General features: G+C 40.9%; 6 protein-coding genes and 1 long non-coding RNA gene across 10 annotated transcripts; 2 read left to right on the top strand and 5 right to left on the bottom strand.

Annotated features, from left to right (window-relative positions):
- The first annotated feature begins 10330 nt into the window (after nucleotides 1-10330).
- LOC121712818 (beta-1,4-galactosyltransferase 5-like) lies at nucleotides 10331-12639 on the top strand. The gene is made up of 3 exons (XM_042096839.1): nucleotides 10331-10786; nucleotides 11748-11849; nucleotides 12346-12639. The coding sequence occupies exons 1-3, from the start codon at nucleotides 10776-10778 to the stop codon at nucleotides 12485-12487; spliced, it is 255 nt and encodes an 84-aa protein (XP_041952773.1). The 5' UTR covers nucleotides 10331-10775; the 3' UTR covers nucleotides 12488-12639.
- Nucleotides 12640-13667: 1028 nt separating this feature from the next.
- On the bottom strand, nucleotides 13668-23464 carry bgna (biglycan a). Its single transcript, XM_042096833.1, has 8 exons — nucleotides 23194-23464; nucleotides 19999-20270; nucleotides 16884-16996; nucleotides 16546-16759; nucleotides 16190-16300; nucleotides 15909-16002; nucleotides 15180-15318; nucleotides 13668-14687 (listed from the first exon to the last, which is right to left on the bottom strand). Exons 2-8 carry the CDS (start codon nucleotides 20237-20239, stop codon nucleotides 14490-14492), a joined length of 1110 nt encoding a protein of 369 aa, XP_041952767.1. The 5' UTR covers nucleotides 20240-20270; nucleotides 23194-23464; the 3' UTR covers nucleotides 13668-14489.
- Nucleotides 16351-39438, bottom strand: si:dkey-6n6.1 (uncharacterized protein LOC100170811 homolog). Of its 3 annotated transcripts, none has more exons than XM_042096831.1 (11): nucleotides 39083-39438; nucleotides 38622-38756; nucleotides 37993-38195; nucleotides 36489-37041; nucleotides 35887-36002; nucleotides 34624-34756; nucleotides 32667-32824; nucleotides 31565-31704; nucleotides 29928-30254; nucleotides 29094-29318; nucleotides 16351-16388 (listed from the first exon to the last, which is right to left on the bottom strand). In XM_042096831.1, exons 1-10 carry the CDS (start codon nucleotides 39231-39233, stop codon nucleotides 29138-29140), a joined length of 2097 nt encoding a protein of 698 aa, XP_041952765.1. In that variant the 5' UTR covers nucleotides 39234-39438; the 3' UTR covers nucleotides 16351-16388; nucleotides 29094-29137. The 3 variants fall into 3 exon arrangements, with proteins under 3 accessions (XP_041952765.1, XP_041952766.1, XP_041952764.1); XM_042096832.1 differs by lacking the exon at nucleotides 16351-16388 and having other exon boundaries at nucleotides 28411-29318; nucleotides 36489-36830; nucleotides 36951-37041; nucleotides 39083-39436; XM_042096830.1 differs by lacking the exon at nucleotides 16351-16388 and having other exon boundaries at nucleotides 28411-29318.
- Nucleotides 39439-42732: 3294 nt separating this feature from the next.
- On the top strand, nucleotides 42733-45346 carry tpk2 (thiamin pyrophosphokinase 2). The gene is made up of 8 exons (XM_042096834.1): nucleotides 42733-42994; nucleotides 43179-43417; nucleotides 43522-43585; nucleotides 43772-43902; nucleotides 43985-44103; nucleotides 44472-44604; nucleotides 44695-44791; nucleotides 44887-45346. Exons 1-8 carry the CDS (start codon nucleotides 42919-42921, stop codon nucleotides 44931-44933), a joined length of 906 nt encoding a protein of 301 aa, XP_041952768.1. The 5' UTR covers nucleotides 42733-42918; the 3' UTR covers nucleotides 44934-45346.
- A 3927-nt stretch (nucleotides 45347-49273) lies between these two features.
- LOC121712816 (rho-related GTP-binding protein RhoA-C-like) lies at nucleotides 49274-54533 on the bottom strand. 2 transcript variants are annotated; one of them, XM_042096835.1, is made up of 5 exons: nucleotides 54425-54533; nucleotides 53164-53319; nucleotides 52240-52360; nucleotides 51775-51905; nucleotides 49274-50835 (listed from the first exon to the last, which is right to left on the bottom strand). In XM_042096835.1, the coding sequence occupies exons 2-5, from the start codon at nucleotides 53317-53319 to the stop codon at nucleotides 50662-50664; spliced, it is 582 nt and encodes a 193-aa protein (XP_041952769.1). In that variant the 5' UTR covers nucleotides 54425-54533; the 3' UTR covers nucleotides 49274-50661. The 2 variants fall into 2 exon arrangements, with proteins under 2 accessions (XP_041952769.1, XP_041952770.1); XM_042096836.1 differs by lacking the exon at nucleotides 54425-54533 and adding an exon at nucleotides 54204-54223.
- Nucleotides 54534-55277: 744 nt separating this feature from the next.
- ndufb11 (NADH:ubiquinone oxidoreductase subunit B11) lies at nucleotides 55278-61072 on the bottom strand. Its single transcript, XM_042096837.1, has 3 exons — nucleotides 60816-61072; nucleotides 60133-60263; nucleotides 55278-55511 (listed from the first exon to the last, which is right to left on the bottom strand). The coding sequence occupies exons 1-3, from the start codon at nucleotides 60999-61001 to the stop codon at nucleotides 55382-55384; spliced, it is 447 nt and encodes a 148-aa protein (XP_041952771.1). The 5' UTR covers nucleotides 61002-61072; the 3' UTR covers nucleotides 55278-55381.
- Nucleotides 61073-64662: 3590 nt separating this feature from the next.
- LOC121712819 lies at nucleotides 64663-65610 on the bottom strand. Its single transcript, XR_006032654.1, has 3 exons — nucleotides 65440-65610; nucleotides 65214-65355; nucleotides 64663-65091 (listed from the first exon to the last, which is right to left on the bottom strand). It is a non-coding gene; the product is annotated as an uncharacterized LOC121712819 (long non-coding RNA).
- Nucleotides 65611-70580: the final 4970 nt, after the last annotated feature.

Raw genomic sequence — 70580 nt, 5'->3', positions numbered from 1 at the left:
TTTTAAGTATATTTTTTTGTGGCTTTTATGCCTTTAATGCGACAGGATAGTGGCAGTGACAGGAGTGACAGGAAGTGAGTGGGAGAGAGAGTCGGGGTGGGATCCGGAAAAGACCACAGGGCGGGAATTGAACCCGGGTCGCAGGCGTACGGTGCAGGTGCCCCAGCCAGTTGCGCCATGGCTGGGGCCATTAATGTCCCCTGTTAAAGTGTTTGCCTTTGTCTACACCAGTTTGGTTTCCATTTATGCGATTTTGTGATGTAGCCTATGCCAAATATTCATGTGACGTGTTATTGTTGTCATACAATTTCCCCTCTTAAAGACAACCTGCTGTAGCCTATTAGCCTAGTACTGTTAAACATGCACTGAAAAGGCTACGTGTAAAGTAGCCTAGGCTATCGCATGAACTTTATTTGTAAGTTAAGTGTGTGCATATGTGTTTGTGTGGGTGTGGGTCGCTGGGGGATTGTGAATGTGTTTGTGAGAGTCAATGTGCATAGATGTGTGTGTGTGTGTGTGTGTGTGTGTGTGTGTGTGTGTGTGAGAGAGAGAGAGAAAGAGAAAGAGAAAAAAGTGTACAACATGGAGGATGGCCAGTGAGCAACAAAATATAAAACTCATGAGAACATTATCCCAGCCACCACCTTTATCAGACAGCAGTGGTGCGGCAGGGTCACAGCAGCAGGTGAACATTTGGTTCCCAGACCACGTCTCATTGAAAAGTGGTGGCGCTAGCCAGGCTAAGCCTACATCCTGATTTGTTGATATTGAGGCAGTGATTCCATGCAATGGCTTGGGCTTCAGGGCCCCCTGACCCCTTGGGCCCCTGGGGCCAGTAATTAGTCAATTAGTATTCTGTGTACTGTAATAATAGAGGTTATATAAAGATACTCTAGTTTGTAATTTATTTTAAAATATACATTTTGGAGACAAATGGAGTCATACCACAGGTCTATATCCAGGGATGGGCCTACTGGGCCCAACCCAAGAGTTCAGGGGGCCCTGAAGCACAAGCCTCTGTGTGAAGTTGCTTCTTCTCCACCCTTCTCTTCTCTTTCCACAAAACTCACCAGAAGCCATCATTTAAAGGGTCATTTTTTAAAAATCTTCCCGGGGAGTATGCCCCCGGACCCCCCTATCTTAATTGGATTAATTCATGCCTATGTCTGTCTACAGTTTGGAATACCCAAATTGACTAACTTAACTAATGACTTGTTTGTGATTTTTAATAATATTTTTGCACGGCAGGAAATGTATTGAAATTCTGTTTGGGGGTCCCCCAAACCCCGCCACAGATTTGACCCCCCCCCCACAAACACACACAATGTTGACATAATGACTACAGCCTTATTCTGAATGCCTTCTCCAACCCTCCTGTTCGTTTCATGTTTACTAGTTTTGTGTTCCCAGTCAAAAATGACCACTGCATTATAACAGTATAATTTAATGTTGTGACAGATCTTTGTATCAACTTAAGTTCTACTGGATATTTCCAGTTTTGAACATCCATTTGCTATTTATGGCCTACAGGCCTCATCGACCTGAGCTCATGCAAGTCAGAAATAGAAAGGGAAGGAGATAGGTTCCTTGGGGGCTGACAAAAGCAAAGAAGGGGAGTGAGGGTGTGTTAGTGTGTGTGTGTGTGAATGTACAGAAGCAGAGAGTCCATCTAATCAATAGGTATGTGCCTGGAATCAATTTTATACACTGACTATTTTCTCACCATTTATTTCTAATGGCCGGGAATGCACATGGGTGTTCTAAAGTTAAATAACACACCCACATTGTTATGCAAATTATCCAAACGTGTTCAGATGCACTGTGTTGACAAAGTCATGGAGCCTATAATGATAGTCAAAATAACACTATTTTTGAGAGAATTAAAAAAAAAAAAATAGGACAGGAGGGTTAAAAATTGGATGCATGTCGCAGTCCACCTTACTGTATACGGAATTGAGTTTACCCACCTCTTACTGTAGTTTACCACTACACCCTTAACATGCACTCGCAGGCTCCCTCCCACGCATACAACTCAAAATACACGATTTCTTTCCATTTGACTTTTTTAGTAGCCCACACCACAGCATGACTTTAGGTTTAGACTACTTGTGTCGTTTGAGGATGTAGGCCTACCTGTCTGGTCTATGCGTCAAAAGTGCGGTGACGTTTGAAGATGCGGCTCTTTTCCATATGCATAGCGATAGCCAGTGGCTTCAAACCTCCTTTAGCAACCCAGATCATCATGGCGCGAAGACCTTGGGTTCGTTGGAAGCTGCATTTCGGGCTTACATTTACCTTGGTCCTCAGCACGTATACGATGTATTTTGCGTACACATCTCCAGGAAAAGGTAAAACCACCACCCTCCATTCAGTTTGTTTAGCCTGTACTTTCAACTCCGTGCGTTCCACATGACTAGTCTCCTCTGGGTATGACAAAACAAAACGAGCACTTGTTTGTAATAAACACTGCTAAGAACTTAAGAGGATATCTTCACTAAAATGTCCTTTGGTGTTATTATCCAAGTGGTGAAGATTCTTAGGTTTTAATAGCTCAAATTAACTACAATCTGGGCGCGCTGAGGTGCCTGCTATTAATAATAATGATTCGATTACCATATTACTATTTGGAAATCAAGTATGATATCCACATGAAGAGAAAGTAATTTGCCTTATCACATATTAACACATCTCCTGTGTATATTTGAAAATATAAAAATGTGAAAAATTTAGCCTATATATTGCAGAGTTGACACAAATTATAGCTATGTAAAAGCTTTTTGGTTCATTTTTGAATAGGCTACGTTTTTTTCTCCATAATAAAGGTATTTGTACGTCAGGCATAGCCCCCATTCATCAATTCAATAGAAAGGAACTTTTCTCAGGAGTCCTTATCACAGGAGTCCTCTGACCTAGACGCCCTCCAGATACCTGTCTGGATTTAATGCCAACTTTCAACACATTGTATTGACACAAATTATTAGTAAAACTGAAATTACTGAAAGATGTTCTCTGATATGTCCTCAATATACAGCAAGGATACAGTGAAATGCATTCGAAAAAGAGCTAAAATTCCCCTGAACTTCACCTCAGAAAACTAGTTCAGCCTGGTCCAAAATGTCAGATGAGATGAGTCATACACAGCTCTATAAGTTAACCCTTACAGAAAACAACTGCACTACTTGAAGTGTCAAAACTGCAGTTTTCTGAGTTTCAAAATATTGCCGTTTGGGAGGAATTATTTGCCGTTCTTATGCAGGAAATGCAATATTTTAGACATGAAAAAACTGCATTGCCCTACATACTGTAGTAGGTAGCCTACTTTACTGCATGAAAATATTATTGTAGGCTACTGTATTGTACTTTGCATATAACCAAAGTTATTTTTTTTGTAAGGGGATGTAATATGCTTAAACTCTTTCATTTCAAATATACTATCTAGATCGAATAATGGTTATAGTGAAAACTTTTATTCACTATTCATAAAAAAAATGTCTTGATAGTTTTTTACTGATGAAATGGACTGTTTTCCATAGTAGGCCTTTGCTCTGCTGACTGTCACCATATGAAACACGAACAAGAAATTCTATTAAATTAATACATATCCGAAGGATTAAATAACATCCATATTCTGAATGTTAATACACATAATTATTTCTGTTTGAGACCTTTAACATCAGTGTTCAGTCAAGAGAAATACTTAAACAGAAGCATGAGTATAATGTTGGCTTCAACAACAGTAGTAAATGCAGAAAAATCAATATTCAGAATTCTCATGAACAGTCAACATTGTAGACTATCCTTGGGTGCGTTTCCCAAAACCATACATTTAGTTTCTAACCTGTTAGCAACTTAGTTGGTTGGCAATGAGAAATTGCATTGCAACCAACAAAGTTGCCAACTTAGTTAGCAACTATGGTTTTGGGAAACTTGCCCCTGACTGAGCTTCTTTAGAAGGTCATCACAGCCAGACCATCTGTCTCTATGATGCTCTTGGACATATTACCTATTTGCCATTCTTTTGCTGCTCTAATTTCAGCCTGGCTAGTTGATGTTGATGCAATGGTTGCTTGTCTCTTGTTGCAAAAATGAATGGCAGGATATTACTCCTGTGTTGCCTATGTGATATCCTCCCTCTTCCCATTCCCCATTCCCCCAACAAAACTACCACCACCCTCAAATGAGCACATTTTGAAATACAGAAACTCCTTTAGATGAGACATCCCTTTGGATGAGACTCACAGTGGTCATCAAAGATCCCATAAAGCTTATCATAAAGAGTAAAGAGAATCCCCGGTGTCCTGGCTAAATTCCCAAACTGACCCATTCAATCTGGCTCTGCTTCTATATTTTTGATATGTTGCTGAGTGGATCATAAACGGCCCCAGCAATGAAGAAAAGTGATTGATAATGACTGACTGACTATTATTGTGTTACATGTTTCAAATGTAAAGCACTTTGAGCTGCATTCTGTGTATGAAAGGTGCTATACAAATAAAGCTTATTATTATTATTATTATTACTTGGGCCAATGGTAGAATACTCTAAAAGCAACATGATGTTGATATTTTATGAAGCCATGAATGAATCATCATGCCTATGATCCAAACATAGACTACATGATCAAATAGCCTAGTTAGGCCTACAGTACCTAAATTGTCTGGTATAAACCAAATCAACTCTCCACTATGTGTCTGCAGTTAATATGTATGCAATGTTAGAACATGTTGGCTTAACAAGTTACCAGTCCAGAAGACACAGAAAATTGCAACAGAAAGTTGCCTTTATAATCAACTACTATTTGTTCCAACAGCATTTAAACAAAGAATTTATAAAATTGAAAAAAATATATTACAGAAGAAGTAAAATCAAATACTGTTACTGTAGTAACTGTACCACATTATACCAAGCTTCAAAGAGCTCCCCATGTCTGTGACAGGCAGACGTGACACCGCTAAATTCTCAGCTTGTTTATACCCCACACTGAACGCGTAAAAAAGGCCCATCACTCTGGGGTGTGGTAACCTACTCTCTGGGATTTATGCACCAAGGTAACTGAAGTATCCCATTTGCGTCTTGAAATTATGTTTGAAATAAATGTCTTACAACAAAAACTTTGGGTAGGCCTATAGACTTGTATTTTATGGTTAGGCTAGTGAAAATGAGTTGATGAGTAGGCTAATTGAGTTTGTTATCAATAAACATAACAGCTAATGTCATGTTGAGCAGGAGATAGGCTACCATAAATCCTCAAATTATGCCCGGGATTGATTCTATTTATAGCCGGACAAATAAAGGCAGGTTCCCATATTTACCTATACCATACCAACAATTGCTATCAGTCCACCAGCACTAGAAGACATTGCTTCGATTTAAGTCAATGAAATAACACCTCTTCTTAATATTTTATTATATTGTTGGTTGGATTAATGAAGTCGTTTTCCTACCATGGGTCTCCAACACACGTTCTCAAGCTCATTGTCTTGCCGCCCCTTTCGAGCTAATTGCCAGAGGCTGAAGCCTACTACATTTACAATTGTTGCATGACTCAAGGCATTCCAGCCTATGAATTTAATAAAAAGTAGCCTACTAAATCATGCATAATTAAACAATAACTCAATTTAGGCTACTTGGCTACGCAAAAAGGTTTCTATTACAGCACAACCCCTATTCAATGAATGGCTGCCTTGTCTCGCAATAAACAGCGGTGGAAATCACTTTTTCAACTGCATGAAACAGTACAGTAACAGTGAACCATCAAATATCTCCCAGAGTTCAGTGCCCATCAGTCCCAACATTTAGCAATATAATCAAACAGTCCAAAAGTAAATTAGATCCCAAACCAAACCGAAAATGTTATGCTTTTGATAGCCTACCAGTATGGCGCTCCAAACGAAACGCATCTCTAATGATGGTTGTTAGTAGACAAACTGGCTTCAGATATCCAACAGAGTGAATATGAGATTGTGCAGTCTTACAGTACTGTAGATGGCTGTGGTTAGTGATGTGATGCTGTTAATGGGGAGTTTTACATAGTTAGCGCAAACCCTATAGGCTATTATTTATTTAGCGTACCTATAAGGCTTTTTTTCCTTATCAAAAGTGAGTGGGACGACGGCCGTCTGCACTGCGGGGGACATATCCCCCACGTCCCCCGTGCCTCCTGCGCCCCTGGACACACACACACACACACACACACACATACACGTAAACCTACACATACATGTGTACTTATGAAGAAACTATGTGTGTGTGTGTGTGTGTGTGTGTGTTAGTGAGTGAGTACTGGTTTACAGCCATGGCACTCAGAAAGCAGATGAGGACTGGGATGATGGGAGGCAGCATCAGTGTACACACCAGTGCAACAGGTATGAAGCGTCAGTTTTAGTGAAAATGATACCTTAAGCGAAAGTTCCAGTTCCAGGCGAAGACTCGTAGTTCACATCATCCATTCATTCATTACTACTAACCAATAGGCAGCTCATGCTTATCTTACTGTAGAACTGTTGTCTCATTCACCTGTCACCTTTTAACCGTGACTCGTTAATTAACCTGTTCCTCCTGCATTTTCCTTGTAGAATGTAATTGAATTATTGTAATCTGAACTGAACTTAATTGGTCTTAGGTGTCATCATGCACTTATAATATTCCCAAACCAGATGAGACTTAATGGAGACCGATTGATCAATTAATTGTTGTAACTAGTGTCACACCACACCAAAACTCTCTTATTTTATCTCAAAATGTCAAATCTGTAAACATGATGCAGCACATTTTTTGGATGAACAGAATATGGATGTCATTAGTTCACCCTAATATCTTATCATTTACCATTTATCGCTCCTGCCAGAAGAAAACACTGTGGGCAGTTTTGATCTTCAATTTAAAGCATCCGACTTGTCAGAGCCCCCTGAGTACCTAACCTCACCGTCCTCCGATGTCTGTCCTGAGAGCTCACACATAATCTGTGAGTACCAACCCAACAGGATGCAGTATATGGACATTATGGTACACTATTATGGTACAACACATTATACTTACTGGTATAGGGACATACTGGTGCATCTCAAAAATTTGAATATCAAGGAAATGTTTTTTTTCCCCCCCATAATTTATTCCAAAAAGTGAAACGTTCATTACACAAAAGTAAAACATTTCAAGCCTTCTTTGCTTTATTTTTGATTATTTTGATGATTACAGTTTACAGCTCATGGAATAATATAGAAATATTGATCTGAGATGAGCTCTAATTAGCTCCAGTCCTAAGTCCAAACACTGGCAATGATTTCCTGAGCCTTTAATCTCTCAGTCTGGGCAGTGCAATGGACTTTTCCACAATATTCTAAATAATAATAATTTAAAAAAATATATTTTTTGAGATGCAACTCCATATAATGACTATATACAGTGGTGTAGTCTACATGTTTCACAGGACTACTCAATACACCCACTACAGCTAACTAGACTACATCACAGTATACTCACTACATCTAATTAGACTACACTACTGATTATATACTGTGTACATACATATATATACAGTATATATATATGTACAAAGTATATAATCAGTAGTGTAGTCTAATTAGATGTAGTGAGTATACTGTGATGTAGTATAATATAATGTATGTATGTACTGTATGTATGTATGTGTGTGTGTGTATTGTTAGAGGGCGCTAACTCGGTGAACACAAGTATGGTTGCATTGGCGGAGGTGGAGAGGCGTCTGCTGGTTAGAGCTCATCACTTTAGCCTTGAAGGACACTGGAGCCCTAGAGACTGTGCTCCACGCTGGAGGGTAAACTCCAGTGTTGTGTATGTGTGTGTGTGTGTGTGTGTGTGTACTGTATGTGTGTGTGTGTGTGTGTGTGTGTGTAATCCTGTAGGAATAAATGTGGTATGCACAGCCATCTACTGTATGCATATGGTAGACTACGCAACAGCAATTTATGCACCTGTGCGCCACACCATTGTTCCAAGTCTATATTAAGTGTGTGCTTTTAAACAGTGTGTGTGCCCAGTAAAGCATTGTGCTTCATTTAGCATGATTATGCAGCTCCTCTAATGCTAACGTTTTGACCAGTTTACCCATTTGCTCTTGCCCAGCCAAGACTTTCCTCTACCCTTGCTACCCTCATAATTTCTGTTTTTGAAAGAGGTTTTATGTCCATGGTCGTGAAGTCTTGTCTTAACGAATTAGCTAATCCTTGTTAGCTGTGTTGCCAAGCAACAGTGACAAGTAAGGATGCACCAATATGGAATTTTAGGGCCGATAATGATAACCGATATTTATCTGTTTGCTGTGACCGGTTCCATTACCATGACCGATATTACGCTTTTACCACTAATGATGGACATAACTCATAATATTCCTCAATGGTACAGTAAACAAAATAGATATAGCCTAGGCCTATGTGTGGCTCCTTTAATTAAGTGAACGTGACGTCAGTGAGCAGTGGCGCAAAAAGTGGGTATGCGCTATATGCGGCGCAAAGCAATGGTAAAAATAAATAAATAATATATTTGGTATTTTCTACATGTAGCTACTGTTGTGCATTTCTAAATCATTTAAACATTTTTTCAATGTTTAAATGATTTAGAGTTACTTTTTAGAGGACTAACAGGCTAGAGTAGGCGCCCTATCTCATAAGATTCCGTCATAGAATTTTGACATAGAAGAGGGAGTGGGGGCGCCATGAGCGCTGAGCGAGCAGGTAGGCCTACGAGTAGTCAGTTGCCGTCTATGGAAAAAGATGGATACAGCAAAAAAAAGCTGTCGGCGGCTAAAAATAGAAAAAGAAAGAGGGAAAAGGAGATGGCATATCAAGGGATGCGACAGCAGTTAAATAAGTGGATGGTGAAAGGCAACAGGTAGGATTTAATATAGGCTACAGTGTGGTGAAGAGTCGGGAAATTATGGTAGTCCATGTGGTATGCACACTGGATACGGCCATATACCTGTAAGTGTGTGTGTGTGTGGGGGGGGGGGGTAAAGAAGGAGGAGGAGTTTACCTTTAACTGGATAGTCTGAACAGGGATGTAGTGGATCAGTTCCACAGAACTAACGGCTTTGCCAACGGTTTCTGGGGCTGGGGGGGGGAGCGAGGATGATGACATGTGGTCCACTCTGGTGCCTACGGGGCTCCCATAGCACAGTTGAGATCGCTACTCCTGTGTGTGTGTGTGTGTGTGTGTGTGTGTGCGTGCGTGCTTGAACCTTTCAGTGTCTGATGCGAGGGTCCCTTATCGACGGGTTTAGGATGTACAAGAGGGTTGACCCGACTGGGAGGCTCTCTCTATCTGAATCAAATTCCCTAATCTGGGGTTTGGCGCTAACAAGGGTGGACTGACTGAGAGGCTCTCTATCTGCGTTCCTATTCCCTCATTTCTCTATTCCCTGTGCTATTCCGTATCCTCGCTTGTATAAAGTGTAAATGGGCCTTAAAAGGACCCTAAACTGTGTATAAGATGCATTGTATATCAACTGCATGTTTTATGTAAATAAAAAACACACCCTTGTATTTATCACAGTTTATTAAACATTACTTAATTAAAAAAAGAGACATTTAATACGGTAACTGGCATCAAGCATTCCATTCCTTTTTTGTGGAGTAACTGTTTCATGTGAAACTAAATGCCACACAGCTGTGGTACTGTACTACACACATAAAAGAAAAAATCTGAAAACAATTTTGAAGAAAAGAAATGCATGCCCATTTATAGCCTGCCCCCTTGTGTGTTATTAACCTTATACTGGCTACAATTTGCATAATTAATGTAGAAACCTTTGTTCTGTTCTCTAGTTCAAATATTAATCATATAAATCATATAAATGGCCTCTTCTATAGGAATTGAGTTTGGATGAGAAAGTCTGAGTTTACAGTATATTGTTACAATTCTGACATGACATAGTTGTGTCGTCCCAATGGAATCCCCTCCAGTGAAGGGTACTTGTGTTATCCTTTAGTGTCTGTGTTTGTTTGAGTGTGTGTGTGTGTGTGTGTGTGTTTGTGTATCTGTACCATCATGACCTTCACTGCACTTTATCATTACTACCGCTTACATTTACATCAATACTACATTTACATTTATTCATTTAGCAGATGCTTTTTATCCAAAGCGACTTATATATGTCAATTATATTACAAAACCATTGTCCCAGGAGCAACTTGGGGTTATGTGCCTTGCTCAAGGGCACAGCGGTGGAAGTTGGGGTATTGAACCCACAACTTTCCAGGCTACTCATCCTCATCCTCATCATCATTATCATCCTCATCAGCAGCCGGTGTCTGCCCTTGCTGTGACATGACCTTGAAATGACCTTACTCGTACTTGTCTCTACCTACAACACAACAGTTAGTCATCATCATTGTGTCATCAGTATCATCACTACGCTGTGAAGCTAGACAAGTATTATTATATGTGAGTGTAGCATCAAGAATTTACATTTACATGTATTAATTTCGCAGACGTTTTTATCCAAAGTGACTTACTTATGTTCAGTTTGGCAATTCGAAAATGTGGCCTCTCCCACCATCAAAGTTGCCCATCCTTGATCTAGTATGGATGGCAACACTATGCGGTGGTCATGTCACGTTCCACTATGCGGTAGATCTAGTATTCCCAAACCTTTTCACAATTGACCAGTTTTCTTTCCTGTCCATAGGCTTCTATACGAGGAGTTTTTTGGGGGAGTGAGTGGTCTAACAGTGGATCAGTTCTACAGAACTAACGGCTTTGCTAACGGTTTCTGGGGCTGGGGGGGCGAGGATGATGACATGTGGAACAGGTAACATTCGTATTGTTTGTGTGTGAAAGCTGCGAGTAATGTAGACATGTATGTACAGTATTGTTGTGTTTTTTGACCACTCTGGTGCCTACGGGGCTCCCATAGCATAGTTGAGATCGCTACTCCTGTGTGTGTGTGTGTGTGTGTGTGTGTGTGCGCGTGCTTGAAACATAGGGCTGTGAGGCTCTCTATCTGAATCAAATTCTCTAATCTGGGGTTTGGGGCTAACAAGGGTAGACTGACTGAGAGTGAGCCTGACTGAGGTGGACTGACTCTATCTGCATCCCTATTCCCTATGCTCGTACTTGCATAATTGTGGTTCGCTCATAAAAAGAATTCAGAACTTCATTTGCACTGCTCGTGTGTGTGTGCATCCATACTGTAGTGTATGTGTGTATGTCCTTATATGGACATGTGTTTTATGCGGAACCAGTAGATTTTAGAATGTATGCGTCTTTATTGCAATTATATACAATATTTTTCATAAACTCTGATGTCCGTCTCCATATTATGTTGCAGCATTTGAGCCGGCCGTAACAAGCTGCAACTTCTGTCATGTAGATGCTGTGTTGCCCTTGAGTATGTTGGGAAATGTGTGATGCAGTGTCTTGAAGTACATGTATAATTTATGCTTTGTGTCATGTACGTTGAGTAATACTGCAAGTTATGTGATGCCGTGGCTGGAGCCCAAAAATGCAGTGGAATGCAGCCAGGTGCACCACCAAGAGTTAAAAACATCTGGGGCTTAGCCCCAAACTTTGCGGCTGTCCAGCGGTATTACTCCCAGGAACATTTTGTAAATACTGTTAAGTAAATGCACAATTTATGTGTACTTTCAGTCAGAGAATAGGGCCTACACTATGTCTAAAACAAATGAACAGTAGCTACAGTTTGTGCTTTTTTGCATGTGTGAATATTGGTATGATATCTCATCTTTCTTGAATCTCATCTTTATTTGCAGGGTACACAATGCTGGTTACTCAGTGAGCCGTCCTCAAGGGGATGTTGGTCATTACACGTCCATCCCTCACCATCACCATGGGGAGGTGCAGTTTCTCGGCAGGTAACCACAGGTTACACCACACCTGAGGGTTGCCTCAGGTCGCTGTTGTGCTGCCAAGGCTGTTCCTTTGGTCCGGTCGATCTAACAACAACTAGGGTCTATTTTTATATGATAACTAGTATAAACTGTCATTGGGGATGTTAACAACATTAATCAGAGTAGTTATGAGTAAGACTGGAATATGCAATTGCAACGAAATAGCATATTGTGATATAGCCTTTAGACATATAGCCTTGTGGGACAATATGTCACGCCAAAGTAAATCGCTTAAAATATTATTACACTTCAGTAATGCTGTGGAGAGGGTCTCTGCAGACAAATAACTTCATGTGTAACGGAAGGCTATAAAAAAGGACTGTTTGTGCACCAACCTTTTCCTCTGATTCGTAGCTATGCAGTATATACACTCTACATAATGAAGTACAGTGTAACAACCTATGTAACAATATGCAATATCACATACTTGCTATTATTACATATTATCCTTTTTCCACAGATACTCTCTACTCAGGAAATCTAAGGAGATGCAGGTGGTGGATGGCCTAAACAACTTGCACTACTCCCCTCTAGTGGTGCGAAGGCCTCTGTACACTAACATTACAGTGAATCTCAGCTGGGACTTTGGGAACTCTGACTGATGCACTGTAATCTGCTGTTACCCTACTGGCCTGGACTCAGAGGCACAGAGACCAAGCAAATTATGTTATATATTATATTAGATATGCCTCCAGGTTGCAGACCCAGGGATCCCCGAACCTCACTCTGAGAACCACTTGTATACAATAGGTTCAAAACTACACTGAACAAAATAAATCGCTGGATTTACTTGATTTTATTGTGTACATCGGTTGCACATGAAGTATATTGTATATATACTTTTTATGAATGAAATATCTAGAATTAGTCCAGCATTTCTCTTTCTGTTTACAAAATTGATTCATGCTGTGATAACCCAATTTGATCAAGTAATTCCAATGAAATTGATTAGGCTTAGGCCTACATGAAATATTCATGGAATTTCAACATGATTGTGTTATACAGGTGGCATGTGTTGAGAGCAGGCATTCAGATATTGCAACATCAATGTTAAAGAAAGATAACTTTGATATGTAAGACTTCAAGATGAAATCTTAGAATGAAACATGAATATGTTGTGCCATAGTATTTCAAAAGCGTTTATTGAGGTTGAAACGAGTGCTATAAAACCACTGATACTTTGTGCATGCTCAATACCGAACACACTCATGGTGGGAATGACCCTCTTTAAGAAAACTAATGTTAAAACTTTTGGCAATACTGTTAGCTGTGTGATTATCTCAGTGTTCTTGCAAAGACTCATGGAACACAATGAAATGGTGACACCAAGGCATCCCATGCATTAATTTGCCTTACTGGTTCTTAAGTGCTTCACATTGATCTTACATGATTCTGTTGGATAAATCCATTACTGTGGCAAAATATCTCAGTTCAATTTAATAACATTGTGTTTAAAAAACAAACATGAGTTTGTTTAATTTCATGTTTTGTACAGTATAGTAACTGTTACAAACCATCTTTTCCTTTTTGCTTCAGTATATACGCGTCGCTTACCTTACGTGATTCACTTAGACAAATGTATTACTCAGTTGGAATGAACATTTGAACACAATAAGGTTGTGTTTCGTTCAAAACTAGACTGTTTTATGTTCTTGTAATGTAATATGGGTTGATAAATTGGACAGCCCTGACTTTTCTTTTTTTACAGTGTAAATTTTTCTTCACAACCTTTTTTGTTGTCTTCACAACAAAAACAAATACATTCAGAAATCAAACCTAGTATTTCTATGTGAGTTGTTCATTCTTTAATGCTTTTCAAGAAATGTATCATTAGTGACAACATTACATAATTACAGACATATACGCAGCAAAAGTAGGCCTGCATAGCACCTGGATTTGCACACCATCCAATTTAGGTGTATCCAATATGTCCCAATGTCCACATACAACAACACATAATGTACATAAAACGCCTCTATGTCTGGAAACCCGAATTACTAGATTGAATGTTATAGTTTATCCAATAGAATACATGAATGACTGAAAATGTCAATCAATTTTCTCAATCAATCTGCTAACCCTAAAACAAAACATAAATTACATCTATTTTTAAAGCAATTTTGTATACAAGCCATGACTCCTCATCATGGTTATCACAACAACTGAATAACAATAACAACAGTCAAAATCATAGCAACCATTTTTCAATGCTGTTCATTTACTGTGAAAAATAGAAAAGAAAAAATAACAAGACTGAAGTTGAACTACCTATTACAATTTGTATTGATAGACCTCCATCCATTTTACCCTCTGACCATTAACTGTGTTACTTAAAACCTTAAAAGTTCAATGGTCTTCTTGTCAACAGAGATAAAAAACAAACAAACAAACACCCCCCTCCTCTCCTGTCTCTCTTAGAGGCACCTCTCCTGTTATTGCCTCTGTTCCCATTTAACCACATATTCCATGTATTCTTTCAGCCATTTTATTTCAAATACTAATTCAAATAACCACTGCAAACCCTCATGTGGATTTATTTTTAATATTCATTCCACTTCATTTAGATTTCAAAGTATTTTTCCATGGCGAGGTTCCTGAGTTGCTCTATTTCTTGTGGTTGCCAAAGTGAATGGCATTTCGATCGGACACACACCGGAAGGTGGCGGGTTGCACCTCCCAATAGTTGATCGGGTTATCAAACAGACTGATGCCATTGTAGAATGTCTTCTTCATCCCAAAGCCTGTGGGGCAAAAGTCGTTGATGCCAACCTCACTGATGTTGTTAGAATGGAGGTAGACAACCTAATGAAAAAGACATATAACACAGGGCAGAATGATAAAGAAATCTGGTAACAGAGGTGGCTAACAAACTATAGGGTAAATTATTATTATTATCTTCAATTTCGTAATTTTGGTTGAAGAACTGTCAAAGTAAATGATTTAATAGTTCAAATTCAAAAGTACTTCTGCCACACTATGAGCAGGTCTTATCACTTGTAAAATAGCCATAGGGAATTGCTGTTCGGGTATAGGAACACTTAGTTGTTTTTATGCAGATAACTAGTTCAACTAATGCAGGCTTAGGTTTGGGTGGGCCACGGAAGATTTTCACAATTGAAATTGGGCCTCAGCAGTCTTAAGTTTGAGAACATCTGACTTATATACAGTAGACAGTATACAGTACATATGGCTGACAGTATACAGTATATGGCTGACCGCATCTCCACACTACAGGTACAATGCAGAGTGCAGGGATGGACTCTCTCTTTAAGTGATACCTATTCAGTGACTCACCTGTAGGTATTTCATATGAGGCAGACCAGCAGGGACTTTACTCAGGCGATTGTTGTCCAGGTGAATCTCTCTCAGGTTGGGGACATATGCCAGGCTACCATGCTCAATGTGACGGATGTGATTGTGGCTAAGACCCAGTCTAACATAACGAGACAATGCAATGTATGTATGACAAGTGTGCCATAATAACAATAATAATAATAATAATAATAATAATAACATTATTAACCCTTAAAGGAGTACCGTCACACTGGTGTGACGGGAATATTGAGAAATGAACGTTATAAAGAATATCTGGGTTCATTGAATTCAACATAGAATTTTAGAACCTTCAATTGTTGCGGAACTTAGAACGTTCAAAAACCTATACCTTTAAGGGTTAATAATACATATATTACACATATGTGTAATATTACATGTACATATAAAAACATAATATACGTTTTACCATGTGTGTTATTGAAATGTAATGTTAGGCTAATGTGATATGTATAACTGCATTTTAGTTTACAGAGCCGCCACTAGAGGGCAGTATTATCAACACCAAGGCAGAGCCTTATAAAGCTCTGGAACTAGGCAGAGGGGTTTAGCAGAGTTTACGAAGGCCTTCTTTTGCAGACACCAAGACTGTCACTAAGACCTAATCCTCCTACAGCAAGTTGAAACCAAAACAATGGGTTTCTCCCCCCAAACAGTTAGTTCCTAAGGTTATAGGAAATGACCTTATACCTGTAAAGGTCTCTGTACTGACTAAGGTCCACCAGCTCGATGGCCTGAATCTGATTTTGATCCAAGTGGAGCTCGCGAAGGTTTTCAGGGAGGTCTGTGGGAGACACCAAATTAATTAAAACAAAATAAATGTTTTTTATTTGTGTTAATTAAAATGTGTGTTTTAAAAATGTGTGTTATTTGTGTTAATTAAAACACAAATTCATGGTCAGTGCATGAATGACCTAATGACACAAACAATGGTTTACTTTTAGATTTATAGTACTATTTGCCACACTTACCTTTGGGTATGCCAGTGAGTTTGGCTTCAGAGATACGCAGAAAGTTCAGTTTTAGGCCAGCAAAGGCTCCTGGCTCCAATCCGCTATTCTGAAGGGGGTTCCGACCCAACTCTTTACAAATAAAAGTGGAAAAAAATTAAAAAAAATGATCTGTGTGTGTGTGTGTGTGTGTGTGTGTGTGTGTGTGTGTGTGTGTGTGAGATCACAACATGACTCAGCTAAAATGCAAAATTGTTGTGATAAAGATACAAATGCACAGAAGAATGTTAATGCTATTCAAATCCTAATTTATGTCAGAAGCAAGCATATCATCTGACATGGTGGAACTATGCAATAAGGAGGAGTAGGGGTCTCACCAATGCAGTTCATGGTACCCAGCGCAGAGAAGGTTCCGGCCACCACCCTCTTGATGAGGTTGTCATGGATACGCAGCTCCACCAGTGAGGCGGGCAGGTTTTTTGGGACAGAGGGCAGCTGGTTGTGGGAGAAGTAGAGCTTCTGCAGGCGGCCCAGGGGCAGGAAGGCTCGAGGGTGCACCCTTGAGATCCGGTTATTCACCAGAACCAACGCCTGTTTGGAGGGGGACACAGAAGACAGAAGAAAGAACAATGGACAATGTGCATGTGCGTGTGGGTGTGTGTCAGTGTATGAGAGAGTGTGTGTGAGAGTGTGTGTGTATTTGTGTGGTTCTCACGTAAAGGTTATAAAGGCCTTTGAAGTCATTTTCTCTGATCTCAGTGATTTTGTTGCCCTGGAGGTCCAGGAGACGTGTGTCAGTGGGAATATCCTGGGGAACAGCATACAGATCTGGGCAGAGGATAGGTAGGTAGGGAGGTAGGTCGATGGATATCTTAATTACTGTGTACATACCTTTCACAATATTTATAATTTTTTGTGATTCATTTGACATTTTCTGTATACTAAACTTATATCAAATAATGAAGGGCAACCAAAATGGTTTAGAGTCCAATGTGTTCTGTTAATGCAGCATTTGCCTTTAAAAATGTTGTTTTCAATAGGTCCAAACACTTTAGTAGGTGTTCTTTTCCGCCGTTTGGGGGGAAAAAAGTTGTCACAGTATGTAATTTGGGAAATGTTTAGAAGTTCTGGAGAGGCGGGAGTCTAAAGTGCTTCCTCTCACAGCCTGGGTAGCTCAGCGGTCTCCCATGTAATTAAGATGCACACAGATGACCGCGGGTCCACGTGGCACAGCGACATGGAAGACGGAAAGACAAATGCACCTCCATTACAGTTAATAAATTATAGGGGACAAAAGCACTCTTTCGAGGAATAACAGTTAACTGGCTGTGGGTCAGTGTATCTGGTCCTGGACTGCAACCATCCTGTTTTTTTGTTTGTTTTGGGTTTATTTTTTTTTACAAGAAAAGCAGTACGCCCAAAGCAGTGTTTAGTGGGATATTCTTTCCATTCTGAAGTCTTCAGCTAAATAAGTTGCCTCTTTGGTTTCTATAAAAAGAAAACAATATGACTGGGCTCTGTGATAAAATATCCTGAGAAATCTGAATCCTGGACATGAAGAGAGCTGAATATGCCAGTTTGCTTTATGATGCTTTATCACTGAATGCCTCTCTTGGGGGTTCATTTATGTGAGGGTTTCTACTTCCAAGATACCTTACATGTTTTAGTTTTACAATCCCAGAGTGCTGATGTAATCACTTTGACACTTAAATGATGTAACAGCCATAATACAGACCTGTCAAGTATGCCTGAGGCTTTTGTGTAAGTAGGAAACAGTAATGCTAGTCCAACACTATTTCTGTTGAAGCAAGTATAGCTCCTTCATCCAGTTAATACAAAGATAACATTTCACATTTCCATTTCTCACGTACAGTCCTCTGCCGTTCTGTGAACTGAAATAGTATCTCTTTCCATTGCACAGCTCACTTCACAGATGAAAATATAATATAAAAAGATAATCATCGAATCAATGATGGGGCGGTCTCTGATCTTTCACAGATGTTAAACTGGAGTGAATTAAAGGCTACGCAGTAGGATATGAGAGGGATGGAGTGGCTCTTATGGGGCCGCCCTTAAAGGGATGGATTTGTACAGTAATCACTGCCTCCTGTTGTTGTCTGCGCTGCGTCTGTGTTGCTATTTCATCTGAATTTAAGACTTTTACACACTTTCTATACTTTTTCTTCTGCATAGATGCGTCCGAGACGACCTGAAGTAGACAGTCATGGAATTTAGAGACTCCCGCACACTATATCTTTTGCCAATATTAATTTAATTTATAGAAGTTTCTGTCCTTCAACCTTCCTCTGACCATTTTTCCACCTGTAACCCGAGGAAAGTCGAAGAATCAAAACTGTTTAGAGATTTGCAAGAAAAACAGTGTGTGAGAGTCTCTAAGTTTCATGGAATCTATCTCATGCTTGTCTGTTTGAATGAACTGCCACCGAATGGCCTGAGTAGATTAGAAGTAGATTACAGAAAGAAGGCTTGGGTCAGAGATGGCAAAAGTACTCACTTCCTGTACTCAAGTAGAAGTACAAATACTTGTGTTGAAAAATACTCTGGTAAAAGTAGAAGTACTGATTTAACTTCTTTACTCAAGTCAAAGTAACAAAGTACAGGCTTGGAAATTTACTTAAAGTATAAAAGTAAAAGTAGTCTTGTGAATGACAACCATTTTTTATGCAACGGTACCTGGACCACACAAATGTTACTTGAGTGAAAGAGTGCCAGTCTCTGTTTTTAAATCTTCCCCTTATAACCTGTTGGGCCATTTATAGACAAGACCCAATATGCTGCATCTACTTATTGCTAAGGATATAGGCTACACTGCAGCTAGAAGTTAGGGAAGCACCAAGAAGGAGAGGAGGAGGGCATTTTTGACTACATTTAATTGAGACATACTACGTGCTAACATTAACGTTACTGCCATCAAGCTGCAATGATTTGCTGCTAATGAATGCCGCCCAAATCTGTCAAGTCATCTTGTGGTGCGTCAAGTGCAACGTATATTCCCATCCAATTAGCTATTGATGACGCGAAAAATAATAACGGTAACTCCACTGAAATTATTTGAAACTAAAGTAACGAGCCAGTTTTGTAAAATGTAAGGAGTAGAAAGTACCAATATTCGTGTTAAAATGTAAGGAGTAAAAGTAAAAAGTTACCTAAAAAATAAATAGTAAAGTAAAGTAAAAATATCTGAAAAATCTACTTGAGTACAGTAGCGAAGTATTTGTACTTTGTTACTTCCCATCTCTGGCTTGGGTGTGTGCAGTATCAGAGTGTCTCAGAGTGTCAGAGTGTTAATCTGGATCTGAATCAGGCTATGATGAGTCAGATCAGGGCCATACCAGTACTGTGACCAGCTGCTCGATCTCATTTTAGGCTCTGGCTACCAGGTCAGGGCTGGACCGGTATCAGAGTCAGCCACTACTTTTGGTTTAGGTTCTGGCCAAGTTTTTGGGTCTGCTCAATTTGGTGAGATGTCAGCACCAACATCATAGCCAGATTCACCAGTGCCAGAGTGAGCTGCTCTACACAGGGTCTGGGTTGGGTTCTGGTTCTGGTTTCTCTAAACTGCTTCTGGGTTGGGTTATAGAACTGGGTTCTGGTTCAGGTTCTCTAAATTGTATCTGGGTTGGATTATAGAGGTGGGGTATGGTTCTGGTTCTCTAAACTGCATCTCGGTTGGGTTATAGAACTGGGTTCTGGTTCTCTAAACTGCATCTGGGTTGGGTTATAGAGGTGGGGTCTGGTTCTCTAAACTGAATCTGGGTTGGGCACTGGACATGGGTTCTAGTTCTGGTCCCGGTTCCGGTTCTGCTCACTTTGGTCGGAGCACTGCACCACGCGCATGCTGCACTGACAGCCGAAGGGACAGCCGCCCGGCAGCTCCTCTGGATCCACCGGGCCGATGGCCGACCCGTCCTCCTCGTCCCTCATCATCATCAGCAGGTCCTGCACGTCAAACTCCTTCCCGAAGTCCCAGAACCCCCTCTGCTCGAAGGGGAGGCCCGTGGACCAGTGGACAGAGCAGAGGAGCAACGTGATCACGGTGAAGAGCAGCATGACCGGTGAGCGCACAGCTGGGCTGGAGTTCCTGTGAAGGGCACAGTCGCAAAGAGGAGAATTTATAGCGCTGGCTGAATAAACACTGGTATCATTTTTATAAGAGGGCAAATTAACGCTTTACTAGACAGTGAGCTGAATGTTCCAACAGATGGGCTTTATTCAAAGTCATGGCTAAAGCCATGAAGTCATGGCGAGATGAAAGGTGCAGTCCCAGATGTACAGTACAGACGTTGCATAAAAGGTATTACTATTGGATGTTGGTCTATGTGTATGCCAAAACCTATGCAGAACCATAGCACAACCTCTGGATGTATGTGCACTTTATATATATGTTTATCCAGTGGATGTACACAAAGGAGACACAGCCAGATGTGCGCTTTGTGCCGTTGTGCAAAAGCATGTGTCAGTCCACTCTCTCTCAAAGGCAGAAACCATAAGTGCCACTGTGCCTTTGCATCTTGACTGTGGTTGAGCCCGTCACTGCATGTCCCCATTAAAACACACACATGGCTAGCCTCGCAAATCCATCACCAGTCATTAAGCCACGGCAACCTTGCCATTGGCTTGTGTGTGTGCTATGGCAACGGTCCAAAACTGTCATAAATAACACAATGACTGACTACTGGTGACATGGACATCCAACAATGATGGAGCATATCTTTAGGTGCGAGGTATTCCTTAGGTGACTGACATTTGTAAAATTCATAGCATCAACACAGCTCTTGATTCTGTTACATTTTAATAGCCCCAAAATGATGTGAAAGGAATTCAGTTTTTGCCATTCTGACCTTTTTCACACTGTCCACCCAGCATTTGCCCCATTGCTGAAGGGATGCCAGATGTAAGAATAGCTCTATTTCTTAGCAGCTGTCCATAAAATGCCCAAAACCATCATAGCAGCCTCAACCTCTTTGAAGGAACTGGTCAGATATACAGTACATTCCTATCACCACTGAAAGCAACTCGTAGAAAAAAAATAAGAAGCCTAATATGATCTCCTGCCCTCAGTTTTTAAAGTATGGACAGACCCACAGAACTCAGTGTTTTTGTTTTGTTTTTTGTTTTTGTCACAGCACTATCCGAATTTTGGTCTAAAAATACAGAGCTAGCTACTTAAAAGACCCGCAAAACTTTGAAAACTGTTGGCGATATTGTCAGCAAGGCCCTGCTGCTTCTTTTTTTTTCAGCCCTGAAGACAGAAGTGCATATCCTGGATGGCAGGTGGGAATGACATGATAATGATATACCATCAAAACGAATCATCAAAACACATTAGACCAAAGGAACAACTGGTGCAAATGAATAACTACGAGAATACTTAACGGGTATAAATGACCAAAATTAATTTGAAGTTGTACAACTTTGTAATTTTATATATTGTTGTTAAATTTGAACTAAAGTAACTTTAAAAAGTTGTTGAACCAGAAGTTGTAGATGTTGAACTAGTTGCCTGATAAAAGCAACTTCAAAAAGTGGCACATTGGTGCGTAGTGTTGCTCTGCGAGTGGTGACTGTCTGGAGTGCAGGTTTGGGGCCCTGCATTGCCACGTGTTGCGTGTGGTTTGCATCTCCACACTGCTGCACCCCTTTTGCTCTCTCCACTTTTCTATTTCTCCCTCTCTGTTGGTCTCTGCGTCTCTCTCTTTCCCTCTGTCTTGGTCTCTCCTCAGTCTTTCTCCATCTTTCTTCCTCTCACTCACACACATGGACATTTTTTTTTCTGAAACACACTCTCTCTCTTTTTTCTCTCTCTCTCTAACACACACACACATACACACACATTCTCTCTCTCTCTCTCTCTCTCTCTCTCTCTCTCTCTCTCTCTCTCTCTCTCTCTCTCTCTCTCTCTCTCTCAGTAGATTTACTCCCACACCCTTTACCACAGCCCCAGGGTTGGCTCATTTTCAGAGATTGTTTTTCTGGAGCCTCCCAGACTCCACCGCCTCGCCATCCAGACCTAGGCACCGCTGTAGACAGAGAGAGAGAGATAGAGAGAGAGAGAGAGAGAGAGAGAGAGAGGGCTCGGACGGCCAAAATGGGCCGCATTTGTTGTATGAATTTCTCAGATGTAATAATAAAGGCTACATGCACTAGCCTAAGGTGTAACATTATTGTTTTTGTCTGAGTGTGGATGTGTTTTGTCATCTCTCTGTGTCCCTTAGCATCTCTATTAAAGGCTGAGTGTAATTGAAGGGTACCTTTATGGGACAGGAACATCATGTGTTTGTAATGTGACCTCAGTCTCTGTGTAGCAGTAGAAATATTTGTGTTTCTGTCTGATGTAATTGTAAGATGTAGGATGTAATTGTCCATCTTGTGGTCTGGTCATCTAACAGAAGGTAGCAGGTTTACCTGACACTGTTATTGTCGCTTGACAGAATCTCACTGAGGCATGACACATCAGTTTATTTGGCTGGATCTGGTATGTAATCATGTCTATATTCAGCAGTCCGTCTAGACATCATTTTCATCTCTCAGGTGCATAAATAAAGACCATTTCACATAGCTGTTTTGGCAGATTATTTGGCACTCTCAGGTAATGATACATGAAATGTTTCTAATTGTTTATCATAAAGGCACATAGTTTGTCTTGAAATTATTTTAAGTGTTTGGTGATAACATAAGATATGATAAGATATACTGCATGGCATTAGCCTACATACTGTATAAATACACTTTTGTTTTGTAAACTGAAATATTGATTACAGTAAAATGGAGAGATAAAGTTATAATACAAAAGTCAGTGTTCAACTCAATGTCAGTCACCAAAAAAATCCAGTTCAGTTTATTGTCAATATACAGAGCAGAGTCAGTACAACGAAATTGCATCCCTGTCTGGTCTATGACCAAGTTCTAAGGAAGATGAGCAACAGGTGACAGAACACAAAAGTAGACCTTTCCACTTTGTTTTAATGAATTAAAAATGTATGACAATGAAAAAAAAAACATACCTTGTGAATATTTGCAGTTTCCCGAGAAGTAATTTGAAAAGGAGATTTCCGTTAGTATGTATGTGATGGCTTGCTAAATATGTAATATTCTCATTCTGTTGGATGGTTATTCCATGAGTCCGAATCTGCCCGCAGAGTCAAAGGACTTCAAAGTGCTGCTACTGAGAACCACCAGAGAACTGTACCGAGACAAGCTCTTAAATGTCCCAAAAATGGTCCATACCCCCTTTCACCATCACTGGTTGTGTGTGCATATGTGTGTGTTTGTGTGTGTGTGTGTGTGAGAGAGAGAGAGAGGGTGAGAGAGAGAGAGAGAAAGAGAGAGAGAGGGGAAGGGAGGGAGTGTGACAGAGAGAAAGAGAGTGTGCATGCGCGTGTGAGTAACTGGCACACTTGAATGTCTGTCTGCGAAGCGTCTGCTGGAAGAGAAATGACATAGACGGGCTTAGCTGTCGAGTAAATGAAAGGGACTATTTCAATTGATTTCATTCATTCAATGTCTATAGTCTTTTTGTACTTTTACCAGTGGTACAGCACTTTGTAACTTGATTTTTGAAAAGTGGTATATAAGTAAAGATTATTATTTGGGGGCCAAGCAGCGAAGCTGCGAAGGCACCCATTGTTTTTCTATTTGTTCTTATTATTATTATTATTATTATTATTATTATTATTATTCCGCCATTAAAGTCAATGGAAGCCCATAGAACCGTCTGGTGAAAAGTTGTGAAATTTGGCACACTGATTAGGGACAGTCCCATGATTAATGTCACCAAGTTTCATGATGGCACCTCAAGCACTCTAGCGCCACCAACAGGCCAAAGTTGGACTTGCGTTCACGCACGTAACTTCTGACCTGTTGACCCGATTGTCAAAAATGAGGTATCGTTGGAATCCTTGGACCAAGCCGAGTTCAACGCACCCTATGACGTCATTTTCCGCCATGATGGATTTTCCGCCATATTGGATTTTAGTGAAAGTGAAACTAAAACTTCACAGGTCACAAATTTTGTCCGATCGTCACCAAACTTGACACACATGATATTCAGCCCAAGCCTCATAAAAGATACTCTTTTTCGTCTTCGGAACTCAAACCGTTCGCCCGTAACAGCCAATCGAAATATGCGGCGAAGCCGCCAAACAGGAAGTGAGCTCATATCTCAGCAACCCATTCACCTATCATAACCAAACTTAGTCCATGGACTCAGGACCCAATCAGGGGGACGCTCAAGAAATCTGGTGACCTTTGACCTCTAGGGGGCGCTGTAATTAAGAAACATGCCTTTTGGCCTGTAGCAGCAGTTGTGCTTAGAATTAAAACGCACTAGTGGTGTCTGGTAATACTGTTGGAGGTCCTTAGGCCGACCCAAGCGAATTTGTGATGTCATAGTAATTGATTCGGCCGCCATATTGGATTTAATCAAAAACACGTACAAGTTTTCACAGGTCACAAATTTCAGCGGATTCTCACCAAAATTGGCAGAGACCATCTTCAGACCATAATCTATCAATATATTGCTTTTTGGAACAATTGGCAAAAGCATTCGCTTGTAACAGTCAATCAAAATTGGTGGCGAAGCCGCCAAACAGGAAGTGAGCTCATATCTCAACAACCCTGCCATGTATCATAACCAAACTTACTATATGGATTCATGACCCCATTTGGAGGACGCTCAAAAAATTTGGTGACCTTTGACCTGTAGGAGGTGCTGCAATTAGCAATATTGCATTTTGATGTGTAGTTGCTGATGTGTTTTATCAATCTTTTATTTTTTGATGTGAAACTGATGACATCATGTTCCATCCAGTTAATTCTAATGCGTGCATGCAAGGGCATGGCAGGACGGGGTGGGACGGGCTGGGGTGATTAGGTGGGGGGGGGCTGGTTGGCGGAGGCGTGGCAATACTCAGCCCTGTTTCAGCCCTGTTGATCGCGGGTGTCTGCTGAGTTCTATCTTGTCGCCGTAGCTACTCCGGCCTATTCTGCTTGGCCCCCTCATTGCTGCTTGCAGCTATATTTATTATTATTATTATTATTATTATTATTATTATTATTTATAATAGTAGTAGTAGTAGTAGTAGTACATGTCAGTACATAATTACTGTCATGTTGTGTTGCTGTAGTCCGCTGTTCTGCCTGTTCCCTGACTGTTCGACAGATGCTACTTGATGTGAATGTGTATGGATCATTCAAACACAGTCTTTTCCCCTTTTTGTTCCAGCTCTCCTTGCGTTCTCCCTCTGATTGATGAATACACTGTAGGCTATTGAGTGGGTTATTAATTGCAATGCATTATGGTCATGACACTGCATTGGTCTCTTTTTAACCTCTAATTAATGAATATTTTAGAAGCATGTATGGGCCACTGAGAGTTGTATAACAAATAGCACACGTGCACAGGCTGTGAATTGCCACTGCATAGGGATTCAATAGCAGTTGGGAAGCAGGGCTCCAAAACAGTGGAGCAGAACTGGATGTTTCCCTGCTGTGATGTCCAAAATAAAACATTTTGTGGGTTCGCCTTGCCACTTTAAGGGAAATACAGCATTTACCAGAAATAGCGCGACCAGAGAGAGCCCCTTGCCAGCACTGTCCCCGAGAATAATGAAATCCTACTCAGTGCGCAGACTACACTTTATCCTCTCCTCGAATCTGTAATGATATGTTTCATGCTCAACTCTGTCCACATCCACCCGTGGACTCGCTGTCTCCACCATTCACGCTGCTTCACCCTGCAACTGATAATTTTACATCATTTTCACCATGTGTAGTCGTCAACTTGAGACCAAGACGTAATCCAGGAGGTTATGCACAGTGTACCAGGGGGACACTATAAATAGACAGAAGACAAAGGACAGAAATGATTTTAGTGGCTAGTTTGTTTGTGATTAGTTGCTTATCCAACCTTCATAAGAAATAGAGCCTCTCTGTTGTGTAATAACTTGCTGTGTACTGTGTGGTGTGTCTCTGTGAGTGCAGAGAGAGAGAGAGGGAGGGAGGGAGGGAGAACAAGAGATATATAGATTGATAGAGACGGTGAGGGAGCAAGAGAGAAAGAGATAGAGATAGAAAGAGATAGAGAGATAGAAAGAGATAGAGAGATAGATAGAGAGAGACAGAGCAAGCAAAAGAGAGAGAGCATCTATATGTCTTGATATTATGCCTTATTTGTATATTTGTATTTTTGTATATTATGTTGATATGTGCCTACAGTACATTGCTGTCTCTATTGTACAGTGTGTGTCTATATTACTAAATGATAAATTATAAATTATATTATATATTATATTATTTGTCTACTGAATGTATACCACTACATGTCTATTTGTTGAATGTATAGAGTTGAATTAACACCTACCGAAGTCAAATTCCTTGTGTATGTAAGTATGGACCCTTTCAGGAGAGTTCCATTATCAGCATCATAGTTGGCCCCACAAGACTTCCTTTTTAACATTCCATATGTTATCTTAATGCAGAGGAAGTAGATTGGGGCCCAAATAGAATGTTCAAGCATTGTTTTTGTTTACCTTGTTGAAAGGGTCTATACTTGGCCATTAAAACCATAGACTGTATATATAGAACAGGCTATGATTAAAACTGATTCTATGACACTCTTGCCTCCACCAGTCATGCCACATGCTCATCAGCTCCACCCTCAACCAATCACTGCAGGTTAGGGCCGGCGTCAGCCTGCAGAGGTTGCCATCATGTTGGCAGGAGGTACACATGCAATCCACATGATAGGGAGGATGTCTGCTGAGTTGAATATGCCAATTACTTTGAAGCAACATCTGAACCAGGGATCAGAGAGCTCATGTTTCTGACTGCAGTCATTGTAATTAGAAAGATCTATGTCTTAGAAAGACCTATGGCTCTGTGTGACTTATTCAGGGATATTTTTGCTATGCTGACTTGTCAAAAACAAGCGATTCTACCTCAGGGCTTGGTGCAACGCGGAAGAGTTTTCTTAACTGTTGACATACCAACTTAATGATGAACACACACGCACTCATGCACGCACACACACACACACGTTCCCATATATGAACACTCTGTCCTCTCTGTCCTTTCCTTTGCATTGTATTCAGCTTAATTTCAATGCACACATATGTTCTGTACGAATGTCAAACTATTCACTTTCTGCTTATGTTGCCAAAGCACAGCATATGACTAGAAAACGCAACCTGTATACCGGTAACCTACTATACATGTTGACTTTCATTCAGTCAAAAGCTAAAGGAGTATGTACTGCATTTGTTGTAAGGGTAGCATCAAGAATCTCTGTAGGAATACTGACAGACTGTATCAGTCATATTTTCTGAGTTTAAAATGTTGAAAAACATTGTTGTCATTGTGCTGTATCGCTGGTCTCTAATCTTTGGTATCTGCAAAAGAGCATGATCTTCTGCCAGTGTTCCCTACAGTGAATTAGCCAGCACTTTGGGGTTAGGATCAAGTCACTAATTTGCAAAGCTGCTTCAGCTGTCTGCACTGAGGGATACCCATCAATGCAATGCTTGTGTATAAGGCTGTCATTTCCCATTGCATTTGCAGAGTAAATGTAAATAAACCTAAAATCAGTCAACTTTCTTTTTCTGCATGAGTGTGTTCAGCTGTGAGGTGCCTTCTTCATATTTTGTTTTTATTAATCATATGCACTGATTGCTCCGAGTGTCCCACAGTTAGACTCAGATGGTCATGAATGTCATGACTGGATTCACACAGCTCTCGATGATTCTCCTCTCGAGCTCTTGCCATGTGTACTAAGAGCACGTCCACAAAACCCCACTGACCTCCACGGCACCTCGGCTATTTCGGCATCAAAGAAGCAATCGCTTGGGAACCAGCAACAAATGTGCATGTTTGGTTTGCATAAAAAAGTTATATGGGAGTGGAAATGCAAAGGGACATTTTTCCCCTCTGACAAATCAAACAACTGCATCTGTGTAAATAGAAGGCCTTTACACTGTGTTAAAGTGGTAGTATATGCTATGATGTACATGCTTTCACTTGGTGGCTTTTGGGTGTTTACTGACTATTTGGAAAGAACAATCTTGGGATTTCTCAAGATTGTAAGATGTTACAACATGAAATATACAATAAAAAAACACAAAAAGTAATTTGATGAAAATATTAATTTGTGAAATGTAAAAATGTAACTACAAGCATGTAATAAATGTACAGTATATGATAATAAAAAAATGACAGCAACAATCCCAGAAATGTAACTTTTTATTGTAGTTAAATTGATTTTTGGTTTTGGTTTTAGTATCTTTGATTTGTGATTTGAACAGTAATTACCATTATATCCTGTTCCCAAAATAGATAAACACTAAAATAAGAACTTTAGTATTCTTTACTATATTGATTACACAGCAATATCGGTAACAGAGGCACAATAATTACTTAACACTGTGTCAACACACCTGATCTGTAAATCAAGACTTATATTAATTTATGCTACAAAATAACCTAATTCCAACCATTCCCTATCATTCTAATTGAGACACAAAAAGAAAAACATAAAGAGCATTTCTTAGAAACCCCTAGTGACATCATCTGAATATATTAATAGTTAGTCTTAATCAAGAACTATCAATGACTGACAGAGAGATGGAATACAGCAGTAAGAAAATAAAAAAAGGAGTTTAAACACGATAACAGCGGCAATCAAACACTCAAAAACACAATGAAAACAACACTCAAAAACATCCTATCCACTTGATCAAGCAAGATAAAACCAAAGGTGGGATCAAATCCTAAATGACTAAATATGAAAACAATAGAAAACAAAGGACACAAGGCAAGAGTGTGTGAAAAAGTGGGTGTGGGGTGTGTTGATCGTCAGTTAACATTACCCACTAATGTGCTTGTAGCCCAAAGGCCTGAGAACAACACTGCCTGTGTGTGTGTGTGTGTGTGTGTGTGTGTGTGTGTGTGTGAGCCCTACTCATAGATATCCTCGTAGTTCTGAGGCCTGAGTACAACGCTGTGGTAGCTCTTGATGCAGGAAAAGGCGGTGGGGGGGATGAGGCGCCGGTCAATCAGGTTGTTCTCCAGATGGACAGACATCAGCGGGGAGTCCTCAGTCACTCGCGTGTCACAGATGGCATTCAGGGGAACGTAACTGAAGGACAAAACGCAAAAGGACCAGACCATAAACATTGACTCGTCCGTGATGTCAGAAGAATGACCAGCTGGATACAGAAGCGATATATTTGAGAACCACGTGAATATGCGTAGTGAATACTGTATGTAAGTGCATTACTGAATAGATATTTTCAAGATACTTTGTCTGTAATGGTGTAATGATGAAGCTATTATTGAGCTGCTGCTGCTGTTTGCTGACGGGCCTTCTGTGTGTCTGTGTGTGTGTGTGTGTGTGTGTGTGTGTGTGTCTGTGTTTTTGTGTGTGTACGTGTGTGGGTTTGCAACAAAGTGGGTTTAAGCTGTTTGCAGAAGGGCCTTCTCTGTGTGTGTGTGTGTGTGTGTGTGTGTGTCTGTGTCTGTGTTTTTGTGTGTGTACGTGTGTGGATTTGCAACGAAGTGGGTTTGAGCTGTTTGCAGAAGGGCCTTCTCTGTGTGTGCGTGTGTGCTTGTGTGTGTGTGTACGTGTGTGGGTTTGCAACAAAGTGGGTTTGAGCTGTTTGCAGAAGGGCCTTCTCTGTGTGTGTGTGTGTGTGTGTGTGTGTGTGTCTGTGTGTGTGTGTGTGCGCGCGCACGTTTCTCAGTTCACCTGATGAAGTTGTTGTTGAGCCTGAGCTGCTGCAGGGCTTTGAGCTGCAGTATTCCCCTTGGCACAGAGCCCAGGCGGTTGTGGTCGAGCAGCAGCTCCGTCAGGGAGTTGTACAGCCCCAGGAAGGACACCTCGCCCACACCGTCCTCCCGCAGCCGGTTGTAGGACAGGTGCAGCGAGTCCAGGCCGGGACGCATGTGAGCGAAGACGTAGCCAGGGATGCGCTCGATGTGGTTGTGGTGCAGCGTGAGCTGGCGGAGGGCCACCGGCAGGAAGGACGGCACGTGCACCAGCTTATTATGGGATAGGTCCAGAGTGTCCAATTTCCTGAAGGTTACACCACAGATGCTCACAGGTGTAATTATCCTTTTTCCCGGAAAGTTCCATCAAAAACATTCAACTGTGTAGAAATATACTATCAGGTAAATTATTAAATACGAGAGATGTATCCATTGTATCTGCCCTATAGCAATGCTAAATTAATATACTAGTACAGTGCAGTTGTACTTTTAATCAAGGCATGACGGAAATATTGGAAATTTACACAACCTATCTTGATTTGTCAAATTGTCAGTGTAGTGGAGCTGTCTAGAGTTTTGATATATTAGATTAAAAAAATTAATTGACTTCCTAAAGCAGATCTTCATAGGTTATACTTATAATTATACTAAATCTATAGCCTAGAAATCTAGATGCGCCCCTAGCGGAAGCAAATTACATTTGCTGCCAGGGCTAGTCTAGCAACTCTCCATTGGCTTGTGAGCTCCAGAAATCGAAACTTAATCAGGCCAATTAAATCGTGTATAGAGTCGTTAGGTGGGCTTAACATAATGATTGATGGCAGAGTTGCAACGGTTTGGCTTGAATTCCCTGCTACTTGAAAACAAATAAGATGGATGTTGCTGCTAGCGAACAGTGTGACACGAGTTAAGCTTTTATTAAGTTGGCAAACGTTTGAACTAGCCAACTAGCTCTGCTGGTGGGAAACACATGGGACTCATAGCGCTGCCGCTGTCCTATTGCATGCAGAGGGAATTTGAAAGACAACTGATTATCCCGCCCCTCGGACTGAGCACTGCGAACGGTGAGTTTCCAGACCCTACATTTTAATGTGGGTCTGGCTCGTCAGGCTACTAAATCTATGCAGAAAAGATTGCATTTACTGCTGTAAATGATGCACTACCCAATGTGTCCTCAGGGGTGCACCTCATCACTAGGTTTTAAATCCCTACCAGCAATGCTGCTCTTCCAGCATCTTCCTCATGCCTTCACTCTGATTTTAACCAAGTTACAATGCGCAGAAGCCACTGAGAATAACCATGGAAATATTAAAGTTCATGGCTCAGGTTTATGATAACTCTTTTTTAAATCTTTCTTTTTATACTTATAAATAATTGGACTCTGCGCAGTTTCACTACATGTTTTACCGTAGTATCTTCACCATTTCACTACATGTTTTACTGTAGTATCTTCACCATTTCACTACATGTTTTACTGTAGTATCTTCACCATTTCACTACATGTTTTACCGTAGTATCTCTATGTATGTGACAAATAAAATCCTTGAATCCTTGAATCCTTTAATATTCTATATAGTGAGGACTGAGGAAATACTGGGAATGCCTAAAAGTACTCACGACAGGTGTATCCATGCTCTTGGAGCAATGCGATCTTCTCTCAGTTTGTTGTGGCTGAGGTTCAGCACTCTGAGATTGATGGTCTTGTTGAGAACTCCTGCCTGGACCACCTCTATACGGTTATCTGACAAGTGCAGCTCCTGTACATAAAAACAAGCACATGTCAGTCATTCAATTCCACTACATGAGTATGGTATGCTTTGTATTAAATCCCAAAAAACAAATGGAAACATATTAACAATTACAGCTAGTAATGAGCAAAGTCGTCCACACATGAAGTAAAGGTGATTTAATAATTTGCCAAAATCATTTACCTGATTTCATACCATGACCAATATCCTAAGAGGAAACATGATAACTTTAAGTTCTGCTTCTTGTTTTGCTCGTTGCCCATCAATAAAATTATAGATAAGGTGATTATGACTGATGAATGACAAGTGAAGGATGAAAGGATGAATGATGAGGTAAAGAAGAATGGTGAGTAAAGAGTGAAGGATGAATGATAAAGTGAGGATGAAAGAATGAACTGAATATGGCGATTATGACCGAGGAATGATAACAAAAGGATGAAAGGATGAACAATGAGGTCAAGAAGAATAGTGAGAGAAGAATGAAGGATGAATGATGACATGGAGATGAATGGATGAATGGATGAGCAGAAGATGAGTGGATGAGCCGAAGATGGAAGGCTGAGCTGATTGCTAATGATGAGCGTGGGTGTGGGGGTTGCTAATGATGAGCATGGTGGGGGTTGCTAATGATGAGTGTGGGGATTGCTAATGATGAGCGTGGGTGTGGGGGTTGCTAATGATGAACGTGGGGGTTGCTAATGATGAGCGTAGGTTTGGGGGTTGCTAATGATGAGCGTGGTGGGAGTTGCTAGTGATGAGCGTAGGTGTGGGGGTTGCTAATGATGAGCGTAGGTGTGGGGGTTGCTAATGATGAGCGTAGGTGTGGGGGTTGCTAATGATGAGCGTGGTGGGAGTTGCTAGTGATGAGCGTAGGTGTGGGGGTTGCTAATGATGAACGTAGGTGTGGGGGTTGCTAATGATGAGCGTGGTGGGAGTTGCTAGTGATGAGTGTGAGTGTGGGGGTTACGAGCCTGCAGAGACGTGGGCAGTCCAGAGGGGACGGCTCTGAACTTGTTGTCGTCCAGCCTCAGGTAGATGAGCTTCCTCAGGGGTCGGAAGGTCAACGGGGACACGTTCCCGTCATGGAAGTGATTGTCCTCCAGCTCCAAGGTCAGCAGTTTAAACAGCCCTGTGGACATAAACATTTCATACAGGTGACTGTGCGAGGATGAACAGCCTTAAGAACAATCAACTTGCACATTAATGTCAAATGAGGGCTGTTCCCAAATTTGCTGATATCTGCAAACAGGTACAATATTAAAGGTTGCATCAGCGAGAGCGGGGCTACGTCACTTTGTTGATGTTCAAACAAAAAAGAGAGCTAGCTCGCTACTCCCTCCCCCTCCCTCCCGTGCAATGAAAACTCTCCTAAACGCGCATCTCGTCGGTTATTGGTTGAAACACTTTATTTTGCTTTTGAGTGGGTTGCCAACCCTTGTTGATAGCAATTGTTTTTGTGTACAGATCTGCCTGCTATGTAGGCTGCCTACAGAGACGCGTTTTTTTGACGGCCTGCTTATGAGGCAGACAGCTAGCGGATCATTAGGAAAGATTAGATGAATGTCATCATTTATGTTTGGGCCTGAAATCGCTGATACAACCTTTAACATTTACATCAACAAACAATAACTTCGTACAACACATTTATCCAAAGCAACTTACCGTGTAATACAAATAGTTATACAAATATATATGATAATATAATACATATGATACAGTCAGAGGCGGACAGAGTACACAGCTTCATTACTTGAGTAAAAGTACAGATATCCTTTGCTAAATTTTACTCAAGTACAAGTAAAAGTATAACAGTCAGATGTCTACTTAAGTAAAAGTACTGAAGTACTTGTTTTTAAAAGTACTTGAGTATCAAAAGTACAAGAGTAGCCTACATTTTCTAAATATTGCATTACTGCCACAGTGCTTACATTTATGTACAGAAACGTCCTACATGGAGTTATGAAAAATGTTAATGTTAATACCTTGGAGAATGTAAAAGGAATTGAAAGTAAAATCAAGTCATTTTCATCTTTTTACCATATTGCCAGGGATGGACAGCATTTCTAATACATGTATTTAAAATACGTATTTCAAATACAAAATACTATTTTGTAATTGAAACACTTGAAGCGAAAACTATCATTAACTTGTTCAGAAAATTGAAATAGTCTGGCGAGGTGGAGCCACAGGTTGGCACATTCCCGGGATGGACCTGCTGCGTCTTCATTCATTGTTTCGTCCACGGTTTTGTCTCTTATCTAAATCTGACCATGGAGTTGACTTTGGCGGAAAGCTGAAGGTGATTGCTGATAGGCTGTCCCAATCAGTGGCGCCTGCACAATCCAATCACGTTTGAGAGGGAAACAACAAATTGAGGATTTCTGAGATTTTTATTTTTTCCTTTTTTTTTTAGAAGTAATGGGTACTCAAGGTTATGGATAGAAATGTAGTGGAGTAAAGAGTACAATATTTGCCTCTCAAATGTACTTGAGTAAAGTCATGAGTACTCCCCAAAAATGATACTCGAGTAAAGTACAGATCCCTCAAAATTGTACTCAAGTACTGTACTCAAGTAAATGTAATCCGTTACTGTCCAGCTCTGGATACAGTATATGATATATACCTACTGTATGATAATAAATATGTAGTAAATATGTCTTTGTATTTCAATGTGAAATATATACTAATATGTAACATTAAATCATCTTTCAACCAAGCTGTGATTGTAATGTTTGGACACTTGCTTATATTATACTGTGTACTATATAAATGTGGAATACATACTGTACAGTATGGCACATAAATATGTGTCATTAAACAATCTGTCAACCAAGGTGTGAAATATTTAGTTTTTTTAAGCAATGTTGGGGGACTCTGTGGCCACTGTGAGCTGTGTGTGTGTGTGTGTGTGTTGTTTCTTGTTCCTACCCTTGAAAGTATTTGGAGTGAGCCCCATCAGCTTGTTATCATTAATCTTCAGCTCCATCAGCGATGAGGGCAGCGCTGGCACTTTGGTCAGGTTGTTCCCGTCCAAGTTCAGCCTCCTCAGCCTGGTCAGATTCTGCAGAAAGCCCACAAAACAACTCACTCCACTGCAACTACACACACTTACACGGGTCAAACAAATATTGACCACACAGGCAGCCAGAGCGTACACATAGAGAGTGGGTAGGCTACACGTACACCTGTAGTCACATATCAAAATCATACATTACACATTCAAAACAAGTTTACTTTGCGGAGCGCTGCCGTGTTTCAGAGCGTTGGTCAACACAGATATGCATGTCTCACTGATGGAAAAGACATCGCTGATACCCGTCATATCATCTTGAGTGGGCATGGAGAGGCTCTTGGCGCCAGCTGGGAATGCCATGCCAGTGAGAAATGATGAACGGTCAGAAACGACGGCGCTTTTTCTTGCTGCAGTTTATCTGTTGACTGACGATATTCTCATATTTAGTTCAACACTGATGTGAGAATGGCTCCACCGGTGCCATATACCTCTGCTTCCAGGTCTGATTCTGTGAGGTGCAGCAGATTTGCTGTTTGACAGCTGTGCATACACAGAGAGACAGACCGACAGACAGACACACACACACACACACACACACACACACACACACACACACACACACACACACACACACACACAAACACACACACACACACACACACACACACACACACACACACACACACACACACACACACACACACACACACACACACAAGCCATTATGCAAGTGAAAAATGTTAGATCATGCAGGCCTGAGTTTGTCTCCAGACTGAGAATCACACACTCTCTTCTGATGGATTAGAGTTGGAGCAGATGCTGACGCTGCATGTCATGTTCACGGCTCTCCCTCCCTTCCTTCCTCCTAGCAGCATTAAGGCCAGGAAGAGAAAACCCAACACTGTACAGTTGTACAGTTTACAATAGTGATTTCAACTTATTTATTTCTTTATTTCTTTCTTTCTTTATTTAGTTCGTTTTTTTTTTTTTTGGGGGGGGGGTAATTTACTGCATTATAGCCTACACAATGTTTCTGTGATTGGAATATGGTTGCCTTCACTGCACTAAAATGAACAACTTATGATTTAACATAAGCACATGAAGGAAGGAGGTGCACTATGTGTTTACAAACTTTCTTAGCGTTGTTTTTTTACGTGTGTGTAAAGGCCTTTAATTACCTGGAAAAGGCCAGGACTGAAGGAGAAGTCGTCCAGCTTGTTCTTACTCAGATCCAGCCACTCCAGGTTAGGCAGTCCAGCCAGAGCCCGTGCTGGAATCTTGCTAATTTTGTTATCTGAAATAAAGTTGACAGACAGCACTGCTAAGTTTGCTGTAGGGTTAGGGTGTACAGGACATAGCCATACACTTCCAATACATCAGTGCATTAGAAACATTACATCTGGGCCTTCTCTAAAAGGAATCAGTCATTACTTGTCACCAAGACACCTACATTCACCTAAAATTGTAAGCTTCGTCATCTCTATCTGCTCCATCATCCCTCTCCTTCCCTCTCTCTCTCTTTCCTTCACTTCCTCCCTCCTCTCTCTCTATTCCTCTTTGTTACTTAACCCCCCCCTTGCCAGAAAAAGGGTCTTGTCCCTGTGCTGCTAACTCTCCTAGTCTCCTATTGACCCTCTCTCTCTCGCTCCCTCTCTCCCCTCTCTTTCTATCTCTCTCTCTCTCTCGCCCTCTCTCTTTCTTTATAACTTCTATCCTATTCTTTCTATCTCTCTCCCTCTCTTTCTCTCTCTCTCTCTCTCCTTGTCTCCCTCCCTCTCACCTGCTAGGTACAGGGTCCTGACCCCTGTGTCCTTGATGATGGGCAGATGACCCATTCCTGTGCTCCCGCAGGCGATGAGTGAGTCAGACAGCAGGCACCCCGCCGGCAGCGACTCCATGTAGCTGTTCCTCTGCACGTGGGGGACAGTGGACCTGCCGTTAAACCTCACCACCGGCCTGCCCGTGGGCAGTGCCACCGGCCGTCTGGAGGGCAGTGCCCCTGGCCTCCGGGTCAGTGGCACCACAGGCCGGCCAGTGGGTATCGGGACGGGCCTCCCCGTTGGCAGGTCCGCCAGTCGCCTGGCAGGTCGCATCATTGAGCTGTCATCATCGTCATCATCATCTAGATAGTCGTAGTAATCATCATCGTCATCATCATCATCAAATGGCTGTCGCTGAGCATGCGCATGCTGCGTATTTTGTTTGGCAGGCGGACTCTGGTCAAGCTTTGCATCTGTGTTACCCTCTAGTGCCCACGCCATGGGCAGACTGCCTCCAGCCACGGCCGTCCTCAGGGATGCCTCGGGCTTCCTCTTCGGTGGTGCCACTGGTTTCTTTAGAGAGACAGAATTTACAAGAAAGACAGAGAGGGAGAGAGAGAGAAAGAAAGAGAGAGAGAGAGTTTTAATATCAAGTAGAAAGGCAACACAGACACAGCTCCAAAAACAGCTCTCTGCTCATTAAAGGACAATATTTGTGAGAGAGGACATAACAGTCTGAGCTAGCCATTATGACAAAATGGTTTAAGAGGTTGTGTATCTCCCATAATGTATTTAAGTGTCAATAGCTAGGTGTCTGTCTGTACAGTATCGTGTTTAATACACAGCAATTTCTCAAACAAGAAATGCATTTACTGCTGGTGTGCTGTTTGCTCACTACGTTCTGCTGCTGTCCATTAAAACTCCACAGCTAGAACAGAACTGCAGAACAGAACAGAACACTGTCTACTTGTGGAAGTAGTCTGATATACAGTTTAACTGTGTGCTAGACCCTGTGAATCAGAAATCGACTAGGGCTACTCAATTTTGGCAAAAATCATAATCACTATTATTTTGGTAGACAATTTTGAGAACAGTCACCACTACAAAAGAAAAGGTCTGTGCTGCATTCATATCTCAAAACCAAACAAGAGCATCATTGCAAAACAGAATGCAACAAAATAATTGTTCTGTCTCTTGATTCTAATAGCAACGTCCTACAAAAATCACCATCACCAACATCACCACAAAATAACATACAGCTCTGTTCCCATACGTACAGTAGGCGACTGTTGCCTTAAGGCCAGAGCACATCAAGCCAATGGCTAATAACATCGGAACAGATGATGAGCGTTTGTGGCCCAAATCGGTCAAGAGTGTGCTGCAGCATCAGCACCAATGGACCTCCATCAGCTTGCTTACGCCATCTGAGGCGTCGTTAAAAGGATCACCCTGATTGGCTATTTAACTTGCCCACCTGTTACCAAGAAGCACAGTGAAATAATAATCAGATATGCACTCAAATACCTCTACAACTCTGACAGGAGTCACTGCAGTCTCCTCTCTTTGTGGTAGAGAGTCCGTCGCTGCCTTGCCGTTGGGCTTCTTGCTCTTCCCAGCCGGCCGAGACTTCTCTTTCTCCTTCTTCTTTGGTGGGGCCTCCACAGTGTTCTCTGAGTGCGGAGGGAGCTTCTTGGCTCTCTGGCCCCCAGACTGGTGATCGTTCTGAACTGGACAGTGACACGCAGAAAAGATGTAAGCAGTTGGTGGGGTCCATGTGTGTGTGTCAATGAAATGAAGATTATGATATTATTATACGAATATTTTTTCAGCTATCTAAAATCTCATCTCATCTATTTCTTTAATCTATTATCTATTATCTATCTATCATTTATTAAGTCAACAACACATATAGACTGTGCATTCACATGTAGTGCTTATTCCAAGTGAACCAGTAACTATCCAAGATTGTTTTGGCCTTAATGAGCTGAAGCATTTACTCCAGTCTCTCTATGTAACCACAGATGGTGAAGTTAATAGTGTGTCATTTTCACTTTGGCATGGCCAACACCTGCTCTGTGCTGGCCAGTAAGGTTGGAAAGCTGCTGTTTTGTGTCCAGACGCGGTGTAAACGAGAGGCCAGCTTGGCTGCGTACCTGCGGCTCTGGGGCAGGGCACGGCCCGGCAGCTCACTGCTCCAGCGCGGCACTGGCACACGTTACACGGCTCTGGAGACCACACGGCGCCCTCAAACAGAGAGATCCCATTCACCAGGCACTGGCTGGTCCTCTCTGGCACACACACACGCACACACACACACACGCACACACACACACACACACACACACACACACACACACACACACACACACATGCAAGCACACACATACATGCACACACATGCGCACACACACGCACGCACACACACACACACACACATTACACTTCCCACAAGTGTAGCACTTTGGACTGTATGGAACACCAAAATCTACAGCATCTGTGTACCCAGACAACCACTGCTGTTCAGTCAAAAACTCATGTAAAACGATGGTTACTCACAAAGTAATACAAACACTAGCTTTTCAAGATATTTAAACGCAACTAGGGTGATACTGACCAGGTAGGAACGGTGTGTCATCGTACTCAGGCTCGTCCCGAGCATCTTTGCCATGCTTTGGCTGCTGTCCTCCTTTTCTCCTGGGTGGCTTGGCCTCTGTCAGTGTGACAGCTGCCCAAAGGCACAGGCACGTCACTAGGACTCTGTACATTGCACCTTTTTTGCCCTGAGTCTCCTGGTCTGTGTGGGACAAGTCCTGCAACTACTACTGCACTGAGGTCTGAGGTCCTGTAGGCCCCTTTATACCCACTCCCCCAAGAAATCATTTCCCTCCAAAAAAAATGAGAGAGAGAAAGAGAGAGAGGAGGAGGAGAAGAGGAAGAGAGAAAAAAAGAAGTGGCATAGGTGAGAGCTGAAGGAGAGAGTGAAGGAGAGAGAGGAAAGGAAGTGGGAAAAGAGGGAGGGAGGGAGGCAGGAGTGGGAGAAACATTTTTTAAAGAAAAAACATTCTCAACAAAGACCCTCTTTCATTCACCTTAAAAAAAAAAAAACTCCCACCAACCTCTTCTCTCGCCCTCTCTCCGCACACCCCACGGGCCCACGCTAGTAAACAAACAAACCTGCAGAGGTTTGTTTGTCAGGGAGCAAGAAAAAAAAACCTTATCTGTGGGCACAGGAACTGTGCTGACGTCAGCCGCCCTTCATCCTCTGGCACCTCTACTTTCCAGATGGACTGAGTGGACCCCCCACCCCCCCAAAAAAAAAAAACAGCCGCTGAAGCACACCTACTCATGATCAGCCCCACGCTAGTATAGCGGCACACGCTAGCGCTAGCACAGGTTTGACAGGCGTGTTGAGAAAACAGTGTGGAGGGCAAGCCCTGCAGTAAGCGCCCAGTTGGAATCAATGGCCCCTTTGTCTGTCTCTTGGCCAGGGAGACACAGAGACCACACTCCTGAGAAATTCTTGGAGTTCTCTCTCCTCTGCGACCTGGCTTGACCATGTGGTCTGGTCTACCCACTCACTGCCATGGCTTTGTCACTACAGTGTATACACACACACATGCAGGCCTATTGTATCAAACATTCTAGTACAAGCACATTGCACCTTGAAAGTAAACTCTTGGATATTTATGTATCTGCAGTGGTGAGACTGACTGCAGTATAACAATCTTGGGGTAAGGAAAGACGTGATTATGTTATACACTAAAGGACTGAAAACACAATTATTACAATCATTAATCTGGTCAGGCCATAATCATTGTGTGTCAGTTTAAACAGTTCAAATGATGAGGGCAAAATTATACCTCCTGCTACAGGAATACACAAAACCAGAATTGCTCATTTCCTAATAGAGAAGAACTTTATTTGACACTGCACTAAAAATTAATTAACCGTAAAAGGAGTAATTTTCTCCTTGGTGTTGTCCACGCCACATCCTGTTATTCCAACATATTAAAAAAAGGGAACGCAAATACAAATGGTTTCTGTGACCAAATACCAAACACATCCACCCACTGCATCCTGTCCTGAAGCATCTGTCACACCTGTTGACAAGCTGACCTAACAGGGATGAAAACAAATTGAGTAGCCTACCATGTTGATTTTAAAAATGAGCTTGTTCGTAATCTCTCTGTCTCTCTCTCTCTCTCTCACACAAACACACACACACAGGCTAAAGTCATGGATAAAAACAAAATCCAGGGCACAGGTTACATTTTGACCTCCGATGACCCATGCTGACTGTGTGTCCTGTTCACATTAATAGACTGAAACCCCAACACTATTAGATACACAAATGACCTTAATTAGCTTCCTGTCGGAACATACTAGTGGATGATTTCGGAATAAATTGTTGGCTGTTTGCTTACGCCCTGCAAGAACTCCCCCATGCAAAACCAGACACCACTTTTGAACTTGCATGTAACCTTAATGACATATCCCTATTTTAAGATTATTATCTAGATTATATAAAGTGAGTAAAAAAATAATTGTTTATCATATTGTCAAATCTATACGACATGCCAGAATTCATATTGTTTTTTATATAACCCTAAGTGTTGTTATTATTAGCATTTATTTCTAACCACTGGTGAGTCACCATACCCCCACCTCCTCCCCTCCTAATCTGGAGGTAAACAAATTTGGAATAAAGATGCCTAGCTTTCCCTTCTCTTATTTCTTGAGAGACTGCACATGGGTTGCCCATTAGAGCAGGAGAGTGGTTGACTTAAGCTATTCACACTTGGTGACCTTGAACAAGTTTTGAGGATGTATACTGTCCTGTCAAGTAAGCTGTTGTTGTTGTTATTGTTGTTTTGGTAACACTCCATAATAAGGTGCCATAATAAATAGCAAACTAGTAATTACCTAACCCTTTGTTAATATTTGTTAATTGTTACTAACATATCTATTTGGCACAAGTTAATAGTTTTTTAATCATTTAACCAACCAATCAATTAACCAATTTTATTGCAAGCGGTTACGGCGCCGACAACAGTGGCAGCATGTCAAGGTACAGTAGCTCCGTGTTTTTTTCTTGAATTTCCCCTTGGGGATCAATAAAGTATCTATCTATCTATTGTAAGGGTCCTATGGAGAGCGGTTCATATTGGGATAGGCAGAAGCACAGTTTAATAACAATTAGTTAAAAAATAATAAGTCATTAACTTTTATATTAGCATATAGTTTTGTAAATAAACATTTAACATTTAAATGATGTAAGAAAGAACTGTTAATTAGTGCCAAAAATATATTTAGTTAACTATTAACATATATTAATACAATATTAGTTAATAGATTTGTTAAAACATTAACATACAGATTTTATGCAAACAACTAATATTTAATTAATGATGAAAAAACTATTAACTTGTGGCAAATAGATATTTCAGTAACAATTAACAAATATTAACAAAGGGTTAGGTAATTACTAGTTTGCTATTTATTATGGCACCTTATTATGGAGTGTTACCGTTGTTTTTCAATGGTTTTGTCATCTCAAACTCTGAAACACACGGGACCCTACTTAATTTTTCTAAAATCTTCTGGGTTCATTCCTACCTTGCTGACAAGACAGTGCAGTGAGTCCTTTCACCCCAAGTCACCACACTCTAATTCACACCTATGATCTTAGAGGGTGGTCATATATTTCATAGGCTGCTGTAAAATACTGTATAACCAACATGTTTGCCCACTCAGGTAATGACTGGTAGCTCTCACAAACACTTTGCGTGCAAGAGAATAGAGCTGTTGTACAAACAGGCAGTATGGCCACTTAGCCACATGTAGGCCTATCAAGCACCAAAAAAAAAAAGAAACAGAATATTAGGCTGCCATGGATATTTTAAAGTTAAAGACTACAATAAACCATTCAACACTGATGCTCATCAGACCGAAAAAAAGCTTGTGCTGTTCATGTTCTCATGAAGATTATTCTATGGTAGCACATAGCCCATAGCCTACAGTGACATGTCATGTTTTTGGTATTAGGGATGCTGTTGATTCTGTAGCATATTATATGCTATATTACTATGTACATGGAGTATGTGTGTGTGTGTGTGTGTGTGCCTGGGCCTACTTCTGAATTCTACACTTGGACAAACCCATAGCCTTTCTTTTACTGTGTATGATAAAGGAAGAAGCGGGGCTGTAAGCTCAACACTGCCTCAAGGCGGAACAACTATGTCACTGCTTGCTTTTCATTTACCAATCAGATTCAGCAGGAGCGCAGAACAGTAAAAACATGGAGCCAACATGGCAGAACGTAGTTAGCAGTAGCGAATAGCTTACACGGTGGGGGATTGAACATGTAAGTTTACGACTTGTACAGCATGTAGGCCTACTTTCATGTTTTATGTCCACCTCAAATAATCAGTAACGTTACGCTACCTCAAAATGACAGCGTCATTGTCAACTTGGCCGGAGAAAATGCTCCAACTGCTTCGCCGAATGAACAACTTTCACTTACCAGGTTGGGGAAGGTGTTTTATATGGCAATGGCCCAATATTTTTTAAATAAAAGGTTATTTCATAATTTGTTTGATAATGTTGTGCATTTGAGTAACGCACGTAATCTGTAAGGTTTACATATTAGCCATTCAAACACTTAGCCCAGTCATATACGTTTTCAGTCACATCCATTCATTCATATGCAGGATCAACTTTGAACAGCTGTATGCGATTTGAAGTGGAAGGGGAACAAGTCGGGTGGGTGCAGCCGAAAATAGCTTCCATCTTGAGCCGTTTTCCCGATGTGTTTACATCTCATAGTGGCGCTATCTCTGTTCACTCCTCTCTCGACTCGTACGCAAAGAGGTCAGAGGCCGTTGACCAGGTTTTGCAAGAACTGAGGAAAGATGAGTCACTTACATGCCTGAAAGGCTGGAGAAACGAGGTGAGAACTGGGAATTGTCGCAACATGGATCAGGCAAACAAGAGAGAAACCAACCACTTTTCTCCAAAATCGTATGTATTTATTTTGTTTGTTTCTCTAAATAGAAATATTCTGTCATGCCGAGATTCTGTGACACTCCTCTGATGTGCATGGAGAGGTCAGCCACAAGTGAGTTCCTGTGCCTCAAGACTACAACACATAATTATTCAGGGGATAGGGAGGGAGTTTTAAACCCACCCTCGATTATGTTTCCATCATCCAAGCATTGCTGCAGCCTACCACTTCACAGTAGGCTACTACTATAAAACCACCAGACATGTTTGCATCTAATTTCGTCTCTTGTATCATGAATAGGTCTGTTTGGAGTGAAGCGCTATGGGGTTCACCTCAATGGATACAGTTGGGATGACAGTGGAAGGCTCTGCATGTGGTTGGGCCGGCGCTCACCAACAAAGCAGACGTACCCAGGGAGACTGGATAACCTGGTAAAAGGAAATGACTGCCTATGTTAGCTTGGGGTGGAGGATTGTAATGTGATGATGTGCAGAAACTCCATCTCTTTTCCAGGCGGCAGGAGGCCTGGCTGCAGGCTGTGGAGTCAAACATACAATGGTGAAGGAGTGTGAAGAGGAGGCTTGCATCCCAGCGAGCATTGCAGAGAAAGCACGTCCTGTTGGTACTGTGAGGTAAATAAGCCTGTCCTCCAATCCCTAGAATCCCTTTCAGTATTGTTAAAGGAGAATTATGGCGATTTTCATATAGATCTCTGTTTTTCGAGGTCACGAGAACTGTCATGTACGGGGGGGGGGGGGGGGGGGTATAAAACAATACCTAGCTCGAGTTGCTGTAGCCAGGCAGCTACTCTGGGGGCATGCTCATGTTCATGCCCCCAGAGTGTAGCACTGCAGCCGCCTGGCGGCTCTAGCTGTTGGCTGCAGCAACTGGACTTTTTTTTTCCTACCGACAGTAGAGATCTATGTGAAAAATAGCCGTAAATGTGAATTTATACATGGTGAACACCCAGAGACCCTGTTGTCTTCTGAATCTATTCCAGCTATACCTATGAGGACCATGAAGGTGTGTTTCCTGAGTGCCAGTTTGTGTTTGACCTGGAGCTTCCTCTTGACTTCAGGCCTCAGATTGGGGATGGGGAAGTGCAAAACTTCTACTTCTACCCCATAGAGAAGGTAGAACAGCAGAGGACGGCCACATTGTTTCGGTGGGGTTGTCTACTAGTGCATGACTTACCCATCACTTTGTTACTGTGCACCACACAGGTTAAAGAGCTTCTGGTCGCTGATGAATTCAAACCAAACTGTGCCATGGTGGTACTTGACTTTCTGATCAGACACTCCGTCATACAGCCAGATACAGGTTTGTGTCTACTGTATACTGTTAATCTTGTGCACGGGATTGTGTTTGTATGTGACAAGATGTTTTCTTTATGTTTGCGTTTGATTGTGTTACAGAGCCTTACTACCACGAGTTTGTCGCTGGATTGCACAGGACCGTGTGAAAGACATGACTCCACATTAGGGATTCTCAGTCCCCCTACAGACATATAATAACTGGAGTGTGTATTTTGGTGGGCGAATCAGCTTTTTGAACCATGCCAGTTTCTGGTTATGCTAATGATGCTAAAAATGTCAGTCAATTTCCACTTCATATGCCAACTCCAGTATTTGTTTTGGATATCATTTAGCTGCAGAGAGGGTAACCTACTCATAGTTGGTCCCATGCATCTGATATGTGCTCCCTTTTGTGAATTGTTCCACTTAGGTGAGATGTTATGGGGCCTAAACCTCATTGCCATTGTAACATCCTGTAAGCATGGCTAATTGATGAAGTGGGTTCTCCTGTGGATCTCCTGTGTAACTTTGAATGCTGGGCATTTCCGTACCTCAGAAACAATAAATGTTTTACACCAGGGTAATGTTTACTTTGTTATCTGTTTGTCAGGGTACCCCCAGAATTGTCAGACCTAAATTTAAGACTTTAAGACCTTTTTAATACCACTTCAGATGAAATGTAATACCTACATCGCACCCATTCGGATAGAATAAATAATATTAAAGGTAAGATTAAACCTCAAATAATTACTATTTACAAGTGTTTGAACATGCCAACATGACAGCAGTGCAGTGGCAACACAAAGATTTGTTGCGGTAGTAACGTGACAATGTACTGCTTCATGGACAAATTTACACTGAATAGAACCTAGTTGATTTCAGGGATTAAAGTGAATTTTTTTTTTTTTTTCAGGCCATAAGTCATACGTTGTTCATATCTACCAATAGAGATAGCACCCCTTTTGCGGTCGCGACCTATTGGTTTTTAATGTACAAAAAGATGCAAACAGCAAAATAAAGCACCAAATAAACACCAAAACGAGGCTACAGGGTACTCTTAAGTTACTGTATAATTAATGCCACCTACAGGTGAATGCATAGAACATAACAATCCTATGGTTTGTGTACCATATAGCCTCGTTTTCGCCGCCAATGGCCGCCATGTGAATAAGGTGAATTGAGTTCTTGATTGAAATCGAGTTTTCCTGATGAACAAAACAATATTTCAATACCATCCCTGACCATTGCTGATTAGCCATTGTGGTTCTTTTCTACTGCAGCAATATTGTAGCAAGGCTTTAACTTACACTCTTATTTAATTACTTCAGGCCAAAAGTGTTTAAAAAGGGGAGATTTTTTTCTTCTTGTTAATATGCAATTCAACACCAAAGTAAAATGTATAAAATCAAGTTTGCAAGACTTCACATTTCCATATCAAAATCAGAACAGTCTAGATATTGCTCATATTTCCATTTGTTGCCTCATCTGCATTTAAAGGGACACCAGGCAAGCCTGATGCTTTTTCTCTACGAAACTCCCCCTCGCTCGGTCTGATCTCTTTTCCTTTTCTTTGAATCTTCCGTCAAGGGTCTTCGCTGCTTCTTCGCCGGCTCTGCCATTATACACACGTTTGCAACAATCTAGCGTTTCGTTAGCCTGCCTCTGTGCTGTAAACTGATCCTGCTTCGGTCGGCGGGTAGGATACACCGAACTTGCAAGTGGGATATTCTTCCTACAGGCAGTAGGGGCGGGCGAGAGAGCCCATTCGCCCCGTAATGAGTCATTTAACCATATACCGACTTACAAAGATGATTAATTAACACGAAAACGTTGCCTGGTGTCCCTTTAAAACTCGAAATTACCATGTTTTCATTACAGACAACTCAGTTTCCAATGAGCAGCAGTGTGTGCTCATGCAGGAGGTCTGCGCATCTGATAACGACAATCTGGAGAGGGCGATTTGTCTTCAGCAACAGATTGTAGGGTTGACAAGAGGTTGCGATATGGTGAGGGACAGGTCGTGTTGCGCTATGAAAGAACATGCGTAGCCTACTTTCTGAGCGCAAAAACGGTCAGCCATAGATAAACTTATACAAATCATGACGCTAATATGGGAGGTTCTGGTAGGCCTACTGGTTATGGTTTTGTGCTATACATTAATAGCAAAGTTTTAAGTTGACTATTTTAATTGCATGGTTATTTTTTGTCAACATACGCTCACAACCTGTCGTTAAAAGTGAGGCCTAAGCAAAATAGGCTAGCTGTCTGTGCGTCACAAACACGACTGACCCCCTTACTCAACATAAAATAATAATATCGCGAACTGTTAACACGCTCAGTCAAAACCTTCCGTCGCAAATTGTGAAAAACATTGTACATGTCATGACAGACGCGGGAGGCAGGCTACGGTTTATATTGCGTCGCTTTACACAATGTTAGTGGCATTGATTAAAAACTGTAACAATAATAGTACATCGGGTGGCATAGTAGGCTCTCTATTCAAGTCATAGGTGACACCCAAAATGAATGACCTCCCCTGACAAGAGTTCGCGATAGTAAACAATTGTCAACATTGATGCACGGAAAGAACACAGCCTCCGAATTCGCACATAAAGCTCACAATAGCATATCCAAAAAATTAAACGGATTGGGCAACCTCATCAGCTGTCTCGATTGTGTCACTATAATCCAACTTTTAGACCGTCCTCCAGACGTGTTCTTTTTTTTTTAAGCAACCGCCCCATGCCAAGCGTGTAGCTACAACATAAACAAAGCTAAACTCATGGCTGACGTATCTTCTTGAGCGATCTCTGATTGAGACACAGAAAGTTCTCAAGAACACTATCTATCTTTAAACATTTACCATCACACACATTCATTCATCGGACCTAATATTTGTAGTTGCCTTAAAAAAAAAAAGGAAAAGAAAAGGTGATAGACCCCTCCCCTATTTTTTCTCTCACCGGATCTGCATCGATCTCAAATGTGACATTTCTAAAATCAAATTGACGGAAATCCGTCGTACGACGGAGAACTTTAATCCTTGTATTTACGCTACGTGAGGATATTAGACTAAATCTACTGATCATTTGAAAAATTAAGACCTCCGTGAAAAAATTCCAGACTTCCTTTAATACTTTTAAGACTCCGCGGGTACCCTGGTTTGTTAAAAGTGCATATGCAATTTCAAGCCCATTTTTTGTAACATTCAGTAATCATATCCTCACAATCTGTTAGCTGCCCATTCCATGAGTAGACTGTAAGAAAAAAAACAGTCTCTGTAGGCAGCCCAGGCTCCGAAAACTCAAACAATAAAGTGGAGGCAGCCTGTCCTCCAAACAAAAACAAAACCCTGCGTGGAGCAGAGTCCTGCACGGGTTCGGGTACCCGCGGGTACCCGATGGGTGACCCGCACATTTTGATGAAACGGGTGAAAAATATTCTACTGTGTCGGATGCGGGTCGGGTCGGGTCGGACACGGGGGTGACACGGGTCTAAGTCGGAATTGGCCTTTCATAAACATCACGTGCATACGTAACAATATTTTCTACATAGTAACACATCCTAAATAATATGCCTGCAATTCAAGTTGATAAAAGCATTTGAAATGCACGTTTCGTATGTGCCTTCCCAAAACAGGCTCCTATACTTTCACTTTTAAAAATCACATGCGCGGGATCTGCCTGCAGTCTTTCAGAACAAAGTGGCTGCACATTGATTAAAAACGCCTAAAGATGACTCTTTTGACATGTTATGGTGGAGAGAGCATGCTCGCTTAATTCCCAATATTGCCTAGATTGTGAGATTGACATCCCTGCAAGCGAGCGAGATTTCTCCTATAGTGTCACACATCTTATGCATATTTCCATAAAGTTTCACAGGCTAATGCATAATCCGGTGTAGGTTATGACCGAATCATTCTTTCATTTAATGTAGGCTAGCCTACTACTGCTGTTAATAAGTTGTGTGTGCAAGGCCGTGTTTGAATTCTAAATTAGGCATTTGCGTGGCGATAGCCTTGTAGACGCATCTGCTTGAAAAGTGGTCAAATGTTATCACTAGGGTGTTGAAAAGTAGCGCAGGCTACCACAATACATCATGTAGGATATGCCTGTCAACTTCAGCTGAAGTTGGATCTGCAATGTTAATGGTTGTTATTAGTTGCTTAAACGTGTCTGTTAAACTCGGGTACGGGTCGGGTGTCAGTTTTATTTAATGCGGGTCGGGTCGGGTACGGATTTTAACTAGCTCTGGTGTCGGAAAACGGGTCGGATGCGGTTTTAAACATGACGGGTACGGGTGGGTGCGGATTTAAAAAATTGGACCCGTGCAGGACTCTGGCGTGGAGTTTCTCTGGAAATACTGAAGGGAGGGTTGAGCTACCCAACAACATAAAGAAATAATACTTTGTGTGCAATCGCTGACTGCACCTTTAAACAGTTAATATAAAACTCTGTGGTCTGTCATAAGAGAGTGACTAGTAAATAACAACACAACCATGATTAGATTCATCTTGTAACAATTTATTTTCTAAAAGAACAAGTAAATCTAATGATGTCGGTCTACAAAATATCACTGTTGCAATATCGGTTTACCTCTTTCAAACCACAGTTGTTGTAAATGAGTATCAAGGCCTTTAGTTGGTTTCTTGTGGTCATGTTCTTTCCAAAGCATCTGGTTCAGTGAAGATTTGGATAATGTTTATAAATGAAAAAGCCAGTAGAATATCACACATTGTTAAAAAGAGACTACACAGGTTGAGTACATGTCAATAGTATTAAAAAAGCACATGGAGTGACAGAGGGTTTTCCCACATGTCTTGGGGTGGGGGGGGGGGGGGGGGGGGGTCAGTAACATTACAGTATTACAGTAGACCCTAACTGTCAATGACCTGCAATACAAGTGAAAACCGCTGCAGAAAAATACACATTTTTTCCAAAACCTGTCATCTAATATAAAAGTATACAATTGTTCCCTAATCCAGACAGCTGGACAGTCCAAGCACAGACTCAAGTAGTCTTAGATCTGTTCAATCCATTTTTAAGCATGGCATTGACAAGAGTATAAAACATTCACACACAAAAACTGCATTAGTATCATTAATGTAGTATGCATTTAAAATTTAAGGCAATGTCTATATTTGGTTTATTTTTTAAATAAACCAAAATTGCTTGTTTGATAGATTGAACCCAGTGGCATCACTGAGTGACAAGATGGAGGATGTATTAAGCTCAAGGTCAGCCTAATTAGCAAGGCAGACGTGGTGGGTCCAGTCAGGATAGTCAGTGGGATACAGTGTCCCTGGGAGTACGCAGAAATATATAGGCCCTTCTGTGTCTGATGGTTTTGGTTCCTACCAAAGATCTTAGAGTGGAGCGCTCTAGAATCTTTACTTCCTACTCTCCTGCCTCCAACAATACTTGAATACAGAACTCAAAGTTCCAAATTAGAACCAGGTTCTGTGTTCAGAACAAGTGCTGGGGTTCTAGACTCATCATACATCACCCCAAAAAAAAAAAAAAAAAAGAAGACAGAAAAGAAATCCATCATCTGGGCCCAAAGGTGATGGATATTCAGGAGCACCATCATATTCAGTTGCAAGTTTAGTATAGTGTGCTATTACAGAACTTTCTTTATGTAACATAGGACCAAACTGTAACCTTTCCATTTTACATTAATTGTCTTACAAAAGACAAAAGTGCGTTGACCTTGTGAAAGCTAAGTCCCTTTTACTTCGCTAGGTCCTTTGGCCTGATTTGATGTCTCCGTCCCCGTCCCCTGAGCCTTACTCAGCAGGGGATGCGTTGCTCCCCCTTTCTAATAACCACTCCGCGGTTTTGTTGGTTGGCTTGGTGTACGTCCCCTCCCCTCCCTTTCCCAGCATCCTCTCGCCCTCTATAACAAGAGGCAGGCGCTCTTTTTGCTGCGCTTCTTGGCTTGCAGCGCTGCCCTAGTGGCCAATTCAAACACCTCCCTGACGCCATCCTTCGTCTTGGCTGAGCACTCCAGGTAGCCAAAGGCATTTATGCGAATGGCCATGTCCCGGCCCTCCTCTTGTTTAACAGGTTCCTGTTAATGAACGGGAGAAGCAACAGGTTCTGTAAATGCCTGAATGACAAACATGGACCCAAATCGTCTGGCCGAGGTACAGTCCACGATTGGCTTTGTGTGATGTGCGCAGATGGGAGGGGTGTAATTTTGTTGCCTCGAATTTTATAGAGTTTGAATATCAACAACCTTCCACAAACTGCAGAGTTAATCTATAATATGCTAACTAACTATATGTAATTTGACCATGACACTAGTTTTTACACTTGCCAACATTTGTCCATTTTAAATAAAAAAATGCCATGATTATTTTACTCAAATACAGCTTGACAGAATCATGATGAAAATGCATGATTACCTGGCTTAGGCTAGCCTACTAGCTTTACAAAATGAACACCATTAGTTCCCATTCCCATAAGAGAAGGAACTTATTTCTCGGTGTGCTTTACACCTAAAGCTGACGATACACGGGGCAACTTTTTGAGCAGTGTTGCTGGGTAATGTTCTTAAGTATTGTGGTTCAGCTATGTTCTCATTGATATTGACCAACATTTTTCTTTTCCCTAAGTACTTTAATCATCTGTAGGCAAATTTTCCATCAGAAAGCATGGTTATGTGGTTATCCAGCAACATTGCTCAAAAAGTGGCCCCATGTAAGAGCACTTAGGTATCCTGGTTCATCATATGGGTGTGGAGTTAAAGTTCCAAAATACCCACCGGAACCTAATTCAAATGACAGAGACGTGCAAAGTCAGTCAATGAGATATTCTATGGCATGGTGCTAGCGCATATATTTTGCCTAGTTATTATATTAGTTTAAGTTAGACTTAAGACTTTGCATTTTGCTCGTCATTCAAATTGGAGCCCTACGAGTTTGGCTCTACATTTGACACACCTAATCTGAGGCATTCAGAGGGACTTCCATCAGTGTGGTTCTCACTACGCTTGGTTTAGGCATACCTGTTTCATCTTTGCTAGTTCCCGGCGTGTGTGCTCGTCGTTGCGCAGATCCTTTTTGTTGCCCACCAGAATGATAGGAACGTTCGGACAGAAGTGTTTGACCTCCGGAGTCCACTTCTCTGGAATGTTCTCTGTGGATAATTAAAAAAGCATTATGGAGTTTTAATATAAAACTAGTGAGCCATCTACCCAAAAACCTCACAAGAATTTCCAATAGCCTAGGTTTTTTGGTGATACTGCAATATCGTGCTGTGAAGGCTTTTCTTAATTTTCTACATAGTGCATATCCTGGACGGATAGTGGGAATGACAGGTATGTTTATTGGACTTTCAGATGACCACATACCAAAAATATTTGATCATATTTAAAATATATTGAACAACAAATGGCCTTATTATGCATATAATATTTATCATCTTTTTTCAACGAGGTGCAGTGTCTGAGAGTGGCGCATAGATGTCGTACCCAAACTGTCTGGGCTATCTATGGAGAAACACATGAGTATGACGTCCGTGTCGGGGTAAGACAGGGGCCGCAGTCTGTCGTAGTCCTCCTGGCCTGCTGTATCCCACAGAGCCAGCTCCACCTGCCATCAACAGAGAGGGCCATGGAACAACATCCAAAACACTTCACATTTATCATTACTGGGACTGGGTCACAGCCGTGGCCTACTGGTTAGGGCTTTGGGCTTGGAACCGAAGCTGGTTCGATCCGCGATCAGTAGGAAAAATGTGGACGGGGGAAGTGGTTGAGCACTGCTCTCCTATGCCCACATCCACGGCTAAAGTGCCCTTGAGCAAGGCACCTTACCCCTCACTGCTCCCCGAGCACCGCTGCAGCAAGGCAGCTCACTGCTCCGGGTTAGTGTGTGCTTGCTTAGTTGTGTTATTAATCACTAATAATGAATGCTGCTAAACTGTACTTTATAGTGCTCGCGTTGTACAGCTGTATGAATGCATTTGGGCATCCCTCACAATAGTAACAGCTTTCTAGGGTCATGAAACATAGAAGCGACATTGCATGAACATTTGAAGATTGACCAATTTTTCAGTGTCAATGAGTCAGATTGCATCTACTCCTTTTCACTTAAATCATGTAATTTGCCCAAAGAATAGTGGCCATTTTTTTACAAACATACATTAAATAATGAACAAGACTCTGCTCTGGATTTAACCAGTATGCTCTTGGGGATAGCAACACCTCTAGCCACACAAAGCAAATGTCCCCCCCGCCCCCCCATCTGGTTTCGCTAATTCACCCTAATCCTTGAATCAGGAAGTCTTGCTGAGAGCAGTGATATAAGATGGCTGAGCTGGCTTATTGCCTGAAAGAGACAAAATCTGAACCAAAGCTTCTTCTTAACAGAGGGGACAGGTTATACATGCTCACCTGTTTCCCATCAACTTCGATGTCAGCAACATAGTTTTCAAATACAGTGGGGACATACACTTCAGGAAACTGATCTTTGCTGAAAACTATAAGCAAACAGGTCTTTCCACATGCACCATCTCCAACAATGACTAGCTTCTTCCGAATGGCCGCCATCTACAAAAAAACAACAAAAAAGATAAAAGATCAACAGATACATTTTATAACAAATATAATTCAAATGACTAACATTAAAAGCAACAGAATGTAGTTTTTACCTTAAAATAACAGCTTCAAACTCAATATGATGCTACACTACCTTACAACACAGAATGCCTATAAGCGCATCGATCATTTTAGAAATTATTCACAGGAAGATTGGTATATTGAAGATTTTGTGCAAAATACTGTTGCAAACTAACTTTAACACTAGGCTACAGAACTTCATTGGCCATCGTTGCAAACATGTAGCGAAACTTAGCTATCTTAAATTACTGAATTAGGCAGTTAAGGAAATTGACCATGCCTTAAATTAAGTTCTGTTACGTTAACTATTTCAGCTTATCGGTCTAATCACAGTAGCTGCTATGCTTACAGACGACAGCCGTTGTGCCGACCTCATCCAAGAATGTAACGTTAGTTTTTTTGAAGGGGGTTACAATGTTGGCTAACGTTAGCTATGATAGCTAACACGAACTTAAACACAATTTACCATCTGCTTTGCTTTTCGATAGTCATGGGCAGATATTTAGATAATAATGCGGTGGCATTTTCTTCTTCTGCTTGCTGGAAGAAAATTGTTTCACGTGTTAACTGATGTTATCGTTACTTGGGTTATCTGCTTCCTAGCAATAATAATACTATGCTAGCTGGTCAACTGTTAACTTGTGAAACTTTAGCGTTACTTTCTGCTTGGCCACAATCGACAGCTCACATAGTAGTGCTAGCGCCAACAAACTAGCTTACAAAATCAGTTACTAAAGTACACGTTGAAGAGTACCAGTAACTTCTTAAAAAACACGTTGCGGGGACACAAGGATAGCTTGTATTAACTAGCTTACCGCAGAGTTATCTGGCTTGAAATTTCAATAATGTAACGTTAGCCTATCTCAGATGTTGCTAGCTAGCTGAGCCACTGTTTTTGAGTTGAAACCTAGAATTACAAGAACACGCATGTTTGACTGACATCACATTCTACCATCATACTATACTCGTGAACTCTACTCATGTTACAAAAACGTATACGTTAATTATTTGACAAACACAAAATCTGGATGTATACCGTTTTCAGTTCAGACGTCCTCGTTTTCCTCTTCTTTTCCTGTCCGACCCCAAGACCGCGCCCATTCGTCTGCCACCGTGTTTGTGCCCGCCCACTGCTATATCGTTTGACCAATTAGTCTCTTGTATTATGAGTGTGACACCCAATTCAACCAGTAATCTACGCAAATTACTTCACCAGCTGAGCGTTTTTTTTTTTTTTTTTTTTTTTTTTAACAGTTCGCTTGTTGCTATCCCTCTTCAAGGTGGGTGGGGGGGATTTGCTGTATTTCAGGCCCTTCATGATGAACATATAGAAGCTAGTTCCTTAGGCTGAGCTCTAGAATTGTAGCCTAGAAATCTAGACGCACAATACATTTTGATGTGGTTCGTCAGGCTACTAGAATTGTCTAGAATGTTATGAATACACTTGCTACTCCATCCTAAAAATGACATCCGTATTTGTTGTTTGCAAAAGTAACTTTAAATCACTGGAAGGGTTCAATAAAACGCTCATAAAATTCCTTTTGCATGTTATGTAATGTTGAATTCACCACACATGCATATTCTGCTAAAAATATATGTCTGTGGTACTTAAACTCCATGCATACATTACATAATCAGATGTGCTCACGAGCAAGAAAACATCTGCTGGTGACAGGCAAGTATCTGTTAAAGAGCCAAGTACCGGTACATAAACTTCTTAAAATGTTTTTTCTTAAGACGTCCAATATCACTGACTTTCAATAACCCCCAAACTGTCTGTGACTAACTGAAAGCCTTACATTTCTCATATTAGACTAGTACTGTATATCTAAATAATAATAATAATAATGATAATAATAATAATAAAAAAACACTTACATGGCACAAAAAAGGGCATAGCAAATTATTTTATTACAGTAGTATACTGTTGTCATATTTTACAATTAAGAGCAAAAACATATTTCAACAAACACAGATTCTGTAAATGTACATTTCACTCTTCCCCTGCGGATGGAAGAACAATCTTGCTGGGATCGTAGTAGTTCTCCGTCATGATGGGCAACCCCTCAGCTTCCCTCTTCTTGACCCGTCTCTCAGCCTCCCTTCTGGCCCACTGCCTCATCCTGGTGAAAATGCACAAAATAAATAAATGTCATTTTAAGGGACAGCATGCAGCAATTTGCCAATGACTATTCCTCTATCCCTCCACCAAGAATATGTCTTCACCCCTTTCTGTTGGTTGGTCATCAGGATTAATCAAAAACTACTGGCCCAATTTTCATAAAACATGTTGGAAATGTGGGGTATGGGCGAGGTAAAGGACGAGTCCATTAAATTTGGCAGCAAATCAAGTCTTACTAGATGCCTAAATGACTATACCTTAACATTTTCGAAATGTGCTGCTACAGTCTAAATGGACGGTGACTTATTCTGGTGCATGCACCAGAAAGATAACTATTGAGGTGAGGTCATCCAGACTTCAATGCCGTTTATGACTAACATAAGAAGGCTACACCGGGAAACAGGTCTAATCACATCCGCTTGTCAAGCAATAACATTGATTCTGATAGATGCAGTGAAAACAACGACAGATGAGCTTATTTAGGTGTATAGGATATACTCAAATCAGTGTTGGGCCTAATGGTTGTAAAACATTATCTTCATATGTGTTTGCACAAAACAATAACATACTAACTACAAGACAGAGTTTAAAAGGCAGGTGAAGTATTACTAATATGCCGAAGCTCTTAATCGCTGTCAGAATCAATGTTACGGCTCAACAAGTGGATGTGACTAGACCTGTTTTTCAGTGTAGCCTTCTGACGTTCCGCATAAACCTCTTTCATGAAATCAAGAGATAAACAGAATTATTAGATGGTAAACCAAGGGCACCAGCAAAACAAACACAAGATGCTACTGGGGGAGAAATGGCATGGCCATAATTAGAGAAAACTTTCAGGCTAGTGATAGTACTGAAAATCTGGACACAATTGTTCCCAGATGCCAATCAAGATCATTCTTTTCTGCACTGAGGTTCTAAAATTATAAACAACAAAGAGGGTACATGTAATTTTGATGTATACCTCTAGATAAAATAATTACAACATTTTTATTTTAACCACTGTGCACATTTTAACTTGATAAATGTTTAGTCTGTCATTACATCTCTGGTCAGATAGCTTGAAGCAACAGTATTGTATATAACAATTTTACATAACAGCTTCAAAATCTTCATGGCACACTGACTCAAAACATAACAGAGACAATAGTGTCTCCACTATTGCCACCCGTGCCCAGAACGCCTGGTACTGCACTATTAAACTTTGGTGCATCAGCCCGGGCCAAAAAATTGACTCTTAAAGCAACATCAAAGCACTTTTCCTGTCGCACGCACGCTATTTGTTTATGCAGCACTGGCTTTGGAAATAACGATGTCTACAGACAAGGTAGAGTACGTTGCATGATTTTATGAAAGTATGATGTATTGTGACATCAGAAGCAAGTCAAATTTGTAGTTTCTTATGCCTCATTCCATCGAACTACAGATCCGCTACCCGATCTGGCAAACTTGCATAGTGCGGTTATAGCCGATAGAGGGTCGCGAAGCGAATGCAGAAGTGCCATTCACCCTGTTACGAGCTGATGAACCACTGAAACGATTTTGGAAACATTATTTTAAGGTACAAAAAAACTCTTTGGTGTTGCTTTAACACATACTTTTTCCCTTTCTGACAAGGGGTATACTTAGCCTGGACATCTAGATCCTGGAAATCTACTGCAGAAAGATTAAGGGTCTGGCCATGGCTAATGTAATGGCCCAACTCGAGGGGCGGCACCAAACATGCATTTGAAAATCTCACTGCACGCAATTGGATAACACTACAACCAATGTTTACTGACTGATTCCGGACTTCGACGCAATTGGATAACACTACGACCAATGTTTATTGACTGATTCCGGACTTTGACATTGCAGCGCTGTGGTCATCTGTTTAGCTCACCTCTGGCCCGCTTTTATCAGATACACCTATGTGATTGGTGCAGCTATATATAGAATATATAGCTATATTCACGGGCATAGATAATGAGCATCATTACTCATTGCCAGAGTGACTCACTTAGCAAATTCAAATTGTGCTTCCGCGAGAACTGTAATTCTGCCATAATGGGGCAATAAAGCAGCACAATGGAGATATGGTCTACAACTAGCAAGCTAACTACCTAAAAGACATACAAAACCTTGCAAATACCACACAGAGCCTTGTAGGCACTGTTCAAATTTTACTCGAACATACTAACTGGTGTCTTTTGGCGATACAGTCAGCAAGGTCATGCTGTGAAAAATTGTGTTTCGTTTAGGCAGTGTGTGCCTACCCAGAACACAGAACAGCATAGTAGTGCATATCCTGGGTGGCTGGTGGGAATATCATCATATGCATTTATCTGTCCTTCACATGACCATAAACCAGTGTTTCTCAAAGTGTGGACCGGGGACCACTGGTGGTCCGCAAGCTATCCCAAGTGGTCCGTGATTTTTTGTCATTGGTTAAGTGCTCCTTGGTCTGAAAAACTGGAAAGAAGAAATACTCTTTTCTGATTGGTTGGTGGGGTGGCTATTAATTCTGAATAACGAGATCTATGAAGTAGATCTGGTAAAAAAAAAAAAAGTTTAATCACAGTTCCATATCAATGCTTATGAATGGTAACTATAATAACCATAGTAGGACGACAGATGAGCCTGGAAGCAGGCTTTGCAACAATGGAATCCACTGTAAACAAACTACGGTAACTGTCCATGCTATCGCTGTTAGGGCCAAAGAAAGATGTACAACAAACTGAACAAGTCGGCTTCTTTTTAAACGGAACCGCTTGTTTCTTTTGCATGCTATAAGGCATGACTATTGCCTAAAGTGGCAACCGGGTGATAAGCGGGATAACGTAAATGTAAAATCAGGTTTATAGGCCAAGTATACTTGCGTATACAAGGAATTTGGTCTCTGCATTTATCCCATCCGTGAATTAGTGAACACACAAAGCACACTGCCTTTGAGGTGTCCTGTTATACGGAATTAATGGACTCGGCCGGAGGAAACTCTGAGTTCTTTGCCTCCCCCCTCGTCCATTAATTCCGTATAACAGGACACCTCGGTGGCTGTTATCTCCCTACCAGCCAATCAGTAAAGAGTATTTCTTCTCTCTGGGTGATAAATTACCATATACCATCAAAAATTAATTTGAAGATGATTCCCAATTAGACACCCTTTTACTGACCTGGTGTGGCTACAGGTTTGGACAAATAAAGTCAATTAAAAGCCTGGTCTCGTTTTATTAAAGTGTTTTTGGTTGTATAAACCCTCTTAAGCCACACCAGATCATCTGCTTGAGCTGGTTATATTCTGCTTAGATCACGCACACAAAAGTAAGAGTAGACGGCACTGTTTAATACACGCTTTTACTGCTGATGAAAAGCATGAAACCATGAGCATCAAAGTAGGCTGTGGTAAAATTCTTTCCAATTGACCAGCTTGGGAAAAAAAGGCAAAAGAAAGTGGTGGTAGTGACTCTCTACCTTTGTTGGCCATGAAGTCCAAATATGCATCCATTCCTTGATTACTTATACCGTGATCAATTCGATAGTATTTCCCCATCTTTGCTGAGAAACCGTTTTGTGTCAAAGAAATTAAAGGCCTGTCCCAAATATAAGCAGGTTCAGTTCAGTGATAGAAGTAAATAAATAAATTAAATAAAAGCTTACAGTAAAACCGGTATATGGTTATTTACAAACAGGCTGTCATAGCCTTGCATATGAACTGGAAGAGAGGGATTGGGAAGTTGTGGTGGCAACATATTTATGTATTGGAGGAGAGATTTCTAATCAACCCAGAAACATTATGATGAGGAACTACGCTACCTGAGGGTTAAAGAAAACTATGCAGTTTTGGCAATTTCTTTGCTGTTTTCTCACTTTTTGCTCACAGGTTTCTCTGCAGGGCTCCCCCTACAGCTTCAGAGTATGATTTACGACACTCCTCAAATCGGTCAGTCTGCCATTTTCCTCTTTCCCTGTTCCTCCGACAACGGTTCACTTGCTTTCTGCTTCTTTTCGCTGGCTCTGCCATGATGAATGTCTGAGAAACTCCATTGCTACCTTGTTCTAGCCGGTGCCTGGCGTGTATGTGTGTAGTGCAGTAAAGCAATTCGTTACATCGCGAGGCTGCAAGACTTTCTGTCTCTGAGGCCGCCAGCCCAAAGTTGTAAGGGTGGTTTTTCCGCTGACAGGCGCTAGGGGGAAGCGAGACGGCCACCATTCAACCCGAAAAAAATCCTACAACTTATTCCAATGACTTCAAAACTGTTCAGTTATGGTAAATTAAGCTAAAAAAAACCTGCATAGTTCGCCTTTAAATGCAACAATAAGTCTATGGTCAACACCACGGATAACCAACAACAACATCAGAACAGTCTTATCAATTTCATGCATGCATCCCTAACAATACATTTTACAACCTGTATGATTTGAGATGTATTATTATAATACCTTTCTGTGTTGATGAGTCATGGTGTGTTCGTGGGACATTTCTGAACCAATCTATTCAATGGTCATTTCTGGTAAAGATTTACTGTACATGATACATTACATGAAGTGATTCAAACATAAAGTCAACCAGGTTTGGAGTGGCATGTTTCTGCTGATATTCTGCTTGAGGATGAGTGAATCTCATTGACATTTATGTTAATACTTACCCATGGTCAGGTAGGTAATGGAGAAAGGTGCCGCCTATGACAATAGCGACAGAAACGCTGAAAAAGAAGGCCAGCTTCATGTTCCATGCATCTGCATGGGCATCACTTGAGAATCCATGGTAATCAGGATTCTACAGACAAGACAAGAGAGAAAATGTACACATTGAACCAAACATGGGCTACATAAGACAAAAATGTACTATAGCGTTGATTGCTGCCACTGAAGTGTAAGTGTAAGTATTCTTTACTTGAAGTGTCTTTCAAGTAAAGAATACATCGAAGATAACGTTAAATGCACAATGATCACCGAGTTGTTAACGTTAACGCATACTGTATCTTTCTATTACTAACTTTATCGTTAACCGGGGCAACAGGCCATGGAGCTCACGTTACCACTATAATGCTTTTATTAATTTCTGTCCAAGACTAATGAGCCAATACACAAGCTATGTACGTTTCAAATTGTTATTGTTAGACTAAAGTTAAGACGTAACGTAACGTTATATTACACTGTTTCGTTCACAAGGACTGAACATGTATCGTCAACTCGCAAGATAAATAAGTTACCTGTTCCTTTACCATTTCAGGGATATATTTGGTGACATGTTTTCGGTGCTGACAAGCATGTTTACGTTCCTGTTCTGAGCCATGCCAGTGGAGATCTGGAAATGGTACCAACTCACCTCCTCAAACGGGCTGACCTCTGCGTGTCCATGACTATCCTTGGCATGACCGTGCTGCAGATCAGCGACAGCGGTAGCACCTGCAGCACTCGATGGAGACGATTGAGACACAAAACGAGCACTGTACACCGGACCAAAGCGCATTCGAGACAAAGAAGGCAAAATCCGAGTCAAGCGTGAAGCCATCCTGAACTCCTCTTGAAGTCCACCACTGCCTTTCACAGCCGAATCTTCACCGTCACTTAGAATACTTCCGGTGTAACTTAGAACGTGAACTGGAAGTGAAAATGGGCTTCGTTTCCGATCTTTGCTGCCATCTATTGAAATAGTCTAGTATATCAACCTCAACAGGAGGCTTCTTTCTGTATTAACAGTAGCCTAGGCCTACTACACTTTAGTTAAACATTTTGTTCAATGACCATTATTTTTTCCAACTTTTACATGGTTTTCTATTGTGCTTTGCCTCATGAGGTGACCAGAGCCCGTCTAGCCCATAGGTCTAGCCTTATTAGACATTTTCTGAGGTGACTAGCCTATACATTTTGTGATTACAGTGAGGTGAACTAGCCTACACAGTAGCCTAACAGATTTTTTTTCAAGGCATTCAGAACATGTTTGATGATGGTGGAGATTATTGTCCAATGTTTATAACAACATCAATGGTATTAAATGGTTCATAGAGTGTGAATGTGGATAATACAGTGTAATTTGTGAATGTTAAACGTTGCAATTGGTATATAAACTCTTTTGGCAGGTCGATAAACTCCAACAAGAGTTGGATAAACTCTATTTCTGAAATTTCAGAGGTAGATAAACTGTTTACTTGCCTCCACTACATCCCTGGTTGTCACTGATGTGCAGAGTAAGAGTTCAGTAGCCTAGAGTGACAGTCGCAGGAAAGAAGCTCTAAACCTGTTAGTTGGGGTGCGAAGAGACCAACACTTCCCAGAGGGGAGTGGGGTGAACAGACTGGTCTTTGATGATGCTGTGCACCTTACACAAGCGCTTGCACTGGATGGCCTCGATGGAGGGGAGTGTGCGGGAGTGTGTGATGCGTTGAGCAGTTTTCACCACCCTGCTTTCCGGTCAGAGGCAGAGCAGAGCAGTTGCCACCATACTGTGGCACAGTTGGTGAGGATGCTCTCGATGGTGCAGCGGTATAGAAGTTCACTAGGATCTGAGGAGACAGGTGGACCCTCTTTTTAGTCTCCTTAGAAAGAACAGACGCAGGTGAGCTTTCTTGATCAGAGTAGAGGTGATGAGGGTCTAACAGAGGTCCTCAGAGATATGGAGACCCAGAAACTTGAAGCTGGTGACACGCTCCACCTCAGTCCCATTGAGGATGGGGGGTGCCAGCTTTTGACTTCCTGTAGTCCACGATGAGCTCTCGTCTTCTTTGTGTTGATAGCCAGGTTGTTGTTGGTGCTGAAAGAGGTGTGAATCAGAATCCTTCCTGTACATTTTTATTACAAAGCAGGATTACAAAGCAGCATCTTATAGTTTACGTAGAGCTATTAAAGATGCTAAGCGGCGCTATAGAGACAAAGTTGAAGCTGATTTCTTGGAGGGTGATCCAGCACGAGCGTGGAAAGGACTCCGAACCATCACTGGCTTTGAAAGAAAGTCCCCTCCTATGATGAATGTGAGTAAAGCCCTCCCTGATGAACTTAATGCTTTTTATGCTCGCTTTGACATGAAAAACACAGACTATCTTGCACTAGCTGCAGCATGTGAAGCAAATGAGGATGCACCTTTCTGTGTCTCTGAGGTCGATGTGAGCAATGCCTTTAGGAGGGTTAATTGTAGAAAAGCTGCTGGACCGGATGGAATTTCTAACAGGGTTTTGAAATCCTGCGCTGCTCAGTTAGCTCCTGTGTTCACTTATATCTTTAACACATCATTGGCTCAAGAGACAGTTCCTACTTGCCTCAAGCAGTCTGTTATTGTTCCAGTACCGAAAGTCCATCATGTCTGAATGACTACCGCCCAGTAGCCCTGACGTCTACAGTGATGAAGTGTTTTGAGAAGCTTGTGAAAAACATTATCTGCTCATCCCTCCCTGCCTCCTTCGACCCCCTCCAATTTGCTTACAGAGCCAACAGGTCTACAGAGGATGCCATCTCAAACCTCATGCACACCACCTTAACTCACCTGGAGGAGGGGAATGGGAATTATGTGAGGATGCTGTTCATTGACTTTAGTTCAGCATTCAACACGATAGTACATCTCACCTTGGTCACAAAGATGAAGGCCTTAGGACTGAACACCACCCTGTGTCACTGGATATTTGACTTCCTCACCAACCGTTCACAAGTGGTTAGAGTGGGGGGTCTGACATCTGACTCATTAACCATCAGCACTGTTGCTCCCCAAGGCTGTGTTTTGAGTCCACTGCTGTACAACATCTACACACATGACTGCAAAGCCAACAGTAGTCATACCTCCATCATCAAGTTTCCAGATGACACAGTGATCTTGGGCCTGATTAGTAACAACAATGAACAGCTCTACTTGGATCAGGTTGATGAGGTGGCACAGTGGTGTCAATCTAACAGCTTGACACTGAATATCACTAAAACCAAGGAAATGGTAGTAGATTACAGAAGGCAGCAGCAGAACTACAGTTACACCCCACTAATGATCAGCGGGCAACCTGTAGAGAGAGTCACAAGTTTTAAATACCTTGGTGTCCACATTACTGAAGACTTAACATGGACTGTTAACACTCAATATGTTCTGAAGAAGTCCAGACAACGACTCTACTTCCTTCGTCAGCTAAGGAAATTCAAAGTTTCTACATCCATCATGAAGGCCTTCTACACTTCAGCGGTTGAGAGTGTTCTAACTGGTAGCATCATCACCTGGTATGGGAACTCCACAGTTAGAGATTGTAGTACTCTGCAGAGAGTAGTGCGCTCAGCTGAACGTACTATAAGAACTCAACTCCCTGCTCTACAAGATATCTATTCCAGAAGAGTACTCCTAAGAGCCCAAAAGATTCTGAAGGACTCTTCTCATCCTAACAATGGATTATTCCTACCGCTGAAATCAAGAAGACGCCTATGTAGTCACAAAGCCAGAACTGAGAGACTCAGGAGAAGTTTTTATCCCCAGGCCATCCGAACTCTGAACTCACACTATACTGACTTTGCACACATTCACTCCTCAGCACTCTCAAACATTTCCCAACTCTGAACTCACACTATACTGACTTTGCACTCATTCACTCCTCAGCACTCATGACCCCCCCCCCACACACACACACACACCTACATGGCTTTTAGCACTTTCACATCCCTCTCCCTATGCTACAGACCTTTTATTTATTTTCTTATTTCATCACACGTCAAAACACACACACACACATATATCTGACTTTCTCCAACTTTTGCACATCTCCATAGAACTTTTTATTTATTATTTTTGATTTCTCCTCCATCAATCTACCCATGTCCTTGATTGCCTAGCCTTTCTTGTATCTCTGATCTATACATTCTGTAGATTAGATTTAGCATGACTTTCTAGACACCTCTGTGCCTCTTTGTCTATACTGGGTGGACAGAAATGAATGATGCTCACACATTACCACTGTCATTGAGTAGTGCTGCTCCAAGTACTCAGACAGTACTTTATTAGCATAACATTTGGCCAAGTACAAGGTAGGGCCGTTCTAATTAATGACCCTTCAGGAGGACCTGCCCCAAGACCACCCCTGTACATCTGTTCCATATTCATACAGAGCTAGAGGTCTTTCTAACAATAAGAAATAATCTAATTTTAAAACAAAGTATGCATATCAATACAAAAATAGTAGTATGTGAAATAATTGAACTGGGAATGCCACCAGCTTCTTCAGATAATGTAATTTTACGCAGACATAGAATTTGAAGCGACAATCCTTATGAAGAAAAAAAAAACAATTTAACCTTTTACTCACAGTTTTTATCAATTTACTTTATACAGATAATACTCTAGTAGCCTACGGTGGAGTAATCAACAATCCAACCATCGTGAAGTTTGGAAATCTTTCAATTACATAAAATACTCTCATTTAATCTTCAGTCAATAACTAACAACATTAACAATTGGTTTTTAAAGTCTTAATAAAACTGAGAAATCCACCCAAGGAAAGGAAATGAGAAAGCTCTTTACTCTCGATGGTTGTCGTGGTAGGAGACTCCAGCAAGGTAGTCAACTGAGGTATCCATCAAAGGAGTTCAAATACCTGCAGTACCTGTGTTGGTGGTCAAATGCATTGCAGCATCTGAAAGCAAATCTAAACAAAGACAGAGGGCATACACTTTTTTAAGACCTACAACAACAAAATTGATTTAGATATGAAAATGTGAGTGTTTGTGCCCAAGAACATTTGAGCTACCAAAATACAACAAATACTACCTGGGGTCCTTCTTGTGGTTGTCGTGGTAACTGATAATACCTGCTATGACACTGTTAGTGGGACATGCATATTGGGTTGTACTTGAATGCTTTTTTGCAGTTGATAGAAAAATGTCTGTTTTTATGGTGGTTGCTGTGGTAACTGCAAACGATATTGAATGGACATTTAATCTGTGAAATGGTAGATAGCTAAAGTAACACTAAAGTACAATAGAACACAGTTTACCAAGTAATCCCTGATATGCTCTGAAGGCTTGAGCAGTGAGCACCATCATAATCATTGGCATATCTTTTGGCTCTCTTGGATTCATCTAAAGAGGTCATTTCAGCTCTTCTGCTTTACATTTTTCATCTTCTCCATGTCCACTTTTTCTTCTGTGCTGGAGGCATACCTTGGCAGAGGTGGTTGCTGACGGACAAACAAGACATCGGCATTACAACTACTACTCAAGTAACAGATATCACAGGTTAAGCAGCAGGGCCGGAGTGGGGCCACTTTTCAGCCCGGGAGTTTCAGGCCCAAGACCGGCCCAATTTTTTCATAGTGGTGGAAATTGGATAAATGAATGTAGTTTTTATTAGTATGGTTCAACAAATGTGTAAAGGTTATATAATAATTCACTTCAACTGAGAAGTTAACAAAAAATATTCCACTATTCCACAAGTTAACAAAAACAGAAAGAAAGAAAGCCTTTGAAATGTAGCCTATCCCACGCTTCCACATATAGGCATATTGAACTAATGTTTAGGCTACATGCTTTTTTGCATGGGTAGGCTATATTGTTTGGTGATTTAGACTAGGATACTCCTTTACTACACCCTCTTCTGAGCAAACAAGGCATATAGGTTTATCATGTAGCATAATTGCACTTTCTTACATTAAATAACTTTAATTTATCCTCTCTACTTGTCCCTGTAGTCATGGCCTCCTCATCACTAATTTAGGGCTCATCATTTTCAATGGTCGACTGGTTGATCTGCTGTTCAGAGGCTACAATTTTTACTGCAAAGGCCTACACAGATCAACCTTCAGTTTTGTTAGAAAGTCTATGAATCGGATACAAAAGGCTATATTTTAAATAATTTAATATGTTGCTTACGAATAGCTTGACAACGCTACAACGTCCAATATGAGCCCAATAATTACATTGCTAATAATCATTGCCTATAGGATATCTCTCTTTACCAGTTGCCACTTTTGTCTGTAATCTGGAGGCTATGCACATTTAGCAGCATTCTACCTGGCCGTTTCAGTCCCTCCTGGCCTCTTTCTACCATCCATCCTTCCTGACACTTATGGCTACTGTAGGGCCCGCCCGGCTGAGAAAACTTTTTGGAAAAGACGGGCTATATGGACCAGTTGATGACAACTGACTGTTGCTGGTGGTTGCTATGCTGGTTGCTAGATTTTAACTGTGAATGTGGTTGCTAGGCTGTTACTAGGGTACTTGAAGTCGTTGCTAGGTTGTTGCTAGGGTGTCCATGGTGGCTACTATCAGAAATAAAGGAGTTACTACAGTGGTTTGCTAGTATAATCATCTTGGTTGCTATGGAAACTGACATAGATGCTTACTTTCAATGGTTGCTAAATTGGTTGCTAGGTAGGTGGCGGTTTAATATAGTAGGCTAGAGGCATAGTTGATGATAACTGACAGTTGGAATAGTTAAAAATTTAAATAGTTGGATAGTTTAAATGGTTAAATTATTTAATAGGGAATTATTGTAGTGGAGACTTTTATTTTGAAACAGCTGTGGGCAGATGAAACAGTTGGACAGGATCTGTAGTCTTAAGAGAGCCAGATTGTATGCTTAAAGCCTGAGACAGACAGTTGCTGGAGGTGGCCGGAACCATATGGCTCTGGCCGGAACACTTGGCATAGGATTCTAAGTGTGCTATTGTGATGCCATAATTGCCAATGTTAAGTCTATGGGGAACATTTTAATAGTTTTGAATTAATAGTTCAAAAAGTATAAAAGTTACAAATATGAAAAATACATTCCACACCTGTCCTAAGTAAGACCTATGTAACACAGTTTGAATGAAGTTTCTACATTAAACGGTTGAAGCCGCATTAGACGCGGAAAAAGCGTTAGAAGAAGAATAATAACTAGAAAAGCATTTCCTGAAGGAAATACAGTGCATGAAAATGCAAAAATATGATGTAAAATATCATACAGAGTAAAAACAAACTATATTGGTTGCTAAGTAGATGAGGTTTAATATAGTTGGAATGACTGAACAGTTAAATAGGTGGATAGTTTAAATGGTTAAATTATTTAGGTAGATAGTTGACGATAACTGACAGTTGGAATGGCTCTAATGTTTGCTAGCAGTTATGCTAACTATGTTAACAAAGATAATAATGTTAACAAAGTTACTATGCTAACTAGCATGCTAGCATGCTAACTATGCTAACCATGTTACTTAGCTAACTTAGCTAATTGTTTTTAGTAGTTTTGCTAAAAATGCTAACTAGCATGCTAACATGCTAGCGCTAGCATGCTAACTATGCTAACCATGTTACTTAGTTAACATAGCTAATCATTTTTAGCAGTTTTGCTAAAATTGATAACTAGCATGCTAACATGCTAGCATGCTAACTATGCTAACCATGTGACTTAGCTAACTTAGCTAATCATTTTAAGCAGTTTTGCTAAAAATGCTAACTAACATGCTAACATGCTAGCATGCTAACTATGCTAACCATATGACTTAGCTAACTTAGCTAATCATTTTAAGAGGTTTTGCTAAAAATGCTAACTAGCATGCTAACATGCTAGCATGCTAACTATGCTAACCATGTGACTCAGCTAACTTAGCTAATCATTTTAAGCAGTTTTGCTAAAAATGCTAACTAGCATGCTAACATGCTAGCATGCTAACTATGCTAACCATGTTACTTAGCTAACTTAGCTAACTAGCTACAGTGGGTAGGAGTCATAGTTGATGACAAGTAACAGTTACAATGGCTGAACAGTTAAAAAGTTCAGTAGTTTAAAGGGTTGAATTGTTTAACAGTGAAATATTGTAGTGAGGACTTTTATTTTGAAACAGTTTTTGGCAGAGGAAGCAGTTGAACAGGATGTGTAGTCTTAATAGGGCCAGTTTGTATGCTTAAAGCCTGAGACTGGCAGTTGGTCCAGGTGGCCCGAACACCTGCCATAGGATTCTAATTGCTTAACGGCTCTATTGTGATGTCATCAGCCCATGTTAAGTCTATGGGGAAATTTTGACTAGTTTTTAATTAATAGTTTAAAAAGTATAAAAGTTACAAAGTTGAAAAATACAAAGCCCACATGTCCTAAGTAAGACCTACGTAACATAGTTTGAATGAAGTTTCTACGTTAAACGGTTTAAGCTGCATTAACTGCGTTAGAAGAAGAAGAATAAGAAGAAGAACTAGAAAAGCATTTCCTGAAGGAAATACAGTGCATGAAAATGCAAAAATATGATGTAAAATATCATACAGAGTAAAAACAAACTATATTGGTTGCTAGGTAGATGAGGTTTAATATAGTTGGAATGACTGAACAGTTAAATAAGTGGATAGTTTAAATGGTTAAATTATTTAGGTAGATAATTGACGATAACTGACAGTTGGAATGGCCCTAATGTTTGCTAGCAGTTATGCTACTATGTTATCAAAGATAATAATGTTAACCAAGTTTTTTTTGCTAAAAATGCTAATTAGCATGCTAGCATGCTAACTATGGTAGCATGCTAACTATGTTACTTAGCTAACTTAGCTAATGATTTTTAATAGTTTTGCTAAAAATGCTAACTAGCTTGCTAACACGCTAGCATGCTAACTATGCTAACCACGTTACTTAGCTAACTTAGCAAATCATTTTTAACAGTTTTGCTAAAAATGCTAACTAGCATGCTAACACGCTAGCATGCTAACTATGCTAACCACGTTACTTAGCTAACTTAGCTAATCATTTTTAGCAGTTTTGCTAAAAATGCTAACTAGCATGCTAACATGCTAGCATGCTAACTATGCTAACCATGTGACTTAGCTAACTTAGCTAATCATTTTAAGCAGTTTTGCTAAAAATGCTAATTATCATGCTAACTATGCTAGCATGCTAACTATGCTAACCATGCTACTTAGCTAACTTAGCTAACTAGCTACAGTGGGTAGGACTCATAGTTGATGACAAGTAACAGTTACAATGGCTGAACAGTTAAAAAGTTCAGTAGTTTAAAGGGTTAAATTGTTTAACAGTAAAATATTATAGTGAGGACTTTTATTTTGAAACAGTTTTTGGCAGAGGAAGCAGTTGAACAGGATGTGTAGTCTTAATAGGGCCAGTTTGTATGCTTAAAGCCTGAGACTGGCAGTTGGTCCAGGTGGCCCGAACACCTGCCATAGGATTCTAATTGCTTAACGGCTCTATTGTGATGTCATCAGCCCATGTTAAGTCTATGGGGAAATTTTGACTAGTTTTTAATTAATAGTTTAAAAAGTATAAAAGTTACAAAGATGAAAAATACAAAGCCCACATGTCATAAGTAAGACCTACGTAACATAGTTTGAATGAAGTTTCTACGTTAAACGGTTGAAGCTGCATTAAGTGCGTTAGAAGAAGAATAATAATAAGAAGAAGCCTAGGAAGAACAGTACAGTGCATTTTCATGCACTGTAAAAAGCCTTGGAAGAACAGTACAGTGCATTTTCATGCACTGTAACTAGAAAAGCATTTCCTGAAGGAAATATAGTGCATGAAAATGCAAAAATATGATGTAAAATATCATACACAGTAAAAACAAACTATTGGTTGCTAGGTAGATGAGGTTTAATATAGTTGGAATGACTGAACAGTTAAATAAGTGGATAGTTTAAATGGTTCAATTATTTAGGTAGATAGTTGACGATAACTGACACTTGGAATGGCTCTAATGTTTGCTAGCAGTTATGCTAACTATGTTAACAAAGATAATAATGTTAACCAAGTTACTATGCTAACTAGCATGCTAACAATGTTAAAATGTTAAGTATGCTAACCATGTGACTTAGCTAACTTAGCTCATCATTTTTAGTAGTTATGCTAACTAGCATGCTAACTATGCTAATCATGTTACTTAGCTAACTTAGTTAATCATTTTAGCAGGTATGCTAACTATGCTAACTAGCATGCTAACATGCTAACTATGCTAACCATGTTACTTAGCTGACTTAGCTAATCATTTTAAGCAGTTTTGCTAAAAATGCTAACTAGCATGCTAACATATTAGCATGCTAACTATGCTAACCATATGACTTAGCTAACTTAGCTAATCATTTTAAGCAGTTTTGCTAAAAATGCTAACTAGCATGCTAACATGCTAGCATGCTAACTATGCTAACCATGTGACTTAGCTAA

This window comes from Alosa sapidissima, chromosome 7 (genome assembly GCF_018492685.1).
Source record: "Alosa sapidissima isolate fAloSap1 chromosome 7, fAloSap1.pri, whole genome shotgun sequence".
NCBI classification, from domain to species: Eukaryota; Metazoa; Chordata; class Actinopteri; order Clupeiformes; family Clupeidae; genus Alosa; species Alosa sapidissima.
The sequence above is the reverse complement of the archived record's forward strand: the minus strand, read 5'-3'. Positions and strand labels throughout refer to the sequence as shown.

Coding starts and splice junctions, on each gene's coding strand:
- LOC121712818 (XM_042096839.1), top strand. Junction 11,850..12,345: donor GAGGTGCAGTTTCTCGGCAG/GTAACCACAGGT, acceptor CTTTTTCCACAG/ATACTCTCTACTCAGGAAAT.
- bgna (XM_042096833.1), bottom strand. CDS start 20,239: ATGCTGCTCTTCACCGTGATCACGTTGCTCCTCTGCTCTGTCCACTGG. Junction 16,997..19,998: donor GGTGCAGTGCTCCGACCAAA/GTGAGCAGAACC, acceptor TCCTCTGCCCAG/ATCTGTATGCTGTTCCCCAG. Junction 16,301..16,545: donor GGGTACCATGAACTGCATTG/GTGAGACCCCTA, acceptor TTATTTGTAAAG/AGTTGGGTCGGAACCCCCTT.
- si:dkey-6n6.1 (XM_042096831.1), bottom strand. CDS start 39,233: ATGTACAGAGTCCTAGTGACGTGCCTGTGCCTTTGGGCAGCTGTCACA. Junction 38,196..38,621: donor GCCCTGCCCCAGAGCCGCAG/GTACGCAGCCAA, acceptor GTCACTGTCCAG/TTCAGAACGATCACCAGTCT. Junction 37,042..37,992: donor CTCCTGTCAGAGTTGTAGAG/GTATTTGAGTGC, acceptor GTCTCTCTAAAG/AAACCAGTGGCACCACCGAA.
- tpk2 (XM_042096834.1), top strand. CDS start 42,919: ATGACAGCGTCATTGTCAACTTGGCCGGAGAAAATGCTCCAACTGCTT. Junction 43,586..43,771: donor CATGGAGAGGTCAGCCACAA/GTGAGTTCCTGT, acceptor TATCATGAATAG/GTCTGTTTGGAGTGAAGCGC. Junction 44,792..44,886: donor CGTCATACAGCCAGATACAG/GTTTGTGTCTAC, acceptor ATTGTGTTACAG/AGCCTTACTACCACGAGTTT.
- LOC121712816 (XM_042096835.1), bottom strand. CDS start 53,319: ATGGCGGCCATTCGGAAGAAGCTAGTCATTGTTGGAGATGGTGCATGT. Junction 52,361..53,163: donor TCGAAGTTGATGGGAAACAG/GTGAGCATGTAT, acceptor TGTTGATGGCAG/GTGGAGCTGGCTCTGTGGGA. Junction 51,906..52,239: donor AGATAGCCCAGACAGTTTGG/GTACGACATCTA, acceptor AATTATCCACAG/AGAACATTCCAGAGAAGTGG.
- ndufb11 (XM_042096837.1), bottom strand. CDS start 61,001: ATGGCTTCACGCTTGACTCGGATTTTGCCTTCTTTGTCTCGAATGCGC. Junction 60,264..60,815: donor AGGTCAGCCCGTTTGAGGAG/GTGAGTTGGTAC, acceptor TCTTGTCTGTAG/AATCCTGATTACCATGGATT. Junction 55,512..60,132: donor CATTACCTACCTGACCATGG/GTAAGTATTAAC, acceptor CATTTTCACCAG/GATGAGGCAGTGGGCCAGAA.